This window comes from Nelumbo lutea, chromosome 7, assembly GCF_056320005.1.
Source record: "Nelumbo lutea isolate HS-2025 chromosome 7, American lotus-T2T, whole genome shotgun sequence".
In the NCBI taxonomy this organism is placed as follows: domain Eukaryota; kingdom Viridiplantae; phylum Streptophyta; class Magnoliopsida; order Proteales; family Nelumbonaceae; genus Nelumbo; species Nelumbo lutea.
Window position 1 is genome coordinate 37,131,272 of NC_142690.1, and position 72,089 is coordinate 37,203,360.

Genomic DNA, 72,089 nt, shown 5'->3' on the forward strand with positions numbered 1-72,089 from the left:
AATAGAGATGTATGTCTTCAATTCATGGCGGGTGGAGAGAGTGAGTAGAAAATTCCAAGTGGTGTGCAACCCATGACCGGGCATTCTACCAGTTATAAATTCAAAGTCTTTTTTCCTAGACTCTACCTTACCTATTGGGCGAACGTAGGGAGATGGAGATGAATTGCATTCTGGAAATTCTTAGTTTTATAAAGGAAAGAAAATTAATGTGAATAAAATCATATGGATATATAACACCAAAACAAGTCTCTTTAAGATGGCTAAAAATGATTTTTTTCTCTTTTCTCTGAATTTTTTTTTCTTTTTTTTACAGAAGATATGACCTTACATTGAGGCCCCGTTCGTTATCAGGAACCTACGGTTAAATGCACTTACATAGATAAGTGTTTCCTTGGTAATTGCACTTATTTATGTTCTTTTATTTCTTAGGTAATTAAGACAATGACCATTTTAGCCTATAAAATACTATTATTAAGAGACAATTTTGTCCCATCCAAGTGTTGGCAACTTCCCCTGTAGGTAGGGGAGATAGGTAAGGAAAAATAAACTTTTTGTGAATCCCATATAAATAAATAAAAAAAAAAAAACATTAGTATCTTGGTCAATGGGAACCAAAATCCCATTGACCGAGTTTCCCCCCTCAAAATCCGAAAAATGAAAGAAATGGGATTCATGTAACTAAACACAAAGAATTGAAATAGAACTATTGAAAGGTAATAGTCTATTGGAACTTTGAAAGGTATTGACTAGAAATTAGAATAATGAGTCTAACCTAGTCTAATGTTATAAAAATCCATTCATCTCTCTTTCTCTCCTTATATATATTAGGATAAATTTCTTAAACTACCCTTATGGATCAGTTAACTAAGTATTTCCCTACTATTTGATTATTGTCTAATACTATCCAAATTGTTTCTAACAATTGACTAATACCTTCATTCATAAACTGTTCACATGTACATCACATGACTCTTATAACTTTCAAAAATACCTAATTTACCCTTTTATATTGGAAATTGCCCTTTTCATTTGGATGAGATGATTCTGCCTCAGTTGATGACCAAATCCGTCAGTCAGCTTCTAATGAATATGTAAACAGTAAACTAGATCCAAGCTCCAATATAGCACAGCTTGGGAACAATAATCTTTAATCCTTTTCGGAGGTTACTTTCTGCTCCTCTATGCCTCTCCTCTACTCTCGTCACTTTGTTCTTCGTCGAAGATGATGAATAGTAACTATTCAGATCAACGGATTTCTCGATCACCTGTGCCCTACTGCACCTTGCCAGATATAAAGGGGGCGTGTGGTTCTTCAGATACTATAAAAATGTGTTCTGGTCTCGATGGGATTGAGCACATTTCAGAGCATCCATGAGAGCATCGGAGATTGGTGGTTCGAGTATAGGAGAGATGTTTTGTGCCAATGGATCGGAATTTACAAAGCAATAATTTCTTAGTTGTCTCTGTGCGAGGCAACAACCTCTCCAACAAGTTTCTAAATTTGGGTTCCTAGAGAACCTATATTTCTTGGACACCAATGACAATAAGATCTCTGGGGGCATCCCAATGAACTTCCCGGGGTCCTTGGTTGAGCTTTTGATGAGAAACAACTATCTAGAAAGACATTTTTCGGGCAAAGCTTGATTTTCCCATCGTTCTCCCCTTATCGTGTAGCAACTCGGACTTCTCCTATTCCATAACTTCAATCCTTTAATTCGAAGGTAGTTAGGATATAGATCTCATCTTTGAGAAAAGTCACGTGAATGGGCTTTTCTTGGCCTCAAAGGTTGATTTTTCCAGCGATTTGTAGCAACCCTATCTCTGTCACTTCTTTGATTAGTGGATGGTGTTGGATTTTAATCTCATTAGAGATTAAATGCAATGGGGTTTGATTGATCAATTACATGAAAAATACACCTGCACACTTGTCTTAGAAAATAGTTTTCTTTTACTAAAACCAGTTTTTAACTTGTCCCGTATTGGAAAATTACAAAGTTTGTTTTGAGTTTTTAAATGGGAACTTATTCACATTTCTTATAAATAAAGAGGAGAGTATGGAGGCTTGCTACCACACAACACGTGTATATGCGTGTGTGTGTGTTTTGCAATGATGTGCACTTTGCTTGCACCCGCATGGCTTGCGAAGGGAGGCTTTGATTTTGATGTGAGGCTGACTATTGATGTTTCAACAGTCATGATTCGATCAGGTGTGGTAAAGAGTCACTATTCAAAGTTAACAGTCATTAAACTGAGTGGAGACAAATAATGTTCTAATGGGACCACCAATGGAGAAGACAAGAAAGCTTTGCAAGCAATTTCCGTTCGCTCATAACGGGGGAGTTTTTCCTACAACAGATTAAGATGAAGGTGTTTTTTCACTTGCTCGCTAACCACACTCGCTACTCCAGCTCGCACACTGTCCAGGAGTTAGAAAATGCTCTAATTGGTGGAGCCACCTACTGGATCATTAATCCACTGCATCATTAATCGTTAATCAACATCTTCATGTGCTATGACACTCAAATGTTGCTCAGATACAGCTGAACCTTCGAGCCCATAGATCTCAAGGGGCATGTTGGACTTGAACTTGGATCGAACAAGTTAACACCTGAGAGGAAAAGGACTTCCCTTAGAGGGAAGAATGCCTCTGATCAATCAGAGAACTTGAAACCTGTAGGTAATTGGCATCTTCGTGTGATAGATCAACATTGACAGATTGGCAAAACAAGTGGGAAGCTATCTGCTAATGCCTTAACAAGAAGCATAGATCTTACTGATAAGAGCAAACAAATGGCTTCTTTAACACTTCAGAGTTGCTTGAGAAACCCGACTTGAAGACTCCTCCCATTGGTTGATTTACAGAGTTTTGGAATTGCCTACAAAAACCATACCGAAAATGGTTGTATTTCAGGTTTCATCTTTGAGCTCTGCATTTTCTAAGCCGCAAAGATCTAATGCCATTGCAAAACCGGCGGAGTTTACAATTTGAGTTAAGCGCAAAATGGACATTTCATCCCTTCTATCAATATTTTAATGGCAATGATAATTTTTCAAAACAGTAGGGATAGTATTAGGCAATAGTCAAAGAATAGGATATACTTAGTCAATTAGATAAACCATAAAGATACTTTAAGAGACCCATGGGATGCACGAACTGGTATTAAAAGTTGCCTAGCTCTAATAAAAAGATGAGATTCAGTTTTCTAACAAAAAGGAACCTAATTAAGGAAAACAAATTAAATTGGTTGTGGGGTTTTTAAATATCCTTATGTTTATGTTAATGTTTTTTATTTTTTAAAAATTTAAAAATCACAAAATTTTGAGAAATTAAAAAGCAAAGAGAAGAGAGGAGAATAAGCTATACGACCACTTCATTTTATATATGATTTCCCACAGGCTTGGTTCGACTTGTTCTTAGGAGAATGGAATAAGGAATTCTCCTTAGCCTTGGGCTAAAATTAAATGTTAGGTTGGGATTTGTAGTTTGAAAACAAGATTCCAAATTTGTATAAATGACACTTTAAAGCCCACACTAAAGTTACATTTATAATTGAAAAGATATTTCACTGAAAACCTAACTCTCACTCTTTACCACCCACGTGCATAGCATGGAATTGATGATCGAAGCCTTTTTCTTTGTACACTTATGATTTATGACCTTTTATAGCTGATTATGACTTGGTTGATATACAGTTCAAAACCAAGCAAATAGGCTAAGTGTGGGAAGGCTATAAGTACAAATATATACAGTATAATTTAAAAATACAGTATAATTTGCATCTTCCAAAATTGAACTATAAGCTGTATTTGGTTGTCATGCAAATGCAAATATATACTTTGCATAATTATCTCTTTTTGGTTTATGAATATAAAGTGGGTTGATACTTTTAAAACATTTTTATATTTTTTGTTTATTTGAAATCATCGTAAAGTGTAGGCCCCATCATTAAATGCTCTAACTACCTATGTTCAAATGGTTGAAACTTAGATTCGTCAAGAAGCGCAATTTCAAGATCACAAATTTTTATCCAAACAATTGATATAGTATAAAAATGTCATAAAATGCATTTTTAATTTCTTAATCATTATACTTTACATATCAAACAAATTTTCACAAATCCAAACTAACATACACAAATACCCCAATTTAAGGTTTGTGTCACAAATAAACATAACCATAGGCTTAATTTGAAAGGATTGCAAATACAAAAATATAGAGTGCAAAAGAGTGTACTTTCTTTGTATTTTCACTATGCATATATATATATATATATATATATATATATATATATATATATATATATTTTTGTTCTCATTCCAAACTAAGCCACAAGTAAAATGGTCAGCATCATTGAATCAATGAGTGGGAAAGATACCAGTCTTATGGGTTTTCCTTATGTTGGCTTCTTTGCTCCCTACCTACACCTACAATGGTAAAAGTTTTGATATAATTTACATCAAAGTTAACGATCGCAAAGTCCTAACGCAATAACGTCCATTTTTCATTGAAGAATTTTATTTTCTTCCATTTCTAGACCCAATTCTAACGCTTGCAAATGTGAAATTGTACATGCACATATCTGTTTGTGTCAACCTTGTACCCGTCAATCAAGGTGTTAATCTCTTGAGTGGGCCATACCTCCCACGGACTGATATGAAGGTTGACAGCTAGCATCTGATGATGATAGAGCCTAGAGGCTTGAGAATATGGCATGTCCAAATGCATTGATTATGGGAATTGGTTGTGTGCATAAAGTGATGGCCTTTGTACGCAAATATATTTCCTTTTTCTTGGGTAGAAAGAAAAACAACCATCTTTGCCCAGATCACTAATGGGCCAATGAGAGATGATAGTATATCCCCACCGTGTATAGGAATATCTTCGATGATAGTATTAGAATTGATGATAACATCATCGAGAGATGTTACCAATATACTACATGTGGGAATGTGATGTGGGACATGGCTGTGCAGATGTGAATTCAATTTATACAAGGTAGACAAGTGTTTTGTTTTTCTTTTTTGTGGGAAAATTATTGAAATCTCTCCTAAAGTTTTTACTTATTGCTGAAACTTTTCTTAAAGTTTGTAGTTCAAATCTGCGCCCCACCCAGTTTTTCCCCACAAATGCTTCACACACTCACCATCCGCCATCTGTCCCTTCACATGAGAGACGCCAAATAGCACGTGCGGGGCTTCCATTAGCCCCTATCCCCCAAAAGTCCCATTTACGTGTTCAAACTCTTCATTCAACAGCTCCAGGTTAGGGTATCTCTAAAACCCTCTTCTCCCTCTCAAGTGCCTGACCCTGACTGCTTCTCCCTTGCTAGAGCATCTTCTCCTTCTCTGGCACCGGCACCTACAACGGCAACCGACGGTACTCTCCAACCCATCTTTCACCTCATTGTCCCATTTCTTTGTTTTTTCTGATATTTTTGTTTTCCAGATATAAGAGAAACCGACAATAAAGTCATCTTCTCCTCCGGGATTGGCACCTACAACAACAACCGGCAGAACTCTCCATCCCACCTTTCACCTCATTGTTTATTTTTTCTTCTTTTTTTCTAATGTTTTTGTTTTTCGGATATCAGAGAAGCCGGTCTCCTTCTCCGTCACCAGGCCCAGTCGACCGTAGCCGATACAGCCCCGGCATGAAGCCACATTGAAGGGATGAGTTGGGCGAAATTTAAAAAATTCCTCTCTCTCATTTGGGAATCACTTCCCTATTTTTAGAAAATCTTTATTTTCAATGATCAATCTTGAACCTAAACCAAACTAGATCTGAAACCAAAAGGTAGGAGAGGGATGTACCTGATAGGAGTAGCAGTAACTCCCAACGAAGGTATTCACACCAAAGGAAATCTCCAAAGACTACTCCCACTGAACATGACACAATGTAGGGTGGAGTAGAATTAGCAGGTCTTCACAAGAATCGAATCCCTCAGCAAGAATTCGATGGAGGGAGTGTGAGCACGACTTCAGATCAATCTTTCTCCAAAGATGGATATCAAGAACACTTCTTGGTCGCTCCTATAGTGGATATCGTACTGGCAATGGCGACAATAGGAGGAGGGCGCAAGAGCAAAAGATGGGGCAGTCTTACTATAGCTGTCTTCTCTCTTTGTGATCTCAGATCTGATCTGATGAGATGTTGTCTAGAATGGTTTGCCCCCTCCTCTTTTTATAGCCTTAAAGAGAGCTCCTAATCTCAGTAGGAGTTTACTAATCAAAATTTATATTTGGATTAGGAGTTCTCTTTAAGAGATAGGGAGAAACCCTTATCTTATTTGCAGATTAGATCATCCCTCCTAATCTTATTAGGAGTTTCCAGTCTGGACTCTCTGAGTGGATAGGGATATCCCTATCCTATCTGCTGATCCTAATCTCAAATTTTCCCCCTTCTTTAACTAATCAAAATAGACCAGTTCGAATTGGGCTTTAGGCCCATTAAGTCCATGTGCTCACTTATCTTTCAAACCGCTGCCCAATTGAGTTTCTTTGTATGGTGTGGGACCCAAAAATTGATCTACACATCAGACATATGGTTTCAACTTAGCCTCTGTTACAAGGCCTGACCAAATTCATTGTTATGGGCAGTGAACCCTTGAGCCCATCACCACGGGCTCTTAATAAGCCCAACACTTACACTAAGTGGTCCTTGGGCCAAGCCACCTTATTAAAACCCAGGGACTGTGGGCAAATGCTAGATTAGTCCATCCGGTACTACCCTCAATGGTCTTACACTTAACCTCTCAGCCCATAATGATCAAACACTACCCGACAAGAGAGGACCTCTCCCTCAGCTACAAGGAATAGTGTTACACTCTCTATTCACATGGATCCCGGGAATTAAAATCTTTTGCAAATATTTTGAAACCATAATATATAAATATCTTTATATAAATACATTTTGCAAAACAAATTTCAACGATTGAAATCAACTCAACTGCCGACAGTTTTGGTTTCTTTCAGAGAGAGTGCATCTCTGATCATTACCTTTGTTTGACAAAGGGGTTGATTTGTCACTATGATCACCCACTCAGATGATTTCTCAGACTGTCCCAATATACCTAGGTTTTGACCCCCTCTAAGGATCTCACTGATTGGCATATTAAAGACAGCCCAACGGCACCTAGTGCAGTATCATAATCGAGTTTAGGGGTCAAGTGTAACATTCCAGTTTTGCCCACTAATCACCAAGGTCCAGGGCTATACTAGAATTCTGGTCCGGTTTAGGGTTTCAAGAAAACTTACATTACATGTACCTCGGGTCTAACCTTGGTAGCTAAGACAGGCTATCCCAACCAATTTGGCAGCACATCAGTGTCAGTCTTAGTAGGATAAATCTCCCCAGATTTATCCAACGGCTGTGAACATTCTAAACTAACACAAGTCTCATATGTGTCCAATTTAAGGATATTACACAGAAATACACCATAATAACATGAATCAAATATGTACTTTATTCATTTAAATTAAGTGTCATAAGGTACATCATTCTGATTGAACCTAAGGGCATATATTGTCTAACACACATATCAAGCTTAGTTAATGGCGAAAGGGTGCTTAGTTGTTCGAGATGGACCAAGACCTGACCACCGAGATAGCCTCCGACCGGAAATATTTCTCTCTATTTAGGAGATACTGCAAGCCTTCGTGTTACTCACATGAGCACTACATACCAACATTTGTTAGGTTGAAGTTCTTGGAGAAGAACTCTAACCGAAGCTTGACTTGGGTCGACTGGTCAAGAGGAGGACCACACCCTACCAGATTTATGAGGACAGATGTGACTGTAGAGCTTTTAGAGAGGATGAGGAGTGGAAGAACTTGCAAGTACAATGGCAAAACTACCAATGTTTGCTCTGTGTTTGCGAGAAAGTTCTATCCTAATACCTTGGATAGGCTATTGAGGTTTGCACCAAAAGTAATGAGGTTCAATTGATCATAATAGAGTCTATAGACCATACATGGACAATGGTTCGACCTTAGTTATTACTTAGGGCAGAAGAAAAGCAAATGCCCTTGATTTTTATTTTTTTTTATCTTAATTTTCATTTCATTTGTTAAGGGCTTCAAGTAAGTCCCTAGGGATTTAAACCCTACTGAATAACAGGGTTCTTCACAATTTTGAGGGGTCCTGACGATTATGATATGTGGATCAGTCCCACCAGTGAATATAAAAGGAATGGCGACCATACAAATTGTTACATTTTTTCTGTAATAAGAGTTCCTTCTGGTCCTAATTGTTAACCAACTGCATTGTAATTTCTTGGAATATTAATAAACGGATTCTTCATTTGTCAGTATTTTCAATTCTGTTTTTCCAATATTTCTTAATGCTTCATCTATTGGGTACATAAGAATTAAGGATGATTGAAACTGAGTCCCAAAATGTTACAGGCCTTTCATTCCATCAAGGACTCCCAATTTTCACAGTTAATAGGGAATTGTGTTTTGCTCAAATATGTGAGGAAAAGAAAGTTGTGGTAAATCCGTTAATAATTGTAGAAAATGTCTCAAAAATTTTCCACAATGCCAATTCTTATTTTTATTTATTTTCCAAGGTATCAAACACAGTGCCAATTCTTAACCCAACCTGCCCCAACACTGTGGGTCAGATTCTGGCTCCGACCACAATTTATTTCCCGTTCTGATTTTACTTTGGATGGCAGTTGCTTCTCCCTTGTCCATGTTTAATATCAGTTATTTACGACGTCTGTACCGCGAACAACCTTCCAGGAATTGTTGTCTCCATGGCCAAATTTTATAGATCCGGTAGAGCCGTGGAGTTGTTCAGAAAACGACCCGAGCCAATTAACTGCCACCTGTCTCACATCAAAATGGTCAGCCTGCCAAGTCAGTAATAGTCATGCATTTAATGCAAACCATTGATCGAGCGATGTGGGTAATCGTGCCATTACGAGGAGGGATGGCCGATCGACCAGGATGGGTACTAAGGAAGGAGATCCTCTAAGATTGGAAAGACTAAAGAAAGTAAAAATTTTGTTTAGGAAAATTGTTTAAATAGAATTTGTCTAATTATTATTTATTTATTTTTTTCCTTTTTTTTCCTTGATCTTCGTGTATAAATATAACAAAAGGGAAAATTTATGATGCAGATTGGAAAGACTCAAGAAAGTAAAAATTTTGTTTAGGAAAATTGTCTAAATATTATTTTCTTTATTTATCTTTTCATTTTTTTCGTTGATCTTTGTGTATAAATATAACAAAAGGGAAAATTTATGATGCAAATTGGAAACAAGGAGTACCTTTGGAAAAATCAAAGAGAAAATGGTGCAAAACTGGCAAATTAGAAAAAACATTCCCTATCAATTGCAGGTAGGTTAACCCTTATTAATTCTTCAACTAATATGATACTGCAATATATAATGAGTTTTTTTAGAATCCCAAAAAATTCTGTAGATGAATTGGACAAAATTCAAAAGGATTTTGCATGGGACAATTCAAATGGAAAGAAATCTTTTCATTTGCTGAATTGGACTAAAGCACGCACCCTTAAAAGGTGGGGTGGCATGGGAATAAGAAAGCTCCATTGGGTTAATGAGGCCAGCCTGGCAAAGTTAGGTTGGAGAATTTTAAATGAGGAGGACAACCTATGGGTGAAATTTATCAAAAGCAAATATTTGAGGAGGGAAAATTTCTAGAATTGCAAAATTAAAAAGGGTATCTCATGGGCTTGGAGGGGTATTTTCCTTGCTAGAGATCTCATTAAGAAAGGCACTCATTGGCAAGTTGGAAATGGTAGGTCTATTAGCTTTTGGCATGATATTGGGTTTATGACAGACCTCTTTCTGAAACCATCAAATGTGAGATTATGACAAGTCATAACATTAAAGTCTCGAAAATGATTGATTTTGGAAAAGAATGTTGGAGTGAAGACACAATAAAGGCGGAGGTATCTGACCAAAATTGGCAAGACATTCAGATAATTTTTATTGATCCTAACTCTATGGAGGACAAAATTCTCTATAAAAACAACTTATTTGTTGAAGTGCTCTTCTGTTCTTAACCCAAACGGTACCTTTAATTGGTTGGCTAATATTTGGAACATTAAATGCCCCCCAAAGATAAAGACCTTTCTCTTTTTCCTTCTCAACAATAGGCTTCCTACTAAAAGCCATCTTAGGAAAAGAGGATATAACATTGATGGCTCTTTTAGATTTTGTGGGGGTGAGGAGGATACCAACCATATTTTTAAAAATTTTGCCCATACAAAACAAATGAGGCTTACCTTAAACCCTCCCTTGGAGGGACCAAATGAGAATGAAAGTTTGAGGGATTGGTGGACAAGGGTTGGCAATAAAAAGGAAAACAAGATTCTTTTAGTGAAGGAAAAACTTGCATTTGTTCTTTGGGTTGTCTGGAAAAATAGGAAATCAAAAACTTTAAATAATGTTTCAACTCCCATACTAATTATTTTAGAATGGGCTCTTGATATGTTTGTGGAATTTCTTGATGGGAGCAAATGGACAAAGTGCCAAAGTACAGAAACCAATTATTTGGAGTGCTCCAAAATTTGGCACTATTAAAATAAATTTTGATGCCTCTCATAATAGTGATGGGAAACATTATGTAGCTAGTATTGTTTGTGAACATCTTGGTCGGGTGAGAGCAGTTAAAGCATATAAACTTGGCACCTACACCATCAACCAAGCGGAAGCATGGGCTGCATGGGAACACATATTCAAATGACAAACTATAGGGAGCATCCTATTATAACCGAGGGTGATTCATTATTGGTTATCTCGTGCCTCAACGAAAAACGCGGAAGTGTCTTGGAATTTAAAAGGCATAATCTTTTGCTGCTTGAAGAGGAGAGGACTGTTCGAGGGAGGTCTTCGATATCAACATATTTTCAAAGAAGCTAACTAGGCAGCAGATTGGCTTGCTCATGAAGTTGTTTCTTTTTCTTCCCCTTCCCTAGACTTTTGTATCAACTCCCTTCCCCCTTCCCTTCTTCTTATTTTTTTTACAGATTTTTAGGGACGTACTACCCCTCGTTGTGTATAGTACACTTCTTAATTCAAAAAAAAAAAAGTGATAGATATAGAAAGAGTTTTGACTAATCAATACCCACTCATGAATTTTGATAAAAACTCCTTATATCGCGTTTGTGATTTCAGATTATTGATCAATTGTTTTTCCCATATCATATCTTTTCTATATCATAGTCGATGCATCACATCAATTGAAGACAAATCAATTCTTTTCAATTTTCTTATTTTTTGTATTTTCTTTAACTTGGTATCAGAGCCAAGTTCTATAATTTTCCATGGCTGCTAGTAGTGCTGGTTCATTTGAATCAATAAGTTCTAGTTCATCTTCTCTCCAAAATTTTTCTACATCTATAGCTATGATTCCCTGTATCTCTTATTACTTGAATATTAAGCTGAATAGCAAAAATTTTTGTTGTGGAGAGCGCAACTACTACTTGTTCTTCGAGCTCACAAATTGATGGGTCTGATTGATGGATCAGACGAACCACCATTAGAGAGGAGATTTAAGATCTTGATCATGGTTTTCAAAACCGGACCGGATTGAACGGTTGGACTAGAAAAAATGATGATTGGTTAGGTGGGTAGTTCCGTTTTACCCCAGAACTGTTATTTTGCCAAAAATCGTTGATTTGGTCAACAAACCACTAACCCAAGCTGTTGAACCATTCGAACCATCCAACGGTTTAGGCCTTTTTTTTATACTTTTAATTTTTTGTCAAAATGGGCCATTCGTTCATTTTGAATGGTCAGACCATTTGACTCGAAAACTGGACCCCTGATCGGTTCATTATTCGGTTCAATTTTAAAAACCTTGATCCTGATGATAGTAGTAAGAAAATTCCTAACCCTACTTATTCTTCATGGGTACAACTAGATCAATTTGTCTAAGCTATTGTAGCAACCTAATACTGGAACCATTTAGTCACAAATTCCAACGAGAAAATAGTAAAAATCTAAAATTCTTACAATATGGTGAAATGCTCATAGCATCTTCCAAAACTATTTTGAGGTGATGTTATTGGGTCTTAGGTACTAATTTTCATAAGACCTTTGCCTTTTTACCTCTTTTTCTTAGTTTGGAGGAATCTAGAAATGTGAGTTCCTTTCCAAGTTTAATTTGGGCCTTTTATTTATTGAGAAAAAAAGAAAGGAAATGGATTTGAAACTCGTATGGGTATAATGTCTGGGATTCAATAGAGTTTTTCACTGAAATAGGCATAGTTTTTGAGAGGGAGGGGTCTACATTCAAATTCCCCTTGAATTTGAATGGTTTTCTATGTGTTTCGTGTGTCCAATGAGAGTTTGGGGCGTGTTAGACATTGCAGTCCGATATTTGGGCCTAACAGTGGTAAAAAATGTAAATTTGATTCATTTATAAATGTGGTTTTGTCCTTTCTTAGCTTTAAGTAGGGATATCTTTGGTATTTTCATATCTTTAAGCCTATTAGGGCCAATTTCATTGGTCTAGGTGTTTTAGTGGGTCAGGTAAGGAGCTGACATCAGCCTCCACCCTCTTGAGGTTCTAGGTTGTGATAGTTGATGTGACAATTCAATCTAATGTATCAAAATGGTATTTTCCTAGTCTAATGGTCAAACAAGTGAATTGGGTCGTGAAATTTGATGTGTTGGGTCTTTTGGGTTTTAAAACATGGTGGTGGGGTCCAATTAGTCAAATAAGGCTTGGATCATGGAGATCCTTGGTGGTTACGCTCTTAATCAATGAGATTTGCTAAAATTGAATCATGGATTAATGACAAGTCAAACGAGAGAATTTTGGGATGAAATTTGGTGGGTGAGCATTTTGGGACATCCTAGATATGGTGGAAATGATAGATCTTTGATCAATGATGTGGATTGATAGATTTGGTTTAGGTCATGGTCTTTTGTTATGGTTTATCATTTAAGGAGAGGGCTCGAAATGGAATCTTGTTTGATGATTAAATGAAGGAGTGGAGTTAAGTCACAAAATTTGACATGCGGGGGTTGTTTGTATCTTTGAGTATGATGGTCAGTCCTAGTTTATCTCAGATGAAGCTTGGATGATGGAGATCAATGATTGGTATACTCTTAATTAATGAGATTTGTTGAAACTGTATCTTAGTTGAATGGGATGTTAAAGGGGGGGGGGGGGTTGAGTTGAAATTTGGTACAATGACTTGGACTGGGAATATAAGGTTGTTGGGAGGGCTTGATTGTGTTAGGGATGTATGGTTCATAGGTTTTAGGCTTGAGAAGCGTCGTAGTGTCAGACACATTGAAATTAAACCTTTGATGGATAGCTAAATTAATGAATTTAGGTGTGGTTGGTTGTTTAAAGATTTTGTTTCTCATGATGGAGTCTGATTGGGGATCAAGTATAGTGATGTACAACCGTTACCATTATGAGGGAATCATGTAGATTTAATGGTGGATTTGAGGGTATTTAGGCTGAAATTTGGTTTCTTAGAGTTTTGGCACATTCTAAAGAAATTGGTTTGGTTTATTCAAGCATCTGGAATGTGGGAGATAGATTAAAGAAGGGACTATGCACAAATTGGGTGTTGACACCCAAGTGAGTTGTTTTCCAATGCCCACAGTGTTATAGGTACCTAGAAGCTCTACTGGCTCAGGTTGGGTTGAAACCTATGAAGTCTAACTAGTTTTAAGTATTGCAAGCACCGATGAAGTCATATTGGTTTGTAAAGGCTTGTTCCATTGAGAACTTGTAGATTTGTTGTTATTTTGTTTCTCTTTGCTTTCAATTGAAAGATACAAGGTCACTTATTACAATTATTTATCTTTATTGATCATTTATTATCTAACAATATCGGTAGCAACTAATCACTACTTGAATCTTAAATTGATTTCATTTGGATAGTTGGTCCTTTTTTCAGCTATTGTATAGTAGTAGTTCCTCTTCTCTAATACTATTTGTGGCAGATCCTCTTTTTCCATCTACTAAGGCACACACACCACTAGTTTCACTGTTAGGCAGTGTATGCCCTTAGCTCCAATCAGAATGATGTACATTATGACATTATTTTAAATGAATAAAGTACATATTTGATTCATGTTATTGTGGTGTATTTCTGTGTAATACCCTTAAATTGGACACATATGAGACTCGTGTTAGTTTAGAATGTTCACAGCCGTTGGATAGATCTGGGTAGATTTATCCTACGAATGTTGACACTGATGTGCTGCCAAATTGGTTGGGGTGGATTGTCTCAGTTGCTAGGGTGAGACATGAGGTACATGTAGTGTGGGTTTTCTTGAAACCCTGAACCGAACTAGAATTCCAGTATTGCCCTGGACCTTAGAGATTGATGGGCAAAACTGGAATATTACACCTGACCCCTAGACTCGATTATGATATTACACTAGGTGTCAGATTGGGCTGTCTTTGATATGCCAATCAGTGAGATCCTTAGAGGGGGTCAAAACCTGGGTATGTTGGGACAGCCTGAGAATTCATCTAAGTGGGTGATCATAGTGACAGGATCAGCCCCTTTGTCGGACAAAGGTAATGATCGGGGATGCACTATCTCTGATGGAAACCAAAACTATCGGCAGTTGATTTTAATCGTTGAAATTTGTTTTGCAAAATATATTTATATAAAGATTTTTATATATTATGGTTTCTAAATGTTTGCAAAATGTTTTAATTCCTGGGATCCATGTGAGTAGAGAGAGCAGCACTGTTCCTTGCAGCTGAGGGAGAGGTCCTCTCTTGTCAGGTAGTGTTTAATCATTATGGGCTGAGAAGTTAAGTGTAAGACCATTAAGGGTAATGCCTGATGGGCTAATCTTGCATCTGCCCATAGTCCCTGGGTTTTTATAAGGTGGCTTGACCCAAGGACCACTTAGTGTAAGTGTTGGGCCCATTAAGAGCTCATGGTGATAGGCTCAGGGGTTCACTGTCCCTTATAGTGAATTCGGCCAGGCCTTGTAATAGAGGCTAGGCTGTACCCATGTGGCTGATGTGTAGATCAATTTTTGGGTCCCACGCCATACAAGGAAACCCAACTGTGCAGCAGTTTGGAGGCTGAATGAGCACATGGACTTAATGAGCCTAAAGCCCAATTCGAACTGGTTTAATTTGATTAATTAAAGAGGGGCGGTTCTAGGATTTAGATCAACAGATAAGATAGGGAGTTATCCTTATCCACTCAGAGAGTCCAGATCCAAATAGAAATCTGGATCAAGAAACTCCTAATTAGATTAGGAGGGCTGATCTTGATCTGTAGATAAGATAAGGGATTATCCTTATTTCTTAAAGAGAGTCTAGATCTAAATAAAGATTTGGATTAGGAAACTCCTAATAAGATTAGAAGGAGCTCTCTTTAAGGCTATAAAAGGAGGATGAGGGCGAACCTCAACTCACTCAATCTGATCTCAGATACAAGAGAGAAAGAAAGCAACAATAAGACTGCACCATCTTCTGCTCTTGTCTTCTCCTCCTACTGCCACCATTGCTAGTTCATTCTCCACCTATAGGAGCGATCAAAAAAGGTTCTTGATATCAGTTTTTAGTGAAAAACTGATCTGAAGTCATGCTCACATACCCTCCATCGAATTTTTACTGAAGGATTCGGTTCTTGTGAAGAACCACCTATTGATTCCACTCCACCCTACGCTGTGTCATCTTCAGTGGGAGCAGTCTTTGGAGTTTTCCTTGGGTGTGAACACCTTCGTTGGGAGTTATTGCTACTTCGTATCAAGTATATCCCTCTCCTACCATTTGGTTTCAGATCTGGTCTAGTTTAGGTTCAAGATTGATCATTGAAAATGCAGATTTTCTAAAACAAGGAATGTGATTCTCACATGGGAGAGAGAAATTTTTGAAATTTTGCCCTACCTACCTGCAAGGTTCGGATATCCATATGATGAATCTCTCATCCCTTCAGTCACTGCCATTTACATTTATTCTTCATTTGCATTTAGTTGTCCTACATTCCTACAGTTTTATACTTTCAGGTTTATATTCTTTTGTTAACTATAAAACCACTAATTAAATAGTAGGCTTTAAATTTATTTGTTCTATTTATTTGTTAACTACTATCACCATGTTAGTAGCCTTTTTATTACTATTACTATTATTATTACTATTATTATTATTATTATTATTATTATTATTGATTGTTGACTACTAGCCCATGTAGCTCTTGCTGCTGTATTGATTTTTTTTTCTTTTGCTTTATAGTTGTAGGTTTCTACTTCATTGTTAAAAAGGCTTAGCTTCAATTTGAGGGGAGGGGTTTTGAGCTAGACTTATTAATAGTCTAAGAATTTATATTTGAATTCTAGGACAATCAATTTTTTTAAGTGTTATTCAATTCACCCCCTTTTAAGGCCTTTGGTTCCAATAAGTGGCACCAAACCAAGTTTACCTATTCATAAGCTTAACAAATTGGTGAATAAATGGCCACCCAAATTGCTTTCTTTATAGAGGGTCAATTTGTCTCCAGGCCTCAATTCTTCAATTGAGAAGACTACAACTACTAGAAAGCCAAAGTGACAACATATCTCGTATCCCTAGGCTATGATCTTTAGGAAGTAACTGTATATGAACTTCGCAAGCTCTAAGAAGAACCAAAAGAGGAGATAATGAAAAGCAATTCTTAGAACCCTATAATGATGAAGAAAGGAGAATCTCATTCAATGCCAAGGCTATGAATTGTTTGTATTGCGCATTAAGCAGAAGTGAATTTGATAAAATCTCCTTTTGTAAATCTTCTCAAGATATTTGGAGAATTCTTGAGGAAACATATAAAGAATTGTTCCTTCATCAAGAAGCCAATATCTCAAATCAAAAGAGCAAGGAAGAACAATTGAATCCATATGCCTAAGATCATTTGAAGAATGCAAAGCAATCAACGAATGCAATGCCCTAGGAGACAAAGGGAGGAAGCATACCAATCCAAGCACCCCAATGAAAAAGGAACCTAAGTTAAGTTCAGTCCACACCTCTTCTAGTAGAAATATTTCCAAGGAAATTAACAAGAGTAGAAGGATAAAGAAATCTCAAATGCATGAATATACTCTTCATAGTCAAAATACCATCTTTGCTCTTAAAATTCAATTCATATTGTCATCTGAATACAACAAGTCCTAGCAAATATAAAAACAAACTTTACAATCAATTTGGAAAGATTGCAAATACAAGGTTTTGCACTGTAAATATTTGCATTTGTACTCCCTCCAAATTGAGCCTTATAGACTTCTAGAAGTTGACCTCTTCATCTTCATCTTGTTAATGAGAGTAGTCTTGTATCCTTTAGATGTTCTTTAGTACTCTAGCTTGAGGAATCATTTTATTATGTAGTTGCCACTTGTTTTTAAAAACATTAGTACTCTCAATGAGTTTTTTATTATCAAAATACATAGGATCAATAAATTATAATTTCATCTCACACCATGCCTTCTCATGATACATAGTTCTGTTCCGATATCTACATACCTATTACCTAACCTCTTTATAATGATAATAAATATTAATTTTCATGCTTTCCACTTGATTATGTACTCATTGCATATAGTATCAATCACATCATCTATCTTGTCCTACATGATGACTTTCTATAGTGCTTCATTAATCCACAATACAATTTATCATGCTATCTACAATATATTCACTGCATTCACAAGGCCTTGGCCAACCAGACCCAAGCATAAACAAATCAAGTGTAAAGTTGTTGCTACTCCATTACAAGTTATAAACCACACCTCCTAAACTCATCGATCACATACTACAACTTTTAAATTACATGGCTAGATATACCCAATTTCAAAAGGGATGGAAAATCCATCATATGGATGGCCAAACCCTACAGAAAGGTTGGGCAAATTTTCAAAAATTTCTTCACTCCCATCCGGGAGTCCTATTCTCAATTTAGAAAACTGCATTTTCAAGGTTCGTTCTTGTAACCAAACCGGACCAAATTTGAAACCAAGATTAGGGAGGGATATACCTGATATGGAATCTACACAAAAAGCTCCTTCCAATGTAGGTATTCACACCCAAAGAGTGTACCAAATCCTCCCTCCACAGAAGACGACACAACTTAGGATGAGGCAGGATCGACAGGTAGTTCTTCACCAAGAATTTGTGACTCTTCAGCAAGAATCGAATGGGGTAGTGAGCACAGGTTCAAAATTGTTTCTTCCAGCAAGAAACAATATCAAGATCAAATCTTGATCAGGTCCAAGAACTAGAGATAGAACAGGGTTGGGCGGCAAGAGCAGGAAGAAAAAGAACTGAAGGAAATCCCTGCTCTCTATTTATAACCTTAAAGAGACAACCTCCTAATCTGATTAGGAGTTTCTTGATCCAAATCTTTATTTGGATCTGGACTCTTTAAGTGATAAGGATAATCCCTTATCTTATTTGCAGTTTAAAATAAGCTTATTCCTAATCAAATTAGGAGTTTCCTGATCCAAATCTTTATTTGGATCTAGATTCTTTAAGTGGATAAGAGTTATCCTCTTATCCTTATTTACTGATCCAAACCCAAATCTGCCCCTATTTAATTAATCCAATTAACCTAGTTCAAAATGGGCTTTTAGGCCCATTAAGCTTTTAGGCTCACTTCTTTTTAATGTTGGCTAGCTTAGTTCTCTTTGTATGGCATGGGACCCTAACATTGATCTACACATCAGCCACATGGGTTCAGCCTAGCCTCTGTTACAAGGCATTGCTGAATTTATTGCTGAACACAATGAACCCCTAAGTCCATCACCATGGCTAATTAATGTGCGCAACATTTACACTAAATGGTCATTGGGTCCAGCCATCTTATGAAGGCCCAATGAATGTGGGAAGATGCAAGATTAGCTCATCAGGTATAACCCACAATGGTCTTACACTTAACCTTTAAGCCCTTAATGATGAAACACTACCCGACAAGTAAGGACCTTTCCCTCGGCTGCAAGGTACAATGATGCACTCTCTACTCACATAGATCCCGGAAATTAAAACATTTTGCAAACATTTTGAAACCATAAGATATATAACTATATCTCTATATAAATATATTTTGCAAAACCAAATTTAAAGCACATTTAAAATCCACTGCCAGTAGTTTAGATTTCCATCAGAGATAGTGCATTTTCTCGATCATTTACTTTGTCCGACAAATGGGCTAATGAAGGGATAGGAAATCCATCACATGGACGCCCAAAGATTGCGGAATAAGGGGGCGAATTTCAAAAACTTTTCTCTCCCTTCAACTGGGAATCAAATTCCCTATTTAGAAAATCATATTTTCAAGGATCATTCTTGAACCATAAACTGAACCAGATCTGAACCAAAAGGAGTAGGGAGAGATAATACCTGATACAGAGAAGTAATATCTCCCAATGGAGGTGTTCATGCCTAAGAAAGGATCCAAAATCTGCTCCCACTGAAGATGACGTAGTGTAGGGTGGAGCAAAATCAGCAGTGTTCTTCCAAAAGAACTTGACCCTTCTCAAGAATCACCTGGATGGCTTGTGAATACAACTCCCAATAATCTTTTCTCCAAAAGATTGGAATCAAGATCCAATCTTGATTTTTCCCAAGAACTGGAGATCGAACTGCTGTAGGCGGCGGCTGCAGGAAGGAGGCGGCAAGAGAGTATTTGCAGGGTGCAGATTCTCTCTTCTATGATTTCAGCTCTGAAGACAAGACTATCTGTTACTTGCTTGTTTGTGATTGTGTCTAAAGGCTGCCACTCCCTCTTCCTTTTATAGACTTAAAGGGATCAGCTCCTAATCCCATTAGGAGTTGCTAACCCAAATCATATCTGGATTAGAAGTCCCTTTAAGATATGGGATAACCCTTATCTTATCTGCAGATTAGATCAGCCATCTCCTAATCTAATTAGGAAGTTTCCAGATCTAAATCTTATTTAGATCTTGGACTCTCTAAGTGGATAGGGTGTGGGCCCAATCCTATCAGCTGATCCATCTCAGAATTCGCTCCTTAAGTGACTAATCAAATTAGCCCAATTTGAAATGGGCTTAAGGCCCATTTAAGGTTATGTTTTCATTTAGCCTTCCAAACTGCTGCCTAATTGGGCTTCCTTGTATGGCGTGGGACCCAAACATTGATCTACACATCAGCCACATGGGTTCACCCCAGCCTTTGTTACAAGGCCTAGCCGAATACACTGTTATGGACAGTGCACCCCCTGAAACCCATCAGATGGGCTCTATGGGCCCAACACTTACCCTAAGTGATCCCTGGGCCAAGCCACCTTGTAACACCCAGGGACTGTGGGCAGATGCAAGATTAGCCCATCAGGTATTATCCTCAATGGTCTTACACTTAATCTCTCAGCCCATAATGATCATACACTGCCTGACAAAAGAGGACCTCTCCCTCGACTGCAAGGAACAGTGTTGCACTCTCTCTTCTATGGATCCCGGGAATTAAAACCTTTTGCAAATCATTTTGAAACCATAATTTATATACTTTTATATCTCATATAAAATATATTTTGCAAAACAAATCTCAACAATTGAAATTGGTTGCCGGCAGTCTTGGTTTCCATCAGTGAGAGTGCATCCCTGATCATTACCTTTGTTTGACAAAGGGGCTGATCCTGTCACTATGATCACCCACTCAGATGAATTCTCAGACTATCCCAACATACCCAGGTTTTGACCCCCACTAAGGATCTCACTGATTGGTACATCAAAGACAGCCTAATCCGACACCTAGTGTAGTATCATAATTGAGTCTAGGGGTCGGGTGTAACTTTCTAGATTTTCCCATCAATCTCCAAGATCCAGGGCAATACTGGAAATCTGGTCCAGTTCAATGATTTAATTAATTCTACATTGTATGTGCCTAGGGTCTCACCTCGGTAGCTGCGACAAGCCACCCCAACCGACTTGGTGGCACCATAGTGTCAGCCTTGTCATGGGTCTCCCCAGACCGACCCACTGATTGTGAACATTCTAAACTAACACGAGTCTCATTAATTGTCCAGTTTAAGGGTATTATACAGAAACATACCAAGGGAACATGAATCAAATATGCACTTTTATTCATTTACAATAAAGTCATAAAGTACATCATTTTGATTGAAGCTAAGGGCATACAAAACTGTCTAACAGCTGATCTTGTCACTATGATCACCCACTTAGATGAATTCTCGGGCAATTGAGTCCAAGGGTTAGGTGTAACATTCCTGTTTTGCCCATCTATCTCCAAGGTCTAGGGCAATACTGGAATTTTGGTCTGGTTCAGGGTTTCAAGAAAAGCCACACTACATGTTCCTCAGGTCTCACCCTAGCAGTTAAGATAAGCCACCCCAACCAACTTGGAGGCATATCAGTGTTTGCTTTGACAGGATAAATCTCCCCAGATCCATTCAATGGCTATAAAGATTCTAAACTAACATGAGTCTCATATGTGTCCAGTTTAAGGGTATTACAAAAAAACACACCACAATAACATGAATCAAATATGTACTTTATTCATTTACAATAAATGCCATAATGTACATCATGTTGATTGGAGCTAAGGGCATACACTGTCTAACAGCTCCCATTTGCACTTAGGTCCAACCGGGTACAAGCCAGAGTCTTATAGTTTCCACGTGTTTCTCAAACACTTTTTGTGTTATTGACTTAGTCAATGAGTCTTCTACATTTTCCGCTGATGCTACCTTCTGAATTAAGACGTCCCCTCTTCCAACTTTCTCTCGTAGTACATGGTACTTCCTCTCGATGTGGTTTGACTTCGAGTGTTATCATGGCTCCTTACCTTGAGCAATGGCTGTAGTGTTGTCACACAATAGTGGAATGGGCGATGTGCTAGATTGGACTATTCCTAATTCCTGAATGAACTTCTTCATTCATACGGCTTCCTTGGCAACTTCACTTGCGACAATGTACTCGGCCTTGGTTGTAGAATCTGTAATGGACCCTTATTTGCTGCTTTTCCAGCTAACTACATAGGACCCCATCGTAAAGATGTATCCAAATGTAGACTTTCTATCATTTGGTTCTGATTGGAAATTGGCATCAGTATACCCAAAAATCTATAGTGAACTACCATCAAATACCAGACAAAACTCTTTTGCCCTTCGAAGGTATTTCAATATGTTTTTCACAGTGGTCCAATGTTCTTGTCCTAGGTTAGACTGGTATCTACTTACCACACTCACGGCCTGAGCAATGTCTAGTCGAATGCACAACATGACATACATGACGGTCCCTATGGTAAAGACATAATGAACTTCTTTGATGCCCTCAATCTCCTCAGGTGTCTTGGGAGACATACCCTTGGGAGAGTGACTCTATCCCTGAAAGGAACATTTTCTTTCTTGGAGTTCTCCATACTGTATCTCTTGACTATCTTGTCAATGTGAGTAGACTATGATAATCCTATTATCCTTTTTTATCTATCTCTATAGAGTCGAAGTCCCAAGATATAAAAGATTTCTCCAAGATCTTTCATGGAGAATTGCTACGAAAGTCATACTTTCACCATAGTCAACATTCCTACATCATTCCCAATGAGTAGAATGTCGTCTACATATAGAACCAAGAACATAACCTATCTCCACTGGTATTCCTATAAAAATAGGTCTCATCCGAATTTTGCTCAAAGTCAAACTGTTTAATAGTAGAGTCAAACCGGATGTTCCAACTCCTAAAAGGTTGCTTAAGTCCATATATGGATTGGTTGAGTTTACATACCATATGTTTCTGACCTGCAGCTATGGAACCATGTGGTTAGTATATTAAAATATCTTCAATAAGATCTCCATTAATGAATGCATTTTGACATCCATTTGCCAAATCTTGTAGTCATGGTATGCTGCTACAAGTAGCAAGATCCTAATGGATTTAAGCATGGCCACGGGCGAAATGGTTTCCTCATAATTGATTCCCTTTTTCTGAGTGTACCTTTTCGCCACAAGACGAGCCTTGTAGGTCTCAACCTTACCATCGGGGCCCTTCTTCCTCTTATAGATCCATTTGCAACCAATTTCTTTTACCCCAAAGGGAGGATCTACTAGAGCCTAGACTCCATTGGTAGGTTGTTTATTAACTAGAGCTTATGGGACATCTCCCACTACCCCTGAGCTCTCCTCATCAAGAACAACTTCTTGACAATGATTGTTTAGGATGTAATCTTCCCCCAAGAAATGGGCATTTTGACTACAGAACACCTTCTGCTCTCCTAGGTCATCGAATAAATACCTACAAAGCCTTTTGGGTAACCTACAAACAGACAATGATTGGTCTTAGATTCCAATTTGTCAGCACTTATTCTTTTAACATGTGTTGGACAACTCCAAACCTTCAAGTGTCTTGCACTTGGTTTCTTACTGGTCCAAAGCTCATTGGGAGTCTTCGGAATGGATTTGGTTGCAATCCGATTCAACATGTATATCGCAGTCTCTAATGCATAACCCCAAAAGGATATAGGTAATTCTAAGTGGACGAGAAGTGAATGGACCATATCCAATAGAGTCAAGTTTCTCCTCTCTGATACACTGTTTAATTGTGGTGTAGCAGGAGGAACTAGTTATGATGCTATCCCATTTTCCTTTAAGTAGTCCCTGAATTCATCAGAGAGATATTCTCCTCCTCTATCTGATCAAAGGGACTTAATGTGTCTCCCCAACTGTTTCTCAACCTCTTGCCTGAACTCTTTGAACTTTTCAAAGAGTGCATGAAACCAATTGTTTCTGTTGCATAACCCCACCACCTTCTGTGAAGAATCACATCCACTTATCTCATGAGCTTTTCCTTTGGCCTTTGTCAAACAAGGTTCATTATCATTTTAGGTTAAACCTTTCTGTCAAGTAAGTGTTTACCCATCATATTCACGAATGCCAAGGTACCGTGACAGAGTCTTCCATTTTGGGATAGGCCCCTCCCACATCGGTCTATGACACCCCTATCATCTTATGAAACAATCCAACAGATCTAGATGCAAATGGATAGCCCAATTTTATGGTGTATCTCCTCATTACTGAAAGACCCGTCTTCATGCTACTGATCGAAGGCCTTTAGAGATTTCATCATATGAATCTCCCTATCACGTGCACTTATATTTCAGTGAAGGGAACAAAATATTACGCCCTAGTTTTATTTAGGTCAAACCCGAGTGGCTCTCACTAGTTTTCTCAAAGCCATATTTAAATGGCCCTAAACGGCTAGGGTTCCGCACAGTTCCTCTTGGGGAGGATGATGATGTGGGGCCCATCAAATGGGGAGATCATCCAATGATCTTATGGACACCATAGCAATTATGTGCATTCATTCATGGTGTGCAAAAGATCCACTATCGAATTAATCATGGGCCAAGTACTTATGGCCCATGTACGTAACACATCACACATCCATACATCACATGCATGAAACATTATCTACGTACATGGGTTGTACTACAAAAAGCAGTTTGGCCCATGTAGCTAAATCAATGCTGATTCAGTTTTATTATATTAAAGCTAGGTTTCTATAGAGGTGGGCCAAATTAAAACTTGAAATGGGCCATCAACCCTCTGGCCTAAATCAAATTAGCGTCAGAAAAATGAACCCCATTGAACCAATAATTTGGTCCAACTAGTTTTGACCAAATCTTGTGTAAATCGGCCCAAGTTTTGGTGTCCAGTTCAAGATTTAATTCAAGAATAATGATCTGAAAATTAAATTAATTCAAGATAATCAGATTATTAAGAAACTGAAATCAGAGAGTTGTACTGTGATTTTCTTGAATATCCTGTAAACCTGCAAAGAACAATTAATCGTAGATTGTAGAATTGATATCTGCAAAATCATAGATCGCATAACTCCCTTTTGCGAAATCTTCTTCTCCTCTGTTGTGCACTCCAACAATCTCTAAATGGAATTAAAATAGAAAAACCTAATTTTTCTATTATTACATCACATCAAATTCCTATACAATTTCTAAAAAAAAAACATTATTTATAGACCAAATTGAATAGAAAAGAAATCATAGGGTGCGCCAATCTTGGCACCAAAAAGATTCGATCTCCATCACATGTGCAGCCCAAAAATTCAAGAAACATTCACAGAATAACTCTATAAATATAACAAAATAAGAAAGATTTATTTTGCAGATCATCTGCCCATAATCTGGGAACCAATTCCCAGAAAAAATGCAAACTGCACAAATCGGGTAGAATGCCTTCTACCCATTTGCGCAGATTCAGATCTGTTCTAATTTGTTTCAAGATTTGAACCTGGCTATGATACCACTGAATGGATGAGAGATCCATCATATGGATGGCCAAACCCTTTAGGAAGGTTGGATGAAATTTCAAAAATTTCTTTACTCCCATTCGAGAATCCTATTCCCAATTTAGAAAACTGCATTTTCAAGGTTCATTCTTGTAACCAAACCTGATCAAATCTGAAACTAAGATTAGGGAGGGATATACCTGATACGGAATCCACGCAAAAAGCTCCTCCCAACATATGTGTTCACACCCAAAGAGTGTACCAAGTCCTCCCTCCACTGAAGATGACACAACTTAGGATGAGGCAGGATCAACAGGTAGTTCTTCACCAAGAACTTGTGATTCTTCAACAAAAACTGAATGGGGTAGTGAGCCCCTCTAAGGATCTCACTGATTGGCATATCAAAGACAGCCCATTCTGACACCTAGTGCAATATCATAATCGAGTCCACGAATCAGGTGTAACATTCCAGTTTTGCCCATCTGTCTCCAAGGTCCAGGGCAATATAGAAATTTTGGGTCGGTGCACAGTTTCAAGAAAACCCACACTACATGTATCTTGGGTCTTACCCTGTTAGCTAAAACACGCCACCCCAACCAACTTGGTGGCACATCAGTGTTAGCCTTGACAGGATAAATCTCTCCAAATTCATCCAATGGCTATGAAGATTCTAAACTAACATGAGTCTCATACGTGTCCAATTTAAGGGTATTATACAGAAATACACCACAATAACATGAATCAAATATGTACTTTATTCATTTACAAGAAATGTCATAATGTACATCATGCTGATTGGAGCTAAGGGCATACACTGTCTAACAATTTCAATAGAGAATTCTTAAATTATATTATTCATATTAAACAATGCATATTAGCCACCCCATCGTTAGTTTTGCCAACTATGTTGGGGGGTCTCATATTAGATTCATGAAATACAATATTCACATTTGTTACATTGGGGGGTTCCCCACTGAATTCCATAATCATGAAAAAGTAAAAGTGTATCACAAGACACTCATCACAAAGGACACAAACTATGACATTAACCACACCTTTTTCATTGATGGAAATACTTCTATTAGTGTATATATAACATATAGATAAAATGCAAACTCAAGAACTACAAGATATAAATATATATACCAGTCAATTTGTACCACATGTTTTCTTCTATGTTAATCAAAAACTGAATGGGTCCTTTTGGTTAACATTTTTAGTTGAATTATCTCAAATTGGTTCAGTTTTTTGGTTTTTTTGGCATTTTATGAGCACCTGTAATCATTGATAATATATTCTTGATTAATCGGTAAATTAACTAACTTAACCTTATTTTGTTGCATCTTGTTTCAAATTAACAAGAAGACTTAGCTTTAGTCTTTGGGAGAAGGGTTTTGAGATTAACTCCTTTAAGAGTTAAATGTTGGAAGTGTTAGAGACATGGCCACACCAGATCTAGTGACTAGCTAGAATTTAAAAATTTTTCTAACCCAACCAAGGAATCGATTTCTCGGTAATTTAAAATATGAAGTTTTAATATCAAACTTGCACTGAACCAGGCCATATTTGAAACCCAAATTAACTGAAGATGGTGTGGCCATATTTAATATCAAACTGAACTGTCCTTTAACTGAAGATGGCACAGTTGCAATGCGAAGCCAATTCAACATTGCCCCTTTCTGCAAAACCGACCTCCAAACTATCTTGGATATGTTCTAGCAATGTAAACATGAGTGTCTTAGGTTTTTACCCAAAAAACAACCGAGGGTTGAAAAATTTTCAGCCCCACCATAGTTGCTTCGGTCTATGGTTTCTAGGAAGCAAGGAAAGAAGAGGAGAAAGAGCAAGAAGAAGGCGATAATAGAGTGTATTGTTCCTGCCCTCTTAATCCCTTATGTAGAACACTCTCCAAATCCTATTAGGAGCTTATCCAAATCAGGTTTGAATTAGGACTTTACCTATAAAAAAAGTAGTGGAGTCATTTGTGGAGAAAACTTTCTCAAAGTGGATTGATGATGACAAGAGAAAGGTATATCTAAATGCTAAGGATATGAATTGCCTATAGTATACTGGATAAAAATGAGTTTAATAGTGGACTACTAGTGACAAGAAAAAGGTATCTCTAAATGCTAAGGCTATGAACTATTTATACTATACTCTGGATAAGAATGAGTTCAATAAAATCTTAACTTGTAATACAACCCAAGAAATTTGGTGAACCTTAGAAGTAACCCATGAGGGAACCAATTTAATAAAGAGTCCAATATAAGTATGCCAATGCATGTTTATGTTCTATTCAAGATGAAACCTCATGAGAAAATCATTGATATTTTTGCAAGATTCACATATATTGTAAATAAACTTAAATTCCTTAAGAAATCCTATTAGGAAGAAGAGAAAATGAGAGAAATATTAACTTCTCTTCCAAAGGAATGGGAAATAAAAGTCATATCCATCCAAGAATCAAGGAGTCTAAACTCTAAGAAAATTGATGAGCTAATCAGGCCTCTTTTCACCTATGAGATGAGATTAAAAGAAAAAAAAAAGAAGAAGAAAGATGGCTACAACAATAAGAACATTGACCTCAAATTTGCAGCTGAAGATAAAGAAATAAGTGAAGGTTGTTGTGATATTGATAAAGAAATGGCTTTACTTTCAAGAAGATTTCTAAGATTCTTGTAAAACAAAGGTATGAATTACACTATAGAAAAGCCTGCAAGCACACTTACTTTGAACATAAGGGAGAAGTGCATTTTAGACAAGACTACCCTAATATGAAGAAAAGGTTCAAAGGTAAGAATAAAAAGGCACTAAGAATTATTGATGCTATAGAAGAATTGTTAGTGATCAATAAAATAATTATAATTAAAAATATGTATCTTAGGGAGAGCTTAAAAGATTTAGAAGCTTAGTTAAATGAATTGTATGTCAAAAATGATATTGTTGATTTATCAATTTCCACCAAGTCAACTAAAATTGATGAATTAAGAAGTGAAAATGATGGCTTGAAAGTATCACTTCAAGTAAGTTCTAAGGAGAATCAAATGTTAAAAGAGAAAACAATGAACTCCTTAGAAAATTAAGGGCTTGTTTAGTGGTACTTTTCATACTTTCAAAAGTATAAAAGTTTGAAAATTACTGGAACATGTTTGTTTGGAGTGTTTTTTACTTTTTAGAAACAAAAGTAAATGTATAAATAACATGAAAAGCACAAAGTTAGCTTTTCATACTTTGTGATTTCTAGCCCTCTGACAATCTATATATTTTCTAAAACGTGTGCATCAAGCACATATGTGATACTAATACACCCTACCACGTGGTAGCATATATGAATGGTATGTAGAAGTATAAATATATTAATATATTCAGTGAGACATAGCATGCCACATGACAATCATATTGCTTATATAACTTCAAGTGACATGTGAAGAAAGATTAGGATCCATCATATGGATAGCCGAACCATGCAAGATGGTTGGAAAATTTTCAAAAATTTTCTTAACCTTCTAGGAATCGAATTCCCTAATTTTTGAAAAACTACATTTTTCTAAGATCGATCTTGCACCGAAATCAGACCAGATTTGAAACCAAAATAAGAGGGAGATATATACTTGATACAGATTCCACAATGTAGCTCCCAATGTAGTAGTTCACGCCCAAATCAAATCCTAAAACCATATTCCACTGAAGATGGCGTAGCTTGAAGTTAAAGTCGGTTCAACAATGCCATTTTCAGCAAAACTGCAATCCAACACCTTGGATCGAACTAGGGAGCTAAGCATGAATTTTCTCTGTATTTTTCTTGCAAACATTAGAGAGAGAACTAATCAAGATCAGTCCCAAAATCTGAGATTGAACTAGGGTTTCTTGGGTGACAAAAGGAGAAGAGAGAAAGCAGATTTATTAGAGTGATCTGAAGCAGTTGTCCTCTTCTTCTTTTATCCTTTATGGAGCACCTCTCCTAATTGAATTAGGAGGTTTATCCAAATCTTTATTTGGATTTAGATTCTATCAAGAGATAGGTTTTATCCTCTTAAGAAAATGGGTTCTCTATACCCATACCCAAACCCAGATTCACCCATGTCACATGACAACTTAATTAATCATATTAAATATGGGCTTTAGGCCCATTAACTATATGGCCCACGGCCCAAGAGTGTTGCTTGGCCAATTTAGGTTTAATTTGTATGGTATGGAACCCATAAATGACCTCACATAAGCTCACATTGGTTCGACCCATCCTTTGTGAAAAGGCCTAGCCGAATTCACTACTAAATCCAATGAATCCCTAAGCTCATCACTATGGGCTCAAAATGGGCCCAACATTTATAGTTAAATTATCCTTGAATCCAACCATCCTATAAAGACCCAAGGATAATAGACTTAAGTAAGATATAGCCCATGAGTTAATTAACCCTTAATGGTCTCTTACACTTAACCTCTCAACCCATAATGATCAAATACTACCCGACAGGGAAGGACCTCCCCCTTGACTACAAGGTGCAGTGTCACAGTCTCTACTCGGATGGATCCTGGAAATTAAAACCTTTTGCAAATATTTTTCTTCAAAACATAACATATATATATATATATATCATATAAATGTATTTTGCTAAACCAAATCTCAAATAGGGCCAAAATCTACTACCGGTAGTTTAGGTTTCCATTAGAGAGAGTACAGTCTCGATCATTCACTTTGTCCAATAAAGGGGCTGATCCTATCACTATGATCACCCACTTAAGTGAATTCTCAAACTGCCTCCAACATACCCAAGTTTTGACCCTAAAAGGATCTCATTGATTTGGCATATCAAAAACAGCCTAATCTGACACCCAATCATTACCATAATCAAGTCTAGGGGTTATGTATAACTTTCCAATTTTGCCCATCAATCTCCAAGGTATAGGGCATAACTGGAAAATGGTCTGTGTTCAGTGTTTCAATCAAACACACACTACATGTGCTTTGGGTCTAACCCTAGTAGCTGAGACAATCTGCTCCAACTTCTTTGGCAACACATCAGTATTAGCCTAGGAAGGATAAACTCCCCATGTTTATCCAATGGCTGAGAACATTCTAAACTAACATGAGTCTTATAAGTGTCCAGTCCAATGGCTAAGAACATTCTAATCTCACAAAAACATACCAATATCAACATGAAACAATAATGTACTTTTACACATTTAGAATAAATGTATCTCTACATCAATATGATTGGATCTAAGGGCATAAACTATCTAATAGATCCCACTTGCACTTAGGTCTAATAGGGAACAAGCCTTATTCTCATCCTGTCCACGTGCTTATAAAACACTTTCTGTGTAAGTGGCTTAATTAATGGGTCTGTCACATTCTCCGCTGATGTTAGCTTCCGAGTCTAGATGTTCCCTTTACCAACAATCTCTTGTAGATCCAATGCTGTTATACAATAATGGAATGAGTGATATTGTAGGATTCCAAATTTTAGGACAAATTTCTTCATCCATACTACTTATTAGGCAGCCTCATTTACGGCAATGTGCTTGGCCTTGGTCATGGACAATTTATCTTCATGCATAGGGTCCTAAAAGTTTCTAGATATAAACTTTCTATTGTCTAGGTTAGGCTGGAAGATGGTATCTGATGAAGGGTGATTTGGCCCGACTTAGCAAGAAGGAGACAAGTGGACACGACTTGACTAAGGGATGACAGCTTCGCCCAGCAAGTCTATTTGGCAATGTTTGAGCTCGGGTACTCGATCACCTTGGTGTAGAATCACCTTGGCGTCGGGGCACCTCGGCATTCAATCTAGTTCGGAACTAAAGAACTGAAGTACTAGCTCGGGGCTACCGACCCAAACCACCACGTAACGACTCTGGAAGTTTCTCTAATAGACTCTAGACCTCACGGGATTACGCCGCGTAATGGTAGGCTTAATCTTCTCCCCACCCGAATCGAGCAGAATTTATAAACTTTATTAATTGATATGTTACTTCCCAATTAAAGCGGAAATGGATCCCCTCAGGACGAAGATCCCAAAACCGATCCGCAAAACACGCGAGAGCTCAACTATATATAGGCACCTACCCCAATGACACAGGATACGCATGATTTTTCTAATCTATAGCACTCTAGCTCTCTATCTCTCAAAGCTTTCAACTCGTACCACAATACACTAACTGAAGCATCAAAGTGACCTCGTCGGGTTAGCCACCCCGGGTTCTCTGATTTGCTGTCTTGCATATTCTTCTAGCTCGCTGCTCGATTGGAAGCCAGATCATCCCCTGGTTAGGAGTAGTCAGATCATGCTCTATCAGTTGGTGTCGTTGAAGGGATGAGAGATTCATTGTATGGACGCCCAAAACTTGCGGAATATGAGGGCAAATTTCAAAAATTTTTCTTTCTCTTCAACTGGGAATCGCATTCCTTATTTAGAAAATCATATTTTCAAGGATCAATCTTGAACCATAAATTGAACCAGATCTGAACCAAAAGGAGTAGGAGAGGATTATACCTGATACGGAAAAATAATATCTCCCAACGAAGGTGCTCATGCCCATGGAGGATCCAAAGACTGCTCCCACTGAAGATAGCCCAGTGTAGGATGGAGTAGAATCAACAATGCTCTTCTCCAAGAACTCTGTCATTCACAAGAAACAACAGAATGGCACGTGAGCACAGCTTCCTATCAATCCTTTCACAAAGAACTGATGTCAAGATCGAATCTTGACTTCTCCCACAACTGGAGATCGAACTGGCAAATTGGGCGGCAAGAACAGGGAGGCGACAAGAAAGAATTCAACAGAGTTGCTTAATTCTTCCTTCTGTGATTTCAGCACTAAAGAGAATGCGAATATGTGTCTTTTAAAGGCTGCCGCCCCCTCCTTTTGTAATCCTAAAAGATCAGCTCCTAATCCAATTAGGAGTTGCTGATCCAAATCATATTTCGATCAGACATCCTTTTAGGTGATAAGAATAAACCCTTATCTTATTTGTAGATTGGATCAACCTTCTCCTAATCTTATTAGGAGGTTCCCAGATCCAAATCACATTTAGATCTAGACTCTCTGAGTGGATAGGGTTAAGGCCCTATCTTATCTGCTGATCCATCTCAGAATTCGTCCATATTTAACTTATTAAATAAGTCCAGTTCAAAATGGGCTTTAGGCCCATTAAGCTTATGTGCTCACTCAACCTTCCTAACTGTTGCCCAGTTGGGCTTCCTTGTATGGCGTGGGACCCAAGCATTGATCTACACATCAGCTACATGGGTTCAGCCCAGCCTTTGTCACAAGGCCTGACCGAATACACTGCTATGGACAGTGCACCCCCTGAAACCCATCAAATGAGCTCTATGGGCCCAACACTTACTCTAAATGGTCCCTGGGCCAAGCCACCTTGTAACACCCAGGGACTGTGGGCAGATGCAAGATTAGCCCATCAGGTATTACCCTCAATGGTCTTACACTTAACCTCTCAGTCCTTAATGATCAAACACTGCCCGACAAGAGAGGACCTTTCCCTCGGCTGCAAGGAACAGTGTTGCACTCTTTGCTTATATGGATCCCGGGAATTAAAACCTTTTACAAACATTTTAGAAACCATAATATATATACTTTTATATCTCATATAAAATATACTTTGCAAAACATATCTCAACGATTGAAATCGGCTGCCGGCAGTCTTTATTTCCATCAGTGAGAGCGCATCCCCGTTCATTACCTTTGTCCGACAAAGGGGCTGATCCTGTCACTATGATCACCCACTCAGATGAATTCTCAGGCTGTCCCAACATACCCAGGTTTTGACCCCCGCTAAGGGTCTCACTGATTGGTACATCAAAGACAACCCAATCTGACACCTAGTACAGTATCATAATTGAGTCTAGGAGTCGGGTGTAACTTTCCAGTTTTGCCCATTAGTCTCCAATGTCTAGGGCAATACTGAAACTCTGGTCCAGTTCAAAGATTCAATTAATCCTACACTGTATGTGCCTAGGGTCTCACCCTGGTAGCTGAGACAGGCCACCCCAACCGACTTGGTGGCACAACAGTGTCAGCCTTATCAAGATAGGTCTCCCCAGACCGACCCACTAGCTATGAACATTCTAAACTAACACGAGTCTCATTAAGTGTCTAGTTTAAGGGTATTACATAGAAACATACCTAGGGAACATGAACCAAATATGCACTTTTATTCATTTACAATAAACTCATAAAGTACATCATTCTGATGGAAGCTAAGGGCATACAAACTGTCCAACAGCTCCCTCTTGCACTTAGGTCCAATCAAGTACAAGCTAGAGTCCCATGCTTTCCATGTGTTTCTCAAACACTTTCTGTGATAGTGGCTTCGCCAATGGGTCTACTGCATTTTTCGATGACGTTACCTTCTGAATCGGGACGTCCCCTCTTCCAACAATCTCCCACAGTATGTGGTACTTCCTCTCAATGTGCTTCGACTTCGAGTGGGCTCGTGGCTCCTTAGCCTGAGCAATGGCTCCATTGTTGTCACAGAACAACGGGATGGGTGATGTGCTAGATGGAACTACTCCCAACTCGTGAATGAACTTCTTCATCCACACGGCTTCTTTGGTAGCCTCACTTGCGGCAAGTACTCAACCTCGGTCGTGGATTCTGTAGTGGACCCCTATTTACTGCTTTTCCAACAAACAACACACGATCCTATCATGAAAACATATAGAGTTTCTATCATTTGGATCTGACTAGAAATCGGCATCTGTATACCCTTAGATCAGTAGTGAACTACCGTCAAATACTAGACAAAACTCTTTTGCACTTCGAAGGTACATAAGTATGTTTTTCACAGCAGTCCAGTGCTCCTACCCTGGGTTGGCCTAAAATCTGCTTACTACACACACTTCCTGAGCAATGTCAGGACGAGTGCACAGCATGTCATACATGATGCTTCCTACGGTAGAGGCATAGGGAACGTATTTCATGCCATCAATCTCCTTAGAATTCTTGGGAGACATCATCTTGGAGAGAGTGACTCCGTCCCTAAAAGGAACATTTCCTTTCTTGGAGTTTTCCATGCTGTATCTTTTGACTATTTTGCCAATGTAAGTACACTGGGATAATCCTATTATCCGCTTTGATCTATCTCTATAGAGCCGAAGACCTAGTATATAGGAGGCTTCTCCAAGATCTTTCATGGAGAATTGCTGTGAAAGTCGTATTTTCACCGTAGTTAATATTCCTACATCATTCCCAATGAGTAGAATGTCATCTACATACAGAACCAAGAAGGTAACCTTATCTCCACTGTACTTTCTATAAACACAGGATTCATCCGGATTCTGCTTGAAGTCAAACGATTTGATAGTAGAGTCAAAATGGATGTTCCAAATTCTAGAAGCTTGCTTAAGTCCATAAATGGATCTATTAAGTTTACATACCATGTTTTCTTGACTTGCAACAATGAAGCCTTGCGACTGCTGCATATAGATATCTTTAGTAAGATCTCCATTTAGGAATGCGTTTTTGACATCTATCTGCCAAAACTCATAATCATGTATGCTGCTACAGCTAGCAGAATCCTAATGGATTTAAGCATGGCCACAGGCGAAAAGGTTTCCTCATAATCGATGCCCTCTTTCTAAGTGTACCCTTTCGCCACCAGACAAGCTTTGAAGGTCTCAACCCTACCATCGGGGCCCTTCTTCCTCTTGTAAATCCATTTGCAACCGATTGCTTTTACCCCAGAGGATGGATCTACTAGAGTCCAGACTCCATTGGTCTCCATTGAGTCCATCTCCGCTCTCATGACCTTCACTCACTTCTGGGAATCTATGTTTACGGATCACCGAAATCATGGATAGCAGTAGGAAAATCAACATTAATTCAGTTTGTCAGACTAATTAACATTAACATCCAATAAAAATGTGCACAAGAACCAATGAATACTTGAATTAAAAAGCAAGAAAATAAATTAACTACAGAACCTCACAATGGCACAATCAAACCTCCCCCCTTGAACCAGAAAAAAAGCTTAGCTGCTCATGATCTGTGAAACCTCCATGCTCTGCTTCTCCATGGCCGAACTGCTCTCTTACGTTTCTTGAGTTGCTTGGTGATCTCTTGGATCTTGGAGTGAGTGATGCTAGAGCTGGTCTGCCCCCCTCTTTACATAGCCAAAGGAGAGGGCTGTTTTCCAATTCCTTCTCGGAGATCATCTTATCTTAAGGGAGTCCTGATATTCTTTGAACTAATCCTATCCTATCTCTTATCTAATCCCCATCCTTCTTATCTCTATAGGATTACATTCAGAATTTAGATCTAATAAGACTCTCTCCCTCGTTGGAGGTTACATTCGAATTAGGACTCTAGGTTCTCGCATTCGAGTTGGGCTTCTCTGATAACTTGGGCTACTTCCATGTTCTTTTGTGAGTTGGGCTTCAGTTGTGAAATGGGCCCGGTTGCAAACTTGCTCCGACTTCGTGCCCGGTTGTAGACTTGATGTGGACCGAATCTGTGAAAACCCAAAACATGAAAGTTGTGGGCCTTACTTTCTCTTTCTAATGCTTCTTGAATTGTCCAATTCGGAGTTCTGAATTGAGAGGTATTCCTATATTACTGACTGCCACCGAAACTGTGCAAACTCACCCGATTTGCCCTATTTTCTTCCAATTGCCTTCTTTATTGCCCTGAATTGAAATACAAGAGTAATGAGTCCATTTAAGTGCTAAATAAATGTAAAAGAGTGAATATTAGAGGATAAAATTAGGGTTCTTTTTGGTCTCATCATGGACTCTTTCCAGTCCCAGATGCACCTGGCTGGGGCTGATGAGTCTTGTATGTGTGTAGCCTTCTCCACTACCTTTAAATGAGTAATTCGAACATGGTTTTAGAATCTCGCATCGGGATCAATCAAGAGTTGGCCACAGTTCACAGATTTGTTTACTTCACACTTCATTACTAGCAAGAATGCCAGAGGTTGCAGGAAAGCCTCCTAAACGTGGTTCAGAGAGAAGGAGAGTTGATTCGAAGCTACATTAAATGCTTCAAAGACACCTGCCTGCAAATCCTAGACCTAGACCCAACGGCAAGACTCATAGCAGCTAAAAAAGGAATAACTCATAGAAAGTTTAAATGGCATGTGGTAGCCAATAAACCAAAGTACATCATTGAATTCCTCAAGCTAGCTGATTAGTTCATCGATACCAAAGAGGAAATTAACTAGAAGGCTAACAACCCAGCAGAAAAGATAAAAAGAGACAATGAAGACGCAGGTAACAATGGACACAGAAGAAGAAAGAGTAAGTCCTCGAGCAGGGGAAGAAACAAATCTAGAAGCCAATCTCCCTCTCGAGCTCGCAAATCAGGTCAGTGCTCCAGGACCCCACTTGTTGAAAGGACGAACTACACACCGCTTAATGCTAAGCGAGGAGAAATGCTAATGGCCATTAAAGACTTCTCCTTCATCAAGTGGCCTCCCAGGTTGAGGGGAGATCTTGCAACAAGGAACTAGAACGTCTACTATCATTTCCAAAGACCATGGGCACAGCACGAAGAATTGTAGGAACCTTCGCGATGAGATTGAGGAGATAATCCGCCGCAGATACTTAAGAAACTTTATATAGTGAGAAGAGAGAGGCCAGACAGATCGGTAAGCAGACAGACAGAGGGACCAGAGAAGGAATGCCCCCGAGACCAACAACAGGCACAAGAAGCAGTCATCACAGCAGTTACCCATGGAGAGACCAATTTGCGGGGTAATCAACATGATTATTGGTGGGTCCATCATCGTGGGGTGTACATTGGCAGCAGGACTAACCTCAGTCCGCGAACTAGAAAATGAAGAAGAGAACCCGCCAAAGCGACCTCGGCTTGAAGAACCAATATACTTCATGGAGGATGATGCGTGCGGGATCCAGTATCCTTACGATGGTGCTCTAATGATAAAACTGAGGCTCAATGACTTCGAAGTCAAGCGCATCCTAGTAGACTCGGGTAGCTCGGCAGACATACTATTCAAGGACACTTTCGACAAGCTGCAGCTGCAAAAAAATGACCTAAAGTCAGCAAACACTCCCCTGATAGGCTTTAGTGATGAGGAGGTCAAACCTCTCAGGCGAGTCACAGTAACCATAGAGGCCTTAATGTGGCCAAATATTGTGAGGTTCAAGCACACGTTTCTAGTGGTCGTGACTCCCTCTCCTTATAACGCCATAGTAGGTCGACCCATTACACACGTCCTATGTGTGGTAGTATCCACCTACTATCTAGCGATTAAGTTCCCAATGGACTATGGAGTAGGAGTTGTGCGAGGTGACCAACTCAAATCTCGCAAGTGCTATGTAGCCGTCCTCAAGGGGAAAGCAAAGCTAGCAGCTGACATCGAGCTTGAGTGACCAGTAGAGTATGCCAACAAGTGAGTGATGTGTGGCTCATTGTGACACTAGCAAGTGCACTAGCCGTTCAAGTAATAAAGTAGTGAGTGAAGTATCGTTCCCACGAGGATTTAGGAAACAATTACCAATACTAAATTGAGCACTTCTTATCTGATCAACAAATAAATCTAAACTCTAATGAAAGCTAAGAAATCCTAAATTAAAATCTATCTAAATCATTGGCCCAATTGCCTTCAATTCAGGTTAGAAGAGTAAGCAGTAAATGTCAATCTCAGAATTCAGCAATCTATCAATTTGGATCATTCGAATAAATCATGATTGAGCCTTGGTTTGGTGAAACCCCAAGGTCATGAACAGCCTCTCTCAAGCGCATGTTCATCCTATGCATGAGTGACATTTCTTCAAATACTTCTAAGGCATCAATTCAAATCTGAATTGATCACCAACTGAATTGTGCAAGTTATCTCTAACCTTGCACTCAATTCGGTTCTTGAATAGTAGATCTGAATTCCTAGAGTCTCTCTCAAGCACTCTAGGAATTCCAAGCTGTAGATTAATTCGCCCAATCTGAAAATTGCAGATCTGAATTCTCTTTCAAGCAATTCAGATCTTGCATTCTCAGATCTGAGAATTCAGATCTGAGTTTTGAAGGTTAGTTGGCCGAATTACTCTACAATCACACCCTTATTCAAGAAACTTCAAGTACAATGCATGACCATTTGAATGAATCAAAAAGAATTAGATTGCTGAACTGAAATTTTACAAGCTGAAATACATCAAGGAAGAATGAAAACAAGGAGAAAGAAGAAAGAAAATATAACTAAGAAATTGAATTCAAATCAAAAGAGAATGAAACTACAAATGATTTATTACAAAAGATCTTTGAATCACAAACCCTCAATTCGAACTCACCTTCTTCTTCTAGCTTGCTTGTCTTGAACTTCCTTCAACCCTTCTTCTTCTTCTTCCTTGCGCCTAGCCTTCTTCTCTTCTCTTCTCTCAAGGTGGCCGAACCTCTAAGAGTGGGAGAGCCTTCCTCTCAAGCAATTGAACAACTTTCTCCCCTCCTAGAGGCCTCCTTATATAGTTTTTCAAGGGGGCTCTTGCCCCTTCTTGAAGCCTCTAGAATGGGGTGTATTACACCCCTCATGAACCTTCTAGAGTGCTCCCTCCTTCTCTTCAAGAAACATCTAGGAGTTGCCGCCCCTATCTCCCTTTGGGCTGCTATTTGGGCTACAACTTAGCTTGCTTTTGAGCTCATGTGGGCTACACTCTAGGCTATTATTTGGGCTAAAAATGGGCCTTCCTTGCTGGGCCGAATTCTCCTCATAGCTAGGCTTTATTTTCTTGGGTTTTCTCAAGGAATTCACTTGCTCTTTTTGGGCCGAAGTGCTTTCTCTAGCTTCCACGACTGGGCTGGACTGAAATTGGTCTTTTTGAACCTTCTTTTCTTGCCTTTTTCCTTCCTTTTCTTGGATTGATTATCCCTGAACTTATTCTTAGCATTAAGCTAAATTAAGGCAAAAATTAATAAAACCGGCATAAAAATCCATGCTAAAGTCCTCAAAAATTATAGATAAATTGTAAGTTCATCAAATACCCCCACACTTAAGCTTTTGCTTGTCCTCAAGCAAAGACATCAGCCATAAACTTAACATTCCCCCCTTCTGTTCTCACCATTTACCTGGTGAACTTTTTAAGATAGAAATGCATTGAGTAGTCGGGGAACTTTTGTAAGTGCTCAACTCTTATTCTTGTAAATTACCATTTAAGATATGTATCAGATCCGAGGAAAGGAGAATATGAATTTCATCATAGTCTAGCCTTCACTCCTAATTCATATATAAATCAGCTCCTTAATTGTCAAGGTTAATAATCAAATTTCATTAAGTTTCACATCTGTAACTAAATCTCAATGAGAGTTCAACTTTAGAGTGCCCCTTTGAACCTCGGTTGTCACCACAATTACTTATTTCTAAGGGTGAGTGCATCTTATGCTCCATCTCACCCTTTTTTTTTTTTTTTTTTTTTTTTTCGGTGTGAGTGCATTTTATGCTCCATCTCACACACTTTTCTCTCTCTTTTCTTTTCTTTTTTTTTTTTTTTTTTTTTTTTTGGTGTGAGTGCATCTTATGCTCCATCTCACACACTTTTCTCTCTCTTTTCTTTTTCTTTTTTTTTTTTTTTTTTTTTTTTTTTTTGGTGTGAGTGCATCTTATGCTCCATCTCACACTGGTCACTTACTTGAGGTAGGACTCATGTTCTGAGCTGCTAGTTTTACTATTCAACTCAAAATAGCGGAGTCAATTTGGGCTTTTGTCCTTCTTTGCAATTATTGAACCTCAAGAATTAGCACTTCAGATGTGCACTAGCTCTCTTGACCATTAACAATGAAATCAAGGGCTTCCATACACATGAAGGAAGTTAGGGCTAGTAATGCTGAAAGGCATATTCAGCTCCCCTTTTCTCATGCATATATCAAATTGGGTCATTCACAAGAATAAAAACTTAACAAGTACATCAGTCTCCCTCAACTCATTGAATTCCTTCTTAAAAAAAATCATCAAATAAATAGTAATGAACTTGAGGGGTTCAAGTCTTTTTTTTTTTTTTTGGTTATGTCATTGCCTGCATATGTGTGTTGGGGTGCATGGTTTCAGCCCCCATACCCTAGCCTCGGGATCACTCCCCCACACTTAAGATGAACATTGTCCTCAATGTTCGTAGTGTTAGGCAGTAACAATAAAACTAGCAAGAGCATCATCAAGTAATAAGACGTATTTAGAGGACTTCCCTGAAGATCATTCTTAAATTCTACAATATGTTGTCGGTGGAAAACTTCTTCTGCTAGAAATCATTTGCAAACTAGAAGAGGAGATCAGTATCTTTATTCAATTAAATTCTAAGAAAAACTAACTAAACTTAAATGCTATGAAAAATAAAAACAAAAAGCAAGTAAGACAGTTTATGACTAAGTATCTGAATTGGGAATTCTCCCAACAGCCTCTTGTTCCCTTGGGTTTACCATGGTGTTACTAGGTAAGGTACCCGGAGCCCTTTCTGAAATCATCTGTGCCAGCTGCCCAACCTGAGTTTCCAAGTTCCTTATCGATGTTTCGTTTTTCTGAAATCTATTTTCCACACTAGCTATGAACTTGGTCATCAGCTCCTTCAAGTTAGATTTCGGTTCCGGCTGATAGAAGTTTTGGTGGAAAGGCTTAGGTGCATGCTGATTCAGGTGGCCTCTCCATCCGGGGTTATGGGCATGATGGTACTGATTTCCTGGCTGTCTTGTAAAGTTGCCAACAAAGTCTACTTGTTCTGTGGACTGAAAAGTCTGACTGCCAACTTGGAATTCAGTGCTATCATGGCCTCCCCCACACTTATCATACTGTACATGCATAGCTGCCATCTGCATCTCATCAAATTTTTTGCTAAGTGCTCCTATTTGTGTAGAGAGAGCTGTGTATGTATCCACATTATGAAGGCCATGCTGCTTTCTAACTGGTGTCCTTTCTGAATGCCATTGGTAGTTATTGGCTGCCATCTCCTCGATGAGTGCATGGGCAACCTCGGGAGTCTTATTGTTTATGGAGCCCCCAGCTGTTGCATCTAAGATGGTCTTGTTTGAATCGGTCAGACCATTATAAAATGTTTGCACCTGCAGCCAAATCGGAAGGCCATGGTGAGGAACCCTCCTTAGTAGCTCCTTGTAACGTTCCCAGGACTCATAGAGAGATTCCCCCTCTTGCTGGAAAAAAGTAGTGATGTCATTCCTCATTTTAGTAGTTTTAGAAGGGGGAAATATTTAGAGAGAAAACGACTGGCCATTTCATCCCATGTGGCTATAGATCCTGCCGGTAATGAGTTCAACCAAGCTTTGGCTTTATCCTTCAAAGAAAATGGGAATAACCTCAGCCGGATGGCATCATCACTTACCCCATTGTGTTTGAAGGTGTCACAGATTTCCAAGAAGTTAGCAATATGGGCATTCGGATCCTCATGGTCCATACCACAAAACTGAACCGTATTTTGTATCATTTGGATTATGGCCGGTTTAATTTCGAAGTTATTGGCAGCAATAGTTGGCCTGATAATGCTGGAGACAGTCCCGGTGAGGGTGGGCTTGGCATAATCCATCATAGTTCTTTGTTCAGCCATTTCTTGTGCTTCTTGTCTGACTTGCTTAGCAGCTCTCAAACGGACACGGAGAGTTCGTTCAATCTCCGGGTCGTAAAGGATCTCTTCCAGTTCAGGTCTGCTTGTCATAAACTGTAAAGGTCAAAGCAATAAAAAGGCCAATATTCACAAAAGAAAATAAATAACTAATCCTATTACAACTGAAAATGTAAAGTGAAGTATTGGAATATACAAACCTACATCCTAAAATAAATAAATGCAGCTAACTAAAAGCATATCAACATTTTATTCAATATACAGAATTCAGTAGCAATTTACAAACAGGTTTGAATTCAGTAATCTCTGAGTAGAACAACAGTTTACAAATTCCTCTTCTTTATATTGCTGAAATCAGGGACGGGATTTAATTACACAGATCTAAACTGCTGAGAGCTGAAATCTCAGTAGCTACTGAGAACAGTAATATACAGTTATGAAATCTTAGCAGCTACTGAGGACAGCCAAGTGCGGATCAGCAGTGATTGTGTTCAGGTCTGAGTTTCATATTAAAAGGCTCTTCTGTGCTACTGAAGGTCAATACACTAAACTGAAGTCAATGTACAAAGGATTGATAGCAATTCAGACATCAGTTCTACACAAAATTGAGATCAGCTTTGAAATCTCAGAAGCCACCGAGAACAACAATAAATATAATAGCAGCTGCTGATAACAGTACAGTTGTGCTCAGGTCTGATTTCCATATTGGAAGGCTACTAAATATCAGATATGAGCCCACTATTTTGATGAGCTATGCATCACCAAACACCAGATGGAGTAGCCATACTAAAACTGAGCAATTCAGCAGGATAACCTACTGATATCAGCAATGAAACATGTTGTATACAGATCTGCACAAAACCGAAATCAATCAGTAGTAAAAAGATCTGAAATCAGACCTGTATTCACCATGGTGTGGCTGCTGGGATCTGATTTTCTTTTTCTTTTCTTTTGAAATGAAATAGAACACAAAGCAGTAATGCAACTATACTACTGAACAAAATCTCCCATTTTTTTTAAAGGAAGAAAACTAAAACAAAATACAGCAATGCAACCAAAATCTTTTTGGATGAGTGTAGGTCTGATTGATGAATGCAATTCAGATCTGAACTCATTTTGAGATTTATTTATTTATTTATTAGTATTTTTTTTTTAGAACCAAAAGATGAAGAGAAATTTGATTTGCATAAGCTACATTAAAACTGAAACTAAGGATGGAACAATCAAGTATCAAGAGAAGAAACATGGCTCCATCAATGTAGCCCTTGATGGAGTATACACTTATTGGAATGTAGTACACACGGCTGCACACACCCATTCAGATCTGCTAGACTTTCTATTCATGCACAGCTGAAATCAGAGCTATCTATCTTGAAAAAATTTCAAAGATCAGCCCAGGACAATTCACAATGCCAATTTAGTAATGTTAATTGTAATACAAACCTGTTCAAAACCTGCCCTGGTTCAGTCTTGCTGTAGCAGGTCTGCTATAGTAGCCCTGCTATAGGTCTGAACTCTAATAGAAAAATGGTGTGGAAGTGCCACTTTTCATGAAATCTCTTGAGGCATAAAAAAATTCTCAGATTAAATATAATTTTCTTCAACCAAATCAGCTTAGATAGATTGGAGTACAAGTTATTTAATACAGCAAAGTATGCCCTGTATCCTGCTCTGTTCACAACCCCAGTTCAGATCTAGGTGATTGCAGATCCGAATTTCTTCGACCATGACTATCCAATTGTTTTTGGGAGATAGCAGATTTTTTTGTAGGGTGTATTGGGGTGAAGATAACCCCCAATTATCCTTTAAATTTACATCAGTTCAGGTCTGAGTTCAAGAGAACTCAGATCTGAACTGTTGCAGATCTGCTACAGCAGAACTCAGATCTGAACTCAGATCTGAGTTCTGATCCGAATCCTTGGTTTCCATGGTTCTTTCTCTCTCTTTTTTTTTCACTATCTAAATATATTTTTTTTTCTTTTTGCAATGAAAGAAAAGAATAATAAAGGGCTGAGAACAGATATTTTTTTTTTCTGAGTATTGCAGTTCTGCTATAGCAGAGTTCAGGTCTAAACTCAAGTCTGAGTTCGGATCTGAAATCTCAATTGCCATACCTTCAGTTATTGCTACCAAATTGTTTTTGGGGAATAGCAGAAGTGCCCTAGGGTGAATTGGGGTGGTGATGACACCCAATTCCCCTCAAAATTTCATCAGTTCAGGTCTGAGTTCAGAGGAACTCAGATCTGAACTGTTGCAGATCTGCAATAGCAGAATTCAGATCTGAACTCAGATCTGAGTTCTGATCCGAATTCTCAATTGCTCCTCTGGTTGTTCAAAAGATCTCCCCCTTTTTTTTTCATTTGTTTTTTTTTTCTTTTTGTAATGAAAGAAAAGAATAATAAAATCTGAAACACAAGCAATTCTTTTCGGCTGAGTGCTGCAGATCTGAAATCTGCTGATCTGAGTGCCGAATGCAACTCAGATCTGCAACACTCATGTTTATGTGAATTTTTTTTTTTTTTTGAAGGGAACAACACCAAGATTGAATAGAAATCAAATATGTCTTTATTAAAATGAAACTGAAACCAGAAAAAGAAACTAATCTACTTAAGAAAGAAGAAACATAACTACAGTAGTACAGCAGTTGCATTCAAAACTAAAATGTAAAGTTAAGCAAATTAAACCAACTATGAATGCAATGTTGAATGATACCAGATTAAGAATGCTCAATGTTTCCTAATATTGTTTCTCTAATTACCCGGCAACGACGCCAAAAACTTGATGTGTGGATCATTGTGACACTAGCAAGTGCACTAGCCGTTCAAGTAATAAAGTAGTGAGTGAAGTATCGTTCCCACGAGGATTTAGGAAACAATTACCAATACTAAATTGAGCACTTCTTATCTGATCAACAAATAAATCTAAACTCTAATGAAAGCTAAGAAATCCTAAATTAAAATCTATCTAAATCATTGGCCCAATTGCCTTCAATTCAGGTTAGAAGAGTAAGCAGTAAATGTCAATCTCAGAATTCAGCAATCTATCAATTTGGATCATTCGAATAAATCATGATTGAGCCTTGGTTTGGTGAAACCCCAAGGTCATGAACAGCCTCTCTCAAGCGCATGTTCATCCTATGCATGAGTGACATTTCTTCAAATACTTCTAAGGCATCAATTCAAATCTGAATTGATCACCAACTGAATTGTGCAAGTTATCTCTAACCTTGCACTCAATTCGGTTCTTGAATAGTAGATCTGAATTCCTAGAGTCTCTCTCAAGCACTCTAGGAATTCCAAGCTGTAGATTAATTCGCCCAATCTGAAAATTGCAGATCTGAATTCTCTTTCAAGCAATTCAGATCTTGCAATCTCAGATCTGAGAATTCAGATCTGAGTTTTGAAGGTTAGTTGGCCGAATTACTCTACAATCACACCCTTATTCAAGAAACTTCAAGTACAATGCATGACCATTTGAATGAATCAAAAAGAATTAGATTGCTGAATTGAAATTTTACAAGCTGAAATACATCAAGGAAGAATGGAAACAAGGAGAAAGAAGAAAGAAAATATAACTAAGAAATTGAATTCAAATCAAAAGAGAATGAAACTACAAATGATTTATTACAAAAGATCTTTGAATCACAAACCCTCAATTCGAACTCACCTTCTTCTTCTAGCTTGCTTGTCTTGAACTTCCTTCAACCCTTCTTCTTCTTCTTCCTTGCGCCTAGCCTTCTTCTCTTCTCTTCTCTCAAGGTGGCCGAACCTCTAAGAGTGGGAGAGCCTTCCTCTCAAGCAATTGAACAACTTTCTCCCCTCCTAGAGGCCTCCTTATATAGTTTTTCAAGGGGGCTCTTGCCCCTTCTTGAAGCCTCTAGAATGGGGTGTATTACACCCCTCATGAACCTTCTAGAATGCTCCCTCCTTCTCTTCAAGAAACATCTAGGAGTTGCCGCCCCTAGCTCCCTTTGGGCTGCTATTTGGGCTACAACTTAGCTTGCTTTTGAGCTCATGTGGGCTACACTCTAGGCTGTTATTTGGGCTAAAAATGGGCCTTCCTTGCTGGGCCGAATTCTCCTCATAGCTAGGCTTTATTTTCTTGGGTTTTCTCAAGGAATTCACTTGCTCTTTTTGGGCCGAAGTGCTTTCTCTTGCTGCCACGACCGGGCTGGACTGAAATTGGTCTTTTTGAACCTTCTTTTCTTGTCTTTTTCCTTCCTTTTCTTGGATTGATTATCCCTGAACTTATTCTTAGCATTAAGCTAAATTAAGGCAAAAATTAATAAAACCGGCATAAAAATCCATGCTAAAGTCCTCAAAAATTATAGATAAATTGTAAGTTCATCAGTGAGCTGCCCCAACAAAGGAGATGGTCCACATCCTAGTCTTAACCGATGACCTGGCCAAGACTCTCCAGATCGGTGCTTCGATCGATAAGCCACTTCGCTCTCAATTGGTAAGCTTCTTACTAAAAACATAGAAATATTTTCTTGGTCCACGGTAGAGATGCTTGGAATAGACTCCAAGATTCTAACTCATAAATTAAATACCGACCCCTTAGTTAGGCCAATTAGATAGAAGAAGCGCAACCTTGCCCTGGAACGCTAGAGGGTAGTCGATAAAGAGGTCGGGAAGCTCCTAGCAGTAGAGTTCATCAGGGAAGTCCATTACCCGAGATGGGTAGCTAACCCAATTTTGGTAAAAAAGGCCAACAGCAAGTGGCACATGTGCATCGATTACACCGACCTGAATAGATCATGCCTGAAAGACTACTTCCCGTTGCCCAAGATCGACCGCCTAGTGGACGCAACCTTAGGGCATGAGTTGCTGAGCTTCCTAGACGCCTATTCTAGTTACAACCAGATTAGGATAGACCCCGCTGATGAGGGAAAAACTACCTTTATAACTATGCTCAGGTTGTGTTGCTACAAGGTCATGCCCTTCAGACTAAAAAATACCAGGGCAACCTTTCAATGCCTTGTAAATAAAATTTTTGAGCTATTAATCGGCAATAAAATCAAATGCTATGTTGATGACATGGTCGTGAAAACCCAGTATTCAAATTTTTTGTTAGATGATTTACAAAGTGTTTTTCAAATTATGAAAATATAATATGAATTTAAGTCCCAACAAGTGTTTCTTCGGGGTCACCTCGGGTAAATTTTTGGGCTATACAGTCAACTAACATGGCATCGAAGCCAACTCGGAAAAATATAGCTCATCCTAGATATGAGATACCTCACAAAATAAAAGAGGTTCGGACGCTAACTAGTCAGATAGCCACCCTAAGCCGCTTTATGTCCAAGTCGGCAGATCGCTGCCTACCCTTTTTTAAAGCCATAAAAAAGAGCAAAGACTTCGAATGGATTGCAGAATGTTAGCTCATTTTCGACGAGTTGAAAATATATCTAGGTACCACCCCAATCCTGACCCGACCCGAGGAAGGGGATGTTTTAAAGTTGTACCTCTTTGCGAGTGACGAGGTGGTCAGCTCGGTACTAATCAAAGAAGTAGATCGGGTCCAACGAGCCATCTACTATGTCAACGAAGTTTTGTAGGACGCGGAGACCAGATACCCCGAGATCGAGAAATTAGCATACGCGCTAATCATAGCAGCTCGCAAGCTTCGTCCATACTTCCAAGCCTACACTATCGTTGTCCTCACCAACAAGCCTCTGAGACAGATTTTGCTCAAGCCTGAGGTGTTTGGCAGATTGACGAAATGGACTATCGAACTAAGTGAGTATGACATCCGATATGAACCTCGGACAACAATCAAAGCCCAAGCCTTGGCCAATTTTGTGGCGGAATGCACATTTAGTACTGTAACTCCCGAGCTAACCAAGCTCAAACACACGATGGAAGCTTCAACCAGTGTAGCGCTGGTCCCGGTCAGAGCAGGTCTGACATGGGACAAGGAGCCTTGGATTCTCCACATTAATGACTCGTCCAACTAGCAAGGAAGTGGTGCAGAGATGATTCTTTACGGCCCAAGCGAGGTGAAGCTAGAATATGCACTCCGGTTTGGGTTCGTGGTATCAAACAACGAAGCAGAGTATGAAGCATTGGTCATCGGGCTAACCCTAGCAAGGGAAATGAAGGAAAAGCACCTCATCAAATGCAGCGACTCATAGCTTGTGGTCAACCAAGTCACCGGTGAGTATGAAGCCCACAACCCCACTATGGCTACTTACTTGGCCAAAGTTAGAGAGATCCTACGAGGCTTTGTTTCCTACTTCATCAGACAGATTCTGAGGTCCGAGAACACTGAGGCCGACGCCTTGTCCCGATTAGCCAGTACAAGTAGTAACACCACATGGACTGTGTATATAGAGGACTTACCACGACCTAGCATTCTCATGGAGGCAGGAGAGGTCGCTCCCGTAGCACAAGCGGAATCGATCTGGATTGACCCACTCGTGAGTTACCTGCTTCACGAGACCCTCCCTACAGAATACAACATGGACCGAAGGGTAGAGCGCCAGTCAGCTAAGTACGTCCTTATAGATGGACAACTGTACAAAATGTCCTTCATGCTCCCCTACTTGCGCTATTTGCGACCCTTAGAGGTTGAGTACGTACTCCGTGACACCCATGAAGGCTTGTGCGGTGGACACTTAGGGGGCAGGGCTCTCACATAGAAGGCGTTGCGGCAAGGCTACTATTGGCCCACGATGAAGGTAGATGCACTCAAGCTCATCAAGAAGTGTGACAAGTGTCAGAGGCATGCCAACATCCACCATTGACATGTTGCTGATCTAAAATACCTCACTAGCCCATGGCCCTTCGTGTAGTGGGGAATCAACACCCTTTGCCCATTCTCGCTAGCGATAGGACTGAGGAAGTTTCTAGTCGTAGCAGTAGACTACTTTACGAAGTGGGTGGAAGCTGAACTTTTGGCAACAATCACAACCTGCAACATACAAAATTTCTTTTGGAATAACATAGTATATCGCTTCGGGCTACCTCGAGTACTCATCTCCGACAACGGAAAGTAGTTTGAGGACATCAAGTTTCAAAATTGGTGTGCCGAAATGGGAATTCAGCAAAATTTTACCTCGGTGGCACATCCCTAGGCAAACGGGCAAGCATAAGTCACTAATAAAGCCATACTTTGCAGACTGAAAGCTTGCTTAGCTCGAGCCAAGGGGTTGTGGGTAAACGAACTACCCAATGTCCTCTGGGCTTACCGGACTACTATTAAGACTGCCACAGGTGAGACTCCTTTCAACCTCACTTACTGCATAGAATCAGTGATCCCATCAGAAATCGAGGTGCCCACACTATGCTTGGAGGCCTATGATGAAGAGACGAATGATGACGAGCTCCGTACCAATCTAGACCTGGTAGAAGAGGTACAAGATCTACCTTACATCTAGACTGCAACTTGCCAACAGAGAGTAGCTTGGTACTATATGCCCGGGTCAAAAAGTGACACTTCCACGTCGGTGACCTGGTTCTTTGGAAGGTTATGGTACTTGAGCCCGGCATTGGTAAGCTCGAACCGAATTGGGAAGGTCCGTACCGAGTAAGACAGGTGTTTGGGGAAGGTACGTACGAGGTCGAGACTTTGGAAGGGAAGCAAGTATCTCGAGCATGGAACATCGGAAACCTAAGAAGGTACTACTCGTGACCATTGAACTGGTCAAGAAGGATCATCGAACTAGAGAGAGGACTGCGAGTCACTCCCAGAAGCCCAAGGGCCATTATGCTGAGCTGACATAAGACCTCGGTACTACAACAAGCCCTCGTTGCCTCTTCGGCATAGGCAAACAAGTCCTAGTTGCCTCTTTGGCATAGGTAGGCAAGTTCTGAGGCATAGACAGTTCGGGTACAAACCTTACAATGTCCAACCCACCTCGGAATATAACAACAAGTTGATTCCATTTGAAGTCAGGCCTGATGGCTCGACACTAAGGGATAACCAACACCTAAATGAGTAGCCCGTGTGCGAACAGGTTGGGTATATACCCTATAGTGTCCACCCACTTCAGTGTACAATGATGCAAAGTTATCCCTACTCTAAGTCAAGCTCATTAGCTCGATAGTTTGGGGTAACCGACACTTAGGGAAAAAGAGAAATTCTTGCACAAAGATTGCAAAAAAAATATTTGTATTTCAATGATATGGCATGTCAAGTACAAAAAAAAATTATTTTGCACCAAGCTCGGTGTATTAAAGAAAGGGGGTCCAAGAAAAGAGGCATCTAGTCACTACAGGGCTCCTCGTCCTTGTTAGAGGCTTCTGTAGGAAGACCCATCTCCATATGGCCCTCACCAACACCGATCTCCTCACCCTCATCAAGTAGGTCACTGTCACTTTCTGCTTCGGAGTCCAGATCTTGAGCAGCATAGAAGGCCATCTCCTCAGTGATCATCGAAGTGGTTATGACACTGAGGTCAAGTTGGGGGAACTCATGTCGGGGCAGCCACCTGCTAAGCTTGAAAACTTTACTGTAGCTCATCGTCCCCACCTCGACCATCTCCTTCCGGTACTCTGCCGAAGACTGTACTCCTCGATGGCCTTAACCTTGGCCTCCTCCATTGCCTGAAGTAGTATCTCATTTCGCTCCTTCACATGGGCCTCAAGGTTTTCCACCTCCCTCTTCAGTGCCGCCTCTCGCTTTTCAAGCTCTCTCTTCAAGGCCACCTCATGTTCTTCGAGCTCCTTCTTCTCCGACATCAGCAACATGAGCAGCTCCTTCTTATCCTGCGCGTCCTTCTTCAGCTAGTTATTTTCATTATGGGCTAAGTTCAGCTCGGCGTAGGCCTTGTGGGAAGACTCCTCGGCTGCGAGGGCCTGCTACAAGTTCACATCGAACTAATAAGCCAAGGCGTGGATGGTGAAATTCACCTTCCAAGAGAAGAAAACAAGCGTTAGCATATAAAAAGCCAAGTAGAAGACAGATCAAAGAAGACATGTCCGAAAACCTACCACCATGCAGTGAGTAGCCACTCGGGCTCCGAGCTGAGCAATCGGCAGTTCGGTCTAGCTAGCAACCTCATCGGCAAACACTGCGCCTTTGCTCTTGAGGAGGTCGAATTCGGAGTCAAAATACTCCAAGTTGCGTTGTTGCTGCGGAAACTACCGGGGCGGGCTCCAAAGACATAGCCTCCTCGGGCGCACAGGGTGGGGAGAGATTGCCTGATTCCTCCTCGACCAGGTTTATCACTGGAGGCTGCTCGACAGTTGATGGCTCCTCGGGCTCTAGAACGGTAGTTGGTGGGGACTCAATGCGAGCTCTTTTCAAAGCTTTCTTCTTTTTCCCTTTCTTCATACTCCCGAAGAGTTCGTTGGCGGGGATGTCCATGGTAGCTACAACAAAAATGAACTGTCAAAAACAGTACCAAAATAAAACAAAGGAAATACAACAAACAACGACCTACCAGGACTCAGACCGGCCTACAAGAGCTTCTCCTCGGTCACGAAGTCTTCAAACTTCAGGCCGAGCTCCACCCAAGATCGGAGTGCCTCCCTCATCTTTAGGTCCAACCTGACACTGGGGTCCTCGATGGCTTCCCTCCAATGGGTCGGGAAATGACACCCCTCAGTGTTGCAAACCATGAAATAGTGCCTCTTCCAGGCCGGGACCTAATTCGGGAGCTCGTGCAAGAGTTTGAAGCCAGGACGAGGTGACAGGTAATAAGTTCACCTATGCTCGGGCAGAACACATGAAGAGTTATTTTTTATGGAAAGAATAGAAGAAAAGATGTCGAGGTCGAGAGGAAGGTTGTAGTCGTGGAAAAGAGAAATGGTTCCTACGACGTTGCGAATGGAGTTCAGGTGCAATTGGTTTATGGTGATGTTGAACAACTTTATGATCTCAACTATGAGGGGGTGAAGTGGAAGACGAAGAACAACTGGGAGTTGTTCCTTGAAGATCACGATCTTGTCATGACCGTGTTCACAAGGGAAATTACTTAAGGGGATGCTATAGGGATAGGAGCCTGTCCGCCATCATTGTTGATGGGCCAAAGTTACCTGGCAATTGACCTCGATGTGAAGTGGAAGCCAAGCTACCAGAGGCCTCTCGCTCCCCCCGACGTGAGTCTACCTTGGGAGGACTGTGGACCGCATCCTGACCCAAAGTAACCTTCTCGGTAGGACGAAGATTATGGCCTGAGCCGAGGTACCCACCTCGAATGACATGATCGAATGACGGAATCAAAAAAAGAAAGAGCTAAGGGAGACTCACCAAAAGAAAGACTAGAGGAAGGAAGGCAACCTCGAAAAGACACCGAATTGAAGGACTCGAGCACGACCTCAAATTGCGGATTAGCGAACTTGTGGCAAAGAAAATGAGCCCCTTGCCTCCTATTTATTGCTAGTGTGTCCGAGGATCAACGGTCGAGATCACCACGATCAGACGGCTCCTAGGAAAACCAGTTGCACAACCCCCAAGGTTGAAATCGGTTTAGCGCGTGTTTTGACGTCTGCATAGTTTATAAAATGGTGTGACATCCGCGTGTACATTAGACGCGACCTGGATTATTCCTAGTTGAGTCGGGCGGCCAAACAGGTTTGACCAATAATTCGCCAATCAAGCTACTTAGATCTCGTGCCAAATCCACCTAGACTCGTCATGAACTCCCTGCATCGGGTTGAGACCCCTGACTTGTGGAGTGGGGGGCAATTGATGAAGGATGATTTGGCCCGATATAGCGAGAAGGAGACACGTGCACACGACCTGACTAAGGGATCACAGCTCAACCTGACAAGCCTAATTCGCAACGTTTGAGCTTGGGTACTCGGTCACCTTGGTGCAGAATCATCTCGGTGTCTGGGCACCTCGGCATTCAATCTAGTTCGGAACTAAAGAACCGAAGTATCAACTTGGGGATACCGACCCGAACCGCCACGTAATGACTTCAGAAGTTTCTCCAATAGACTCCGAACCTCACAGGATCATGCCACGTAACGGCAGGCCTAATCTTCTCCCCGCTCGGATCGAGCGGAATTGATAAACTTTATTAATTGATACGTTACTCCCCAATTAAAGTGGAAACGGATCCCCTCAGGACAAAGATCCCAGAACCGATCCGCAAAACCCGTGAGAGCTCAACTATATAAAGGCACCTGCCCCAATGACACAAGGTACCCATGATTTTTCTACTCTCTAGCTCTCTAGCTCTCTAGCTCTCAAATCTTTCAGCTTGCACCACAATACACTAACTTAAGCATCAAAGTGACATCGTCGGGTTAGCCATCCTGGGTTCTTTGATTCATTGTCTTGCAGATTCATCTAGCTCGCTGCTCGATTGGAAGCAAGATCATCCTCCGGCTAGGAGTAGTCAGATCGTGCTCCATCAATATCAGTATACCCGACCATCTGTATTGAATTACCATCGAAGACAAGACAATTATTTTTAATCCTTCATAGGTACCTTAATATGCTTTTCACAATAGTCCAATGCTCTTGTCTTGGGTAAGATTGGTATCTACTTACCACATTGATGGCCTGAGCAATGTGTGGCCGGCACAACATGGCATACACGATGCTCCCTATGATTGAGGCATATGGAACCTCTCTCATGTCCTCAATCTCCTAAGGGGTCTTAAGTGACATTCCTTGGGAGAGAGTGACTCCATGCCTGAAAGGAATGAATCCCTTCTTGGAGTTCTCCATGTTGTACCTATTAATGATCTTGTCAATGTAGTAGATTGGGATAATCCTATTATCCTTTTTGATCTATCTCTATAGAGTCGAAGTCCCAAGATGTAAGAGACTTCTCCAAGGTCCTTAATGGAGAATTGCTACGAAAGTCATACCTTCATCGTAATCAACATTCCTATATCATTTTCAATGTGTAGAATGTCGTCTACATATAAAATCAGAATTGTAACCTTATCTCCCACTGTGTTTTTGTAAATAGAGAGTTCATCTAGATTCTGCTCAAAATCAAATTGTTTGACTATTGAGTCAAATTAGATGTTCCAACTTCTAAAAGCATGGCCTTAGCTAAAAAGGTCTCAACTATTCCATCAGGGCCCTTCTCCCTCTTGTAGATCCACTTGCAACCGATTGCTTTCACCCCAAGGGGTGGGTCTACAAGAATCCAAATCCCGTTGGTTTTCATTGAGTCCATCTCAACTTTCATGGCATCTACCCACTTCAAGGAGTCTATGTCCAATAGAGTTTCCATATAAGTCACGGGATCTTGATCACTGTTCGTAATTTTCATCAAAATAACTTTCTTGATCATAGCCATAATGAATTGGAAGTCTAGATACCTAAGTAGATTTTCTAAGATGGGTATTATCTAGAACATGTGGGTTATCTCCCACTACTCTTGAGCTCTCTTCATCAAGAATAGCTTCTTGATGATGATCGTTCAAGATATAGTTTTCTTCCAAGAAGTAGGCATTTCAACGAATAAACAATTTTTGTTCTCTTGGGTCATAGAAAAGATACCATATAGAGCCTTTGAGATAGTCTACAAATAGGCAACGGCTGGTCTTGGATTCCAATTTGTCCACACTTGTTCTTTCAACATGTGCTTGACAACCCCATATTTTAAATGTCTTACACTTGGTTTTTTGCCAATCTATAGCTCATAAGGAGTCTTAACAACCGATTTGGTTGGAACCCGGTTCAACACGTATATTGCAGTCTCTAATGCAAGCCCCCGAAAGGATATAAGTAATTTTGAATGGATGATGAATGATTGGATCATATCTAATAGGAGGAGACAACTGTAATATAATCCTATTGTCCTTTAAGTAGTCCCTGAATTCGTTGAGGAGATATTCACCTCGTCGATCTAATCGAAGGGTTTTGATTTATTTCTCCAACTATTTCTTGACTTCTTGTCTAAATTCTTTGAACTTTTCAAATGATCCAGACTTATGTCTCATTAGGTATATGTAAGCATACTGAGAATAATCATCGGTGAAATTTATAAAATAACAGTGTTAGTTCCATGTTCTAACATTTATGAAACCATATACATCTATTTGTATATATTAGGTCAAGTATGTTTGTAGATCTTTCAGGCTTACTTGTAAACAGCCATTTTGTTATCTTCCCTTGGAGGTAAAGCTCACATGTTGGTAGATCTTTTACAGTGAGAAAATCTAGAAGACTATCCTTCACCAATCTTATGATACATTTTATATTTATATAACCAAGTCAGTAATGCCATAGGCACATGGGATTAATTGTATCACATGTTCTTTTCTTGTGGATGGGTTCCAATGTAGTTTTGGTTATATTTGTTTCTAGAGAATGATGAAAGACATAAAGACCATTTTCAAGTTCTCCATAAGTAAGGAATTTGTTATTCAATTTAATTATAATTTTAGTACTAAATAAAATAGAATAGTCATCCTTACATAACTTAGAAACTGAAATCAATTTTCTTCTAAGTAACCTTACACAACACTATACCCCATGCATTGAGAACATTTATTTGTACATAATACTAGATAGGAAGATGAGATATTTTCCATGTGTAATTACAATATTATGTGGGTATATGTGGACGAAATTCTTATGGCGAGAATATTCGGACTCACATAAGTAACAATCAGAAACTTTAAGAGAAATTTCAACAATTTACCCTTTTTTAAAACAACCCAGCTTTTCCTTCAACTAGTCAACTTTCGGTTTCTCTTATTCTCTTACTTCATATGGTATTATTACACAATAACCAACCTACACTGGAACCGTCCAGCATGATTGCATGAATCACTGAATGTTTTAAAACCTTGTACACAATTAATTAAACAGCCTGTAAATCATAAACAAATGCAAATTATCTGTATATACCCATCATGCATTTTGGGGGTTCTTAGATAAAAAAAAAAAAATTATATGCATTTTGGGTTGACAATAGAAAACCACCTTTTATTATTCCACAACTCTCTATCCTGTACGAAGCACGTTTCATCCAACTACATTTGTGTATTTCATTTTGACCCGCCAATTGTTCTTAAATTAAGATGTATGCATTATGGGGTTCACAATCACAATAGAAAACCACTTTCCTATTTTTCCAAAACTCTTCTGTTTGAAGCACATCACATCTAAACTACTTTTGTGTATTTCTTTTGACCCACGAATTATTCTCTTATCATAATAAATATTATGCGGATTAATATAGCTGTTATTTTAATTATGTTGCCCCATCCAACCAGCATGAGTGTTCTATATATATTATTGGAAAGACATGACAGCCGAAGGGTTTTGAGCAATCAAAACCTCACATGAATTTTGATAAAATACCACATATTCAATATCACATTGAGTTTTTCCGGTAAATATCATAGTCAAAGCCTAATTTCATATGTTTAAAAATTAGTCATGCTAGGGAGGCTCACTTGAAGGCAGCAAGGGTTGACTTACAGCATTATTGGATTGGATTGGATTGGTTGAAAGATAAATAATCGTGTGATAAAAAATTAATAAATGAAGCTGGTCGCAGCGCATTAAAAGAATGAAGAGAAAAACTGGTGATAGTGGAAACTTGGGATGAAATACCCTTCGCCAGCGTTGAGGGGCGATGGATGTGGAGGATGGGCTACCTCTTCTGTTTTATACTTTCTCTTGCTAATTAGTCAAGAATGACCCTTCGTAGTACTAAATTCATACTAATATTCTGATTTTTTTGCACAATATTCTCAAATTTTGTTTGGCAAATTTAGCTTATTATTTTAGTTGACTTTTTTATAACAAAATAATTTGTTATTGAAATGCTTTTTGTTTGTTTTTTTTAATGGATAATTATTAAGGAGAATGACTGACCAGTCCTAATCAGAATTGTTTAGCCCCACCATACAGGTGACTTCTGCCTAACCGTTTGCTTGAGGATGCACGACTAAAGTAAAGTTCTATTGGATAATCCTGTCCGTGAATTTGGCATGTGGTTTATAGAAGGGGGGGGGGGACACTACTAACAGACTATGGGGAGGCTGTCATTCAGAATTCTGCATTGGGTTGCAAAGTACTTAACCCTAACTACTTTTGAGAGTGAAGGTAACTAACTACTGCTTGATGCTAATACTTTTTTCTTTGAGTGAGACATTTAAAAACCTAACTGATTCAGAATTCTGCATTGGGTTGCAAAGTACTTAACCCTAACTACTTTTGATAGTGAAGGTAACTAACTACTGCTTGATGCTAATACTTTTTTCTTTGAGTGAGACATTTAAAAACCTAGCTGATTCTATTAATGCTGATATAAAAAACTGGTCGTAAGACGGTAATGCTAATACGTTTTCTTTCCTTCCTAGGGACACATTTTTCATCAGGATGCTCTGGGTTCTATAAACCTTGCTGATTCTATCATCTTAGGTACAGGATAAATAGACTGATGATAGTTCAGATCTGAGATGGTTAATCCATCGGAACCATCACTTGCCGTTATTTCTAATTATGGGTTTACCATAACCTACTATTTTGTCAAAATCCATGGATTTGATCAAAACTTGTTCAACCTATGCGGTTGAATCGTTGACCCTTTTGATCTAGTCATTGGGTCATGCGTTACTATATACAATGTATTGAAAATTTCTAAAGAATTTAACTTTGTGTTCAGTTGTGTGATTAGAGTGATCTTTTTTTTTTTTACATAATTTTTATGATCTTTGCAACCCCATTATACAAAAATACTTATTTTCAAATTTTGGTTCTTTTATTTAAATAAATTAAAAACTAAAATAAAAAGTACAATTTGAACCTAATATATATAAACACCCACACAAAATGTAATTATATCATATTATACTATACATATATATATGGATGACGTGTCATAGTTTGATTTTCCCAACCTAGACAATTGAACCATTGACCCGTGACTTAGAGGTAAAAACTATTCAGTCTCCAAGTCGATTTTTAGAATATAGCTTTTATTTGATGAGTGAATTAAATAATAGTTATTCTAAAATATAAATTACTTAATTAATTAACTTAAAAATTAATTATCTTTTAAATTGAAGTAGATTACTTAGCCTAATAGTATATCATTGAATATCTCCATTTTAATATAATTATTTTTTCTTGATAATAGTTAAATTAAAATGGATATAGAATTTTAGGCAATTTAATGGAGTAATGAAGAGAAGAGAGAATTAATTTCATGAGATACAAAAGGAGAGAGCTAATGACAGAATTAATAAGGAGGAGGAGAAGTTAATGGTGATTTAATGAGAGGAGATAGAAGTCTTAAAGCTTATTTATTGGCGACTTGAATTATTTTGTTCAATCTTAAAATAAAATAAAAAAACAGAAAAAAGATAAATATTTCTCAAAAGCAACCAGAGAAAAAAGAAAAAGATAATTGATTCTCAAAAATTACCACAAAAGTGGAAAGTGCCAACTTGGCACATTCCATTTTAATATATAGATATAGATGGGGGGTACTATATAACACATGCTATATGTCAATTTGCTTTTATTTTTTTAAAAGCCAGGCTATGTGTCATTCAAAGTAATAGGTTATCAATACCTTACTACCTTCGCATTAAAGCCAAATATGCCTTAATAATAATAGTTTAATAAAAACACATCATACAAAGCATTCAATTGTGTTGTTTTAATCAGGTCATCTAATACCCGCTTAACATTGTCTTCTTTACCCGAATCCTAATTGGATCAAACGAGAACCATCATTTTGATCGATAGTTAATTATTTGATGGTATTTATAAGTCATAACCAATCTCTGGTATGTCTTGAACTTTCACCGATTGTTTCGTGTATGAAAACCAATTAAACCGGGGAAGACTAGACAAATCTCAAGAAAGCTTTGAGTGGGAATTGTCAATGCTAGATAACATCAAACATTTTTCTGCAGAACCTACCAAAGAAAAGTTTGACGTGGGGAGAGCCGGAGAGGGAAGAAGAAGCGTGTTTCATTGATCGTGAAGGGAGACGCAAGGTGGGTAAATAATCTTTGACAAAAAAATGAAAAACAAAAGAGCAATAAAAGAAAAAAATAGAGGGGAATGGAGATAGATGGGATCAGCTCTCTGGTGTCAGGCGACTAGAGTCTAGAGGTGTAAAACTGGTTGGGCCGCCCACAGGTTAGCCGGCCCAGGACGGATTAGGCGTGACCCATCAGCTACAGTGATGGGCTGTTCTAGGCATGGCATGACCCCTAGGGCCAGGCTGGGCCGAGCGATTTTGGCTTGCGGGTGACAGTTTTTTAACCCAACCCACCGATTAATTTACGAGTCGGTTTATATCCATTTTTCCTAGTCACTAGTGGGTTGGTAATAAAGGGCTATTTAATGGGTTCGGTTGGGTTGGGTCACAGTTATCCAATGACTATTAACTTCTTCAGGGGTGTTCTTTTTCAGATTTTGAGAGGGGGGAAAGTTGGTCAAGGAGATTTTGGTTTCCATTGACCAAAAATCCCATGTTCTTTTTCCAGATTTAGGTGGGGACCAGGGAAAGTTTATTTTCTTGGATACCCATATCCTAGGTGGGTAAATAACCTTCCCACCTAGGGTGAAAGTTACCAACACATGAATGGGATAAAAATTCCCTTTTTAATAGTGGATTTTTATGGCTAAAATTGTCAATGCCTTATTTACATGAGATATAAAAGAACATGGGTAATGCACTTACCCGGGTAGGTCACTGCATTTACCCGGATAAGTAACTTACCGAAAAGCGAACGGGGCCTTCAAGTTTTCTGCATTCTTCCCCCCCTCTCTCTCTCTCACTCTCTCTCGATCAAACACATTTCGTTTTAATCTTGCAACTCTTACTCTTTAGCCTATAATCAAGTCATTTTTTCCATTCAGTACCAGCTTCTCTCTTACTAACTAATCCCATATGAACATTAGGGGGCATTCTTTTTTTGGATTTTGAGAGGGGGAAAAGTTGGTCAATGGGATTTTGGTTCCCATTGACCAAGAAATCCCATGTTCTTTTTTCAGATTTAGGTGGGGACCAGGGAAAGTTTATTTTTCTGGGTGTGTACTCATCTCCTAGGTAGGTAAATAACTTTCCCACCTAGGGGGAAAGTTTCCAACACTTGAATGGGACAAAAATGTCCCTTTTAATAATGATTTTTATGACTAAAATGGTCATTGCCTTATTTTCATGAGAAATAAAAGAACATGGGTAAATGCACTTACTCGAGTAAGTGTTTCCCAAGAAAAACTTACCCAGGTAACTGCATTCACCTGGGTAAGTAACTTACTAAAAAGCGAATAGAACATTGAAAACAATAATTTTTCTTCACTTTTGTCTCTTGGTGCATGTGAAGACCGAAAATTTTTCACTCTTCCCCTTTTTTCCACTTGACATTTGATATAAAATTCTTCTTAGGTTGGTGTCAAATAGACCTATAAATGGGCCATGTCACGTTGGATTTGAACTGAACTTTGTCTCTTTATTAACAAAAAATGTCTAGGCCTGAGTCTAAGCCCGACCTTTATATAAAGCTCAAAGCCCGACCTGAACATAAAAAAACTTTTGATGGAGATCAAAAGTAGATATCCTTGTTGGTAGTGATGATTTGGAGCTCGGGTGCAAACTCTAGTGACAAATCTGTACTAAGGATGGATCAAGAGTTTACTTAGGTCGTGGACTGCCCAAGTCAGATAAGTAAGTCAAAACCGTAGTGTAACCAAATCGAACATATGCTTTATACCTATAAGCTGATCTAACGAGGTGCCTTGAAGCAAGATCGGAGTTTATTTGGGCTTCATAATCCGATGTAGCGAGGTGCCTTTAAGTGTCCTGCCACATGTGTTACCGACGTGCCTTAAAGTGTTTCCATCACTATGTGGTAAGATATGACTGGAGGGGAATATCGTCCCTCATCAATTTCCCCCCACTTCCGAGCTCAAGATGAACAACTCGAGTGATAAAAGTAATTTGGTCTATGATGATCACATTACTTTATGCATGGACTTCAAGCAAAAATTAGTTGTCGTGGATGCCAAAATATGTGCTAAATTGATTTTGAACCTGGGGACATGAATTATCACAAACTTGACTATTGGATCAAAATTAGTAGTTGATAATCTACCATTCTTACCTATAAATAGTGAGGCTAGGGGGCCCACTTTCACTTTTCCATTATGGAGGTGCACTATAGAGAGGTCAGAGAGCTTGGTGTGTGGCCGAGGAGGCTGGTTAGAGACAAGTCGGTCCAGTCTTTTAGTTTTTCCAAGCGAGTCCCCTTTTCTTCGTTTTTTTCAATTTAGTATCTCTAATTCTGAGTTTGAGGGAGAGAAGCAAGTTGGCGTCCTTGCCAAGGAAGGATCCCTGGTCCAAGAGCGCTAAGGTTCCATAAAGGGGCATCATCTTTAAGGAAGAAGTTCGAGTTTGGCTCAATTGGGCTAACCCACTAACCTTTGGTGGATCAGGAACTGGTACCATATTCTTGAGAGTTTTGACTTCATCCTCCTGGGCCTCAACCTGTGTCTATAGGATCATAATGAGAATGAGGTTTACATATACGAGCAGTCCTCTGTAGTCAGCCTTAGGTTTTCTCTTCACCCAAATTCTATGAGTACTAATCAACATCATCTCGATCTACCGTTAGTTTAAACTACATTTGAACATCAAGACCTTTGCGGGAGTCTACCAGATAAAGAAGTTGTTCAGCAAGGATGGCTTTTTCTATTTGTCTTATTATTCTAAGCACAAGCTACTAGATGGCCTTCCCTCAAGATACCGAACTAGAAGAGGAAATGTTTTTACATCACAACCAAAGCGGGGTGGCCCCTTCACATTAGAATGGAGACTGGCCAATGCTGACCTAGGCGAAGAGACCCTAGATGAACCCATGGAGTTGCTGGTTGGGGTCAGTCTAAGTCTGGGGGGTAATAATAACACACAAGGGCTTAAATACACCTATGTCCAGCCATTGGCATTCTTGCAGTTATCTTGAGCATGTGATATCTCAAGTTTGGTTCTCTCTCTTCCTCCTCCTCTCTTTCTTCCATCAAGCCAATGTTGTTGGATTATCAAGGATGCATAATAATAAGCCCATTAGAGTAGGAACTTGATGCGGACCCACTGAATAAGGGCCATTTTTGGTCCTCCATTTCAGAATCTGCCATGTCATCTTAATGCTTGAAATGGTCAAGAGATGAAAATTCTTTAACAGTTGTTTATCCGGGTAAGTGCTTTTTAGGAAATACTTATTCGGATAAATGCACTTATCCATGTTCTTTTGTTTCTCAGGTAAATAAGACAATGACCGTTTTAGCCATAAAAAAATAATTATTAAAAGGGGTGATTTTATTCCATCCATGTGTTGACAACTTCTCCTCATGTAAAAAATAAATTACCTAAGTGATATCGAGGGAAAATAAATTTTCCATAAACTCCACATAAATCTGAAAAAAAAGATCAATGAAAACCAAAATCCCATTAACCAACTTTCTTTCCTCTTGATGGTTCCTCAGTTACTTTCACTCCAAGATCAGGTAACCAGGTAGCTCACCTCTTAGTGAAATTTGCTCTTACTTGTCATTTTCCTCAAACCAGGTCCTCTATTCCTGAGTTTATCTCATCTGTATTGAACAAGGATGTGACTGAGATTTAAAAGTTGAATGAAGTTGCCTAAGGGCTTTCAAAAAAGAAAAAAAAAAATTTCTTTCCTCTTAAAATCCAAAAAATCAATGTTTACTGAATATAAGACATAAAAGATTGGCCTTGACATTCCAAAAAGAGAAATTTTTAACATATTTAACAGTTAATACGCGGGACCATGATGAATCCGATGCACACAAGAATCCCCAACCAAGTCTTTCTGCTTCATGATAGTAACCCCTGCCCGCAAAGGAATACCCTTATCCAAAAGAGTCTTTCCACCAAAAATCTCTATAAACTGAGTTCGGAGTATTACAAGTTGATTTGGGGAGGAAATAGGTCTGTATGATATATACTGAGGAATAGTCTGTTAATTTAATCAAAACCATCGGACCTGAATAAACTAAGCATATTTTTCTTCCATGTTGAGAGTTTAGACTTAAGTCTATCAATAAGACACTGCCACTCACGACTCACAAGTTATCTTACGAGTTATCTTACGAGTTATCTTATACCGCAAGAGCAAAGGATGGTCAACGGTGGCAGATTCAAAACCTTTTATCATCAGTGAGGGCACACCTCTAGCTAGAACCATGAAAACATTACGTCTCATTTAAGAAATCAAATTTTATTTGATACCTTACTATTTTATTTGAGTGGGCCGATTGTATAAAAATTAATTTTCTTCATATATATATATAAAATATTTTCAAATCACAGTGGGGGCAACTGCCCACACTGACTTCTACATATGTACATCACTGACGGCCAAGATACTTCTTTGTGGCATTCATAGAGAAAACACCAAATTAGCAAGAAATACGATTCCACACCCTATGATGGGTATTACGGCTAAAATGGATAAATGACTTTTGAAAATGGGAAATTGTCTAAAATTCATCATGAGTTTTCAATATTTCTCTTAAATTCATCACAATTTTTTAAAATGTCTGAAACTCACCATGTCAGTAAGTTTTTATTTTCCAAAACTCACCTTCCGTTAGTAAACAGTTAATGCTTCTTAGGAGGGTGTCCATGTTAGCATAAATAACAATTTTCATGACTAAATTACCCTTGAATAGTGAGTTAGAGGAAAATTGGTTTTTTTCAGTTTTCAATTTTCTTGTCTTTTTTTTGCATTTTTAGTGTTTTGTTATAAATTTCAATGTTTTTTTATAATTTCTGTTTTTTTACATTTTTCTATTTTCTACAATCTATAAATTTTCCTGTATTTTTGTTATTTATTTACAGTTTCTGTGTTTTTCTATAAATTTTGGTGGTTTTTTCTACAATTTTTATTTTCTGATTTTGTTTTTCAATTTCTATAGTTTCTATAATTTGAAAATAATTTTTATTTTGTTTGCAATTTCTATAATTTTTTATATTTTTTGTAATTTCTATGTTTTTATGTATTTTATATTTAAAAATATTTTTTTGAACTTTTTCTTTTTTCATGTCTAAATATTAAAATGCTAATATATTAACACCCTTTGAAAATTAATCAAACAATGCAATGCATCTAGAAATTGGTCGACTTCACTCATATGGCAACGTCCAAAGAACATGAAATCACCAACAAAACAATGAATGAGTGAAACAGATTCTAGAATTGCCAAATTTAAAGCCATGAATCTGCCTGTAATAAAGTCTATCTTCCGGTAACCTTGATAGCACATCAATATACACATGAATTAATATGATGAAAGACGACAACCTTATGTCAAACCTCTAGTTTCAGTTTCTGATTTGAATATATACATTTTTGCCTTGTTTAATGGGAACATGAAGCTGCACTCTATAAAAATGAGAATATGAATCCAGGGCCAACATTAGAGAGAAAGTATGAAAGTTTTAGACCTGATGAAAGGCCTGCCTATCAGCTTGGACTCATTAATATTAATAAACTAGTACATTGTGCTGTGTTAATTAAGCAAGGGTGATAGTCTCATGGCCAGGAGACTCAAAGTTTGTTAAATCACAGGACTTTAAAATAGAGTATTGACACAGATTTCCTACTCACTTTCTTTACCCGCACCCTACCCATAATACATTTTAGCTACACATATCACGATACAAGATGGCGATGTATGGCTGTAATTCAATTCAAGGCGGGTGGAGTGTGGGTAGAGAGTATCTAGTGGCAGGAAATCCGGTTTGAAATCAAAGAAAATGAATCCGTAATCTTTGATGTCGACTCTGGTCATTTTCTCCCTACCATCTACCAATTTGAATATTGGTTTTGATGATTTGGTCCCTTCTATTAGTCTTTGAGATTGGCATACGCTTTGTTTCAAATATTTTTGCTTAACATGGTCGCGTTGTATTAAGTATTTTATTTTTTTTTGGAAAAATTTCTGATCAGCACATTCTATTTTAGGGGTTGTGTCAAGTCAGTCCTCAAACTTCAAAACGTCAAAACGTATCTCTGCAGTACCTTTAACTTTCAAATTGTGTCTAAAAGGCCCCTATCCTTTCAAATGTTAACGGATAAGTGAAATGACAAAAATACCCATCAGCCTGTCATCTAATTTTTTTCATCTGCCATATCCACGTCATAAACTAATTCAAGAGCTGAGCAACTTGAAATGGTAGCGCTTCAATGTGGCAACTGTGCGGAGAATTGTCACATTCGTTAATGTTGAGTTTCTGCAGTCTTCTTTTGCACGTTCGGGTATTACATTCATATTTCATCCATATTTGGCGATGGAAAGCGTAAAATTGCATCGGTTCCTGCATATCCGGTTATAGTTGATCATTGAACGAGGAAACTTGAACTGGAGAGTGGGAGCTTCAACAATTAATTGGTGTCTGGTTTCATAACCATTCTTCCCCTTTCCTTCTTTTAACACTAAGACAAAATGGGTAAAATGGTCAGAAAAATATCATAAAGTGTAATTTTTTTATTTTGAAATTATTTAATGTGCACGTAATGTTACCGGATGGTGTTGAGTAATGGTGAGGACCTATTACACACAATTTGAATGTCCAGGATAATGTAGAAACACATTTTGAAGTTCGGGGACTGACTTGACACACCCCCAAAGTTTAGGGTACTGTTAAGGAATTTTCCCTTATTTTTTCTCTTGGAGAGATAAGCTTGTAAGTTTGGATTTATGCCTATAAAACAAACTTTGTTTTCCACTCTTACTTATTCCAATATCAAAACAATTTAAATTATTTCTTAATATTTAGGGTAAATTTTTTAACCCCCTTGAAGTTTCTAACCATGCTGAAACTGTAAGTACGATGTAAGGCTAAAGAGGGTGGTCTTCTTGAAGGACGAAGAAGGGCTTTGATCAAGGTCACAAGGGGAACTAATGGGTTGTTATGCGAGGCAAATTAAGGTGCGAGGAGGTTTTAGCAATGTTGAGTGACAACGAGAGTCGTAGTGGAAGTCATATCCCCATTTTACTTTGCCATCCCCTTTTATAGGGGAGTTCCCAAGATCTCAAGGGGAAGGATTCCAAAAGGGGTCGGATTCTTATTAGGAAAGGGGATCCTCGTCTTTATGTCGGTTATCCAAGGAACACCATTGGGGTTTAACCATGTGTCTGACAAGATCCTCTAAGGAAAATGTTCCCTTTTCCTTGAAGATTCTCGCCTGGCACGTGCAGGCTACATCCCGTCGTGGGTTTCCTTGTGGTCACATGTCAAAGGCAAGATTTTGGATCTAGTTGTCATGTTCGGGTGTCCACTTGGTCATCTTCGAGGCGTCTTGTTGCGGCCTATTGTGACCAGAGAGGATGCTAACCTCTCTCCCATACATAGGTGTAATTGGCATTAGGGTCTTTCCACTGTTTGTTATAGTGTGGGATGCTATCTCGTGTCCATCGCTAGGCGCTAGTGATGTGTTGGGTTTGCCTCAGGACCAGTGATGTCGCCTTATTTTCATCGCAAGCCTTAGATGACGCTTGTTGCTCGTCACATGTCCTGGGCAGCTTCCTAAGCTCATTACATGTACTTGATGATTTCTTAAGCTGATCGCAGGTACGTGTGGTTCTGTTTCAATACTTTCATCGTGGTTGGCAACGGAGGACCACATGTACTTACAGAAGCCTTCCCTGAAGTTTGTTAATTGCAATCACCTTCTTTGAACATTTTGTAGTTGCAAGTAAACCCTCTATATTAGAGTCCTCTATCAAGAAGCATTAAAATGTTCAAAATACCCATGCTGTTACTTTTGACCAACATATTTATTTTCCAAATTATCCCTTCATATCAATGGCTACCCCAAACCCATTCAATCTCTTTTCTAAAATTGATGCATGTTCCAACTTTGCCCTTCATATCAATTGCTCGAAGATAAAATTGCAACTTTAAACTTTCTATTTTTCTTATTGCTCATAAAACTTTGTATTGTTTGCCTTGTACAAACTAGCCTCAATAGTAACTATATGGGCATTATGGGCATTTTCATACTTCTTATCTAACGGAGGAATGCTTACTTATAATTGTGTTAAAAAGCTCATGGAAACAATTGCAATTACCAAACATTTGGAGAGATTTTAGCAATAATAAAAAACTTCAGGGGATATTGCAGCAATTTACCCCAATGTGCATAACAACATAAGCTTTCAGCCATTATACAACTTTTCATTATTTGATGACAGAGCAATTGTTCGGATCCACCTTAAAATTAATTACCTAAGATATTTATAGAACGAAATACCTGTGTTTGACAAACAGCATAGCCGCCAGGAATTAGGCTAACTGGGCCAAACTTATCCAAATAAACATAAAATATACACGTTAATCCATGTTGCAGAGTGTATGTCACTCTACCAAACCTACAATATTCTATTTTTATTTAATGTATTCGTCTGTATTTCAATAATAGATGCTTGAATGCTTGGTTGTCTCAACTATCAAGTGGAGGCAGGTGTAGATTCCTTCCAAAACAAAGAATTGACTTTGTAACAGTGGCTCATATCCATAAAAAAAAAAAAAAAAAAGACTTTGCAGTGGCTGTTAGGTTTGCTTAGGTAACAAACCATAAAGCTCCCTGCATTTTGACTTAAGAGCTGAAAACTAGGTCTCAATCCCATCAGAGCAAGTTTGGTCATTATCCCCAATTGAAGGTACTTCCCCAAAAAAACCTGCTTTCCCCACATTGATCTTTATTGGCGCTTCATTTAGTGAAAGTTGAAGTTATCTTGTTAACGGTTAACTTTCATGTTTGTTTAGACTGCTAAAAAAAAAAGCATAGAACTTGCACATCCAAATTCTGATCATGCAAGTTTGCCATGTTTTAGTGCCCAATACGTCTTCCAAAGTCTGATTTTCTGCAAACCTTGGGCTCATGTGGATCATGCTCGGGTAAAATAAGAAAGCCATCATGTTAGAGCAATCCCACAACCCCCGGGTCCTTTTAAGATGTTTAAACATCAATATTCGTATTAATATATGTATTTTTGAATTATCAGAGTAAAAAAGATAAAGAAAACAAGAACTAGAATCGATGGTTGAAAAGTGGAGACACGAAAAATAAGAAAGAGAATTGTTAAAGGTGGTCACTTGGATAGGCATTAATTTTGAAAACTATGAAAAACTAAATAAAATTTGTTTTTGTAGATTTTTTCATCATTTGAATAGAATTTATCTATTTAGGGTCAAATGCCTGGGTATGTTTGAGAAGTTTGGAATAACACTTGAGGGGTGATCATTGTGATAGGACCAACCACTTTGTTGAACAAAGAAAATATTCTAATTTATACTCTCTGATAGAAACATAAAATTGCAATTTTGAGATTAGTTTGCAAAATGTATATATATATATATATATATATATATATATATATATAATTTATTTTATAAAAGGGTTTGCAAAAGTTTTTTAATCCTACGATCTGTTTAAGTAGAGGGTGTGACATTGTATCTTTTAGTTAGGGGAGAGGTTTTTCCCTATAGGTGGTGTATTGATATTATGGATTGAGAGGTTGAGAGAAAGTATTGCTAGAGTTAAAACTTAATGGGTGTTTTTCTTAAGTCAAAGCATTGGGCTTGGGTTCATAGGATGGCTTAAATCCAATATCCACTTATATTTAAGTATTTGGCCAAATTTGAGCCCAATAGGATTGGGGGCCATTCACTAGTTTGCACTAATGAATTAAGCCCATATGTTTTAATATATGGGCAAGACCCATGTGGCTTAACATGGGAGTTTAGTGAACCCCACACCATATAAGGTTCAGGTCAAACTGACTAGTCAAAGGTGTGAAAATAAAATATTGTATAAGAGGTTCAATTTGTTTCCAACAAATTGACAAGTCACTTACGAAGTTTGATTAGGAAGTTAGGTAGTTGGAGATTATGGATCGAAATAGGAAAGCTTGTTATTCTCTCATGTTCGTAAGTTAGGAATTCCTAATTAGAAGTTACCTAATTCAATTATAAAATTGATTGGAAAAGTCCTTTTAGGACTCTAGGAGTCTAGCTCTACATAAGATAAAGTGTAGGAGATTTGATAGAGAGAACAACACAAGATTGTCTCACCCAAAACCCTAGTTTAACTGAAGCTGAAAGGAGACAATTTGTTGTCTTTTCTATCCAAGTTTTTTTTTTTTTTTTCATTAAAAACATATACCTTTTAGTGATCAATTTTTGCATTCAGCCGGAGAATTGAAGTGCACGACATCAACATCAATTCACACTGATTGACTAGGACTGAATTCTAGCAATTTAGATTGTATCATTTTTAACTTTGAAGTTTGAATTTTGCTAAATTCTTGGATATGTTACACCACTTTGGGAGTTATATTTGTAAAATTTGGATCCTGTAACATTCTATCCAATCTCTAAAATAAAATATGATGATTATTCTGATCCAATCTTAGGAGAGAATTGTTCTCTCATGGAAATTTGATTTCCTCAGGCCGAATCAAGATCTAAAAATCTTACCTTTCTACCCAAAAAGGTTTGACGTTTTTGGGCTTAGAACAACACTTTCTTCAGTGGTATTAGAGCTCTACGTTCTGATCTAGAATTCTCATTCTTTGTTTCTTGCAAGAAATCGACTAGAATAGTTCTAGTGATTTGGACAGTTTTTGACATAGTTATGGAAATTCAATTTTCTCCTCTTGATGGGCATATGATCTGAATATTTTCTAGTGTACTTCTGAATTATATTTGTGTTTGATTCAACGGTTGAATGGCTGGAGTGTGGTGATCTTTCAAAGATTCAATTTTATGTAATATTAAAGGTTATATTATCTTTCCCATGCTGCAATTTATTTTTTTTATCTTTCTTGTTAGAAGAATTTGTATTATGTTTTTCCAGTTGTAAACATTAAAAATTAGGGTTTTTCTTTTTCTTTTTTTTTCCAATTGAAAAACAAGCTAGAGTATCCAACTTGGAAGATGGAGATCCTGGATCCATGTAATGATGGAGACCTAGTTTGGTATGTTAAGGAGGATAGCTCTTTAATTTAATTACCACAATCCCAACCCCATTTTAGTATAATTTTGATTATGTTTATTTGTTTGTTTGTTTGATGTTTATTTCTGAAATACCCCTATGAGTTTTCAGATCATATTCTTGAAGTTGGTTAAGGTGTTGGAACACTAAACAGCCCATGGTCTTAATAGCCAATGAACACTACTTAATGGTGGTCTAAAAGGTCCAAAGGTCAAAGGTTTGATGGGCCAACATATTGGTCAATTCGGCCCATGCTTGGAGACCTATTTAGAGAGGTTAAAGCATGACTGGGCCAATTCAGTCGTATTTAGTATATATGCCAAATTTCCTTTTGCAATTGGACCATATCCAAAGAAGGTTTTAAACTATTAAATGAGTTTATGATGTGTTAATCATAATGGGCTTGGCTTTCAAAACCTTATTTGTTTATGTTGCTATTATATCATACTTGTTTTTTGTAATTTGTGAAATCACCAAATGAACCATAAGTACTTGGTCTATATTGGGAATTAAATGGCTCTTTACATCCATCATGGTTGAATGCACATAGAGTCTTTCATTTTAGGAGAGGCCCCTCCCACTAATCTATGATGCCCCTATCATCTCATGAAGCAAGCCCACTTACTGTCTCAATGAAATGGATAGCCAAATTTTATGGTGCATCTCCACTCACCAATTCAGCCCATTTTTATGTTAATGATGGAAGGCCTTTAGAGGTATCATTTTATGATATTCCCTATCTCATTGCACTTATATTAATCCTGAGAGAATGTGTATATTAGTCCCTAGGTCAGATTTAGGTCATACCATAGTAGCTCCCACTAACATTCATAAAGTCAAATTCAAATGGACCTTTAATGGGATAGGGTTCCCACGAGGTTCCTCATGGGGAGGAAGCTATTGAGGGGGCCCATTAGAAAAGGAGATCATGAAATGATCCATGGGCATCATGGCAATGATGTGCATTCAGCCATGAAGATCGTAGAGAGACACATAAGTCAATACATGGGCCAAGCATTTATGGCCCATTAACGAATCACATCCATTCAGCACATATACATACATAATTGATTCATATCGATTTAAAACTTGTAAAACTCAAATTTATTTAGATCAACACATGATCAATCCATCAATGGTGAAATTATCTAATAATTTTGTCTTGGTTTATGGGCTTTTTGCAGTTCAGCCCATATAATATTCCATGCTGAAATGGGCTTATCTTGCTTTAATCTAACATAAAAGGATTTTCATGTATGGGCCGAATTGGTCCATGCAATGGGCCATCAAACCCCTGACCTAGATTGATTCTGGGTCACTTAAACAGTGATCCAAGGGACTATGATCAAACCCTAAAGAACCATAGGTTCCGCCTAACAAGATTAAACCAAAACTAGGTCAGATTAGCCTAGGTTTGATGTCCAAACCATGCATCAACTCACATAGGTTATGATTTGACATTCTCAGCTATGATTCACAATCAAATCAGAAAATAAATAGTAGATAATAAAAAATAAATGGCTAGGACTGATAGTGTGATGGTCTGAATCCAAACAGAAAAAAAAAATTGGATCCCTACAGAACTGCAATCTACAGATCGATCCCCTACAATCTTTGTCTTCTCTGCAAGTTTTGACAATTTTTCCAATGTAAAAAAATGTAAAAACCCTAATTACTATTTCTTACATCAGATAAACTTAATACATTCTTTCTAGAAAAAGAAAAATAATTAATTACAAACCACATAATCAAATTAATAAATTCAGTGTGCACAAATCTTGCCACCATCAAGAGTTTGATCTCCATCATACTTTCAACACAAGAATTCAAGAATCCAGAATATAATATTCTATAATATATATATATATATATATATATATATATATATATATATATATGTGTGTGTGTGTCTGTGTGTGTGTGTGTGTGTGTGTGTGTTGGAGCAGGGGATCAGGGTTTTTGGGTGTGGATTGGTTGGTCTATTGTTGTCCCTTATATAGGGACCTCGGCTTGATTGAACTAAGCATGGCTTGATTGGCTAGCATTGGTGAGGGTTGTGTTGGGCAAGAATACCCTTGAATGGGTTGCATTGGAACTATGGCCCATGATACTTGGGCCTACCTTGGATGGCCTTGAATGGGCTAAACTGGCATAGATGGGGCTTGTGAAGGTTGAGCTTGAATGCATTGCCCCTTGGTTGGGCTGAGCTGGCATGGTTAATGTTCTTGAAGTTTGGACTTGGGTGTGTTGCCCTTGGTTAGGCTGAACTAAGGTCCATGATGGTTAAGCTTGTGTATTTTTCCCCTGGTTATGATGAACTAGCAAGGATGGAGCCCATGATGGTTGGGCTTGAGTGTATTGGACTGGTTTGGCTGAAATGACAAAGATGGAGCCCATGATGGTTGGGCTTGAGTGTATCACCCCTAATCGGGCCAAGC

General features: G+C 38.5%; 1 non-coding gene across 1 annotated transcript; it reads left to right on the forward strand.

The window, feature by feature from the left end:
* The first annotated feature begins 41,238 nt into the window (after positions 1-41,238).
* LOC148846116 (small nucleolar RNA R71) lies at positions 41,239-41,345 on the forward strand. The gene has a single exon (XR_016102679.1). It is a non-coding gene; the product is annotated as a small nucleolar RNA R71 (small nucleolar RNA).
* The last annotated feature ends 30,744 nt before the right edge of the window (positions 41,346-72,089 follow it).